Source organism: Pyrus communis, chromosome 3 (genome assembly GCF_041283825.1).
Source record: "Pyrus communis isolate YQ-2024b chromosome 3, ASM4128382v1, whole genome shotgun sequence".
Classification (NCBI taxonomy): Eukaryota; Viridiplantae; Streptophyta; class Magnoliopsida; order Rosales; family Rosaceae; genus Pyrus; species Pyrus communis.
In genome coordinates this window covers 62,015-125,660 of record NC_142567.1, presented here as the reverse complement: position 1 = coordinate 125,660, position 63,646 = coordinate 62,015, and the positions used below count along the sequence as shown (strand labels likewise).

General features: G+C 37.8%; 3 protein-coding genes, 2 long non-coding RNA genes and 2 pseudogenes across 9 annotated transcripts; 5 read left to right on the top strand and 2 right to left on the bottom strand.

Moving 5' to 3' along the window:
- Positions 1 to 4,917: 4,917 nt before the first annotated feature.
- On the bottom strand, positions 4,918 to 6,591 carry LOC148697693 (uncharacterized; annotated as a pseudogene).
- Positions 6,592 to 18,037: 11,446 nt separating this feature from the next.
- Positions 18,038 to 19,385, top strand: LOC148697692 (uncharacterized). Its single transcript, XM_088690431.1, has one exon. The coding sequence runs from the start codon at positions 18,178 to 18,180 to the stop codon at positions 18,850 to 18,852; it is 675 nt and encodes a 224-aa protein (XP_088546557.1). The 5' UTR covers positions 18,038 to 18,177; the 3' UTR covers positions 18,853 to 19,385.
- A 2,639-nt stretch (positions 19,386 to 22,024) lies between these two features.
- On the top strand, positions 22,025 to 22,943 carry LOC137716428 (uncharacterized). The gene has a single exon (XM_068455885.2). The coding sequence runs from the start codon at positions 22,270 to 22,272 to the stop codon at positions 22,720 to 22,722; it is 453 nt and encodes a 150-aa protein (XP_068311986.1). The 5' UTR covers positions 22,025 to 22,269; the 3' UTR covers positions 22,723 to 22,943.
- A 16,567-nt stretch (positions 22,944 to 39,510) lies between these two features.
- LOC148697691 (uncharacterized) lies at positions 39,511 to 42,250 on the top strand (annotated as a pseudogene). Its single transcript, XR_015960411.1, has 2 exons — positions 39,511 to 41,635; positions 41,788 to 42,250. The product of XR_015960411.1 is annotated as an uncharacterized LOC148697691 (transcript).
- Positions 42,251 to 46,532: 4,282 nt separating this feature from the next.
- LOC137715981 (Myb/SANT-like DNA-binding domain protein) lies at positions 46,533 to 49,601 on the bottom strand. Of its 2 annotated transcripts, none has more exons than XM_068455362.2 (5): positions 49,452 to 49,601; positions 48,497 to 48,843; positions 48,312 to 48,405; positions 47,703 to 48,208; positions 46,533 to 47,542 (listed from the first exon to the last, which is right to left on the bottom strand). In XM_068455362.2, exons 2-5 carry the CDS (start codon positions 48,830 to 48,832, stop codon positions 46,970 to 46,972), a joined length of 1,509 nt encoding a protein of 502 aa, XP_068311463.1. In that variant the 5' UTR covers positions 48,833 to 48,843; positions 49,452 to 49,601; the 3' UTR covers positions 46,533 to 46,969. The 2 variants fall into 2 exon arrangements, with proteins under 2 accessions (XP_068311463.1, XP_088546556.1); XM_088690430.1 differs by having other exon boundaries at positions 48,497 to 48,833; positions 49,452 to 49,587.
- A 693-nt stretch (positions 49,602 to 50,294) lies between these two features.
- LOC148697690 (uncharacterized) lies at positions 50,295 to 53,218 on the top strand. Of its 3 annotated transcripts, none has more exons than XR_015960283.1 (5): positions 50,295 to 50,793; positions 50,884 to 51,040; positions 51,320 to 51,403; positions 52,141 to 52,793; positions 52,899 to 53,218. It is a non-coding gene; the product is annotated as an uncharacterized LOC148697690 (long non-coding RNA). The 3 variants fall into 3 exon arrangements; XR_015960284.1 differs by having other exon boundaries at positions 50,884 to 51,403; positions 52,141 to 52,453; positions 52,661 to 52,793; XR_015960282.1 differs by having other exon boundaries at positions 50,884 to 51,403.
- Positions 53,219 to 61,169: 7,951 nt separating this feature from the next.
- LOC148697689 (uncharacterized) lies at positions 61,170 to 62,229 on the top strand. Its single transcript, XR_015960281.1, has 3 exons — positions 61,170 to 61,321; positions 61,783 to 61,889; positions 62,016 to 62,229. It is a non-coding gene; the product is annotated as an uncharacterized LOC148697689 (long non-coding RNA).
- Positions 62,230 to 63,646: the final 1,417 nt, after the last annotated feature.

The following is a 63,646-nucleotide window of genomic DNA, read 5'->3' as shown; positions in this document are numbered from 1 at the left end:
GAGAGGCCTATGATTGACATGAATTCTTCCAACGGGAAGAAAAATGAGGCTGCTAGATTTGAGCCTATGGTGCCTACTATGTCGAGAATGGCTAATTCGATTACTGATAGTATTGCTCAGTGTAGAGGCCTTGTCATGCTGCCAGTGCCAATGTCTGTGCCAAGACATCCGTTGGAGCTAAGTCTGGCTTTCATTCGGAAAAGCTTACTATTATGAAGAGGGATAAGGTGGACTCTGCTGCTAAAGTGGCTCTAAGGCCCACTCCCTCTGCTGCTGAGACAGATTCGCCTGCTGGGAAGAAGGAGACTGCTTGCGTGGGCAGCTGTGAGAAATCCACTAAGCCTGCTTCTGGGGAAGCTGCTGAGATCTGTGTGCTCTTGAAACCAGATCTGCTTGAAGATATTGACGCTTGTGCCAAGTTTGTTGATGGCGTTAGAAAAGTTTGCTTGCCCAAGTTCCTTTGTGAAACATACGACCCAATATAGAAGGAATGCTCTGCTTGCTATGATGCATAAATAGCAAGGCTGCCAATGAGGTGGTGAAGACTATGGCAGCTGAAGTTTATTCCTCGGCCAAGGAGATCAAAAGGTTGGACTCTGAGCTCGTTGCTTTGAAAGGGTCTAATATTTATGCCCCCACTTCTCTGCGGCTTGAGACCACTCGCCAAGAGATCGTTGATTTGAAGACTAGGTTTGACGCGATCCAAGTTAAGTATGAAATTGCAAAGAAGGAGATTGCATGTTACATACCTCAGATTCAAGATCTTGAGTTTGCAGTTTCTGAGCTTCATCTCGTTGCTTATGCAAAGGATGAAGAGTTGATTGCTGCTTATAATCAAGTGATCCACTCCAAAAGAATCGTCAATAGGCTTGAACCTCAAATGTTGGAACTACAAGTTGTACTGAAGATCAACGAAAGTCTGAAGAAGGAAATGGATGAGCTGTAGCGCGTTCGTGTTGGTCTGCTTGAGGAGAATGAACAACTGAAAGGTGAGAAGGATGGGCTCGAGGTTTCGAAACCTTCTCTATTTCTCCGGAATACTTGATTGCTTTTACTTTTGAGGTTTTCATTGGTGAAGTAGTTGAAGAAGTTGATGCCCAGGCTAGGGCAGTCGGGGGTGAAACGCTGGATGATGCCGTTGCTAAGAGCGTCGCTGCTGCTGAAGGTGTGGTGATCGAGTAGTCGTGGGATGTCCAAGTTGCTGAAGTGTAGTCTTCTAACCAGCCTTTATGATTTTCTTTGTTTTTCCTTGTAGCTATTGTTTTTCTTGAACTCCTTCGGCCTTTGCAAGTTGTTTATAAACATGTTTCCTTCGCTTTTCTTCATCTTCGCTTCTTTTGCTCATGCCCCAACCTTTAGACTTTATAGACCAGTGGCAGACGTGCTACTTTTCTATAAGCAGACAGGCTCGTGTAGCCTATACAGCCGTAAATGTTGGTGTAGAACTTTTGCAAAGTTGTTAGCCATAGGGTTGGCAGCCTGATGCCTTACTTACAGAAGCAGACAAGTGTGCGTAACCACTAGGCTGTTAACCTTGGCTTTCTCTAATTCTGTAGATTGCGTAGCAAGTTTCACAACACTTTAGGACTTGGTGTAAGTTGTTATGTGCTTGGCAAAGGTGAAGCTTATCGACTACGTAGCATATCGGCAATAGATAAAGCTTCGTATATGTACACTAGCTTGTTTAACCGTTCATAAGAATGTGTAGTTATATAAGTCTAACATGGCTTTACTACTCAAAGGGCAAGCTGCAGGCAGTCTTCTAGAAACCGTAGGCTACCTTAGTGCACTCGGTAACAGCTTTAGGATTCCAGGGTAGCCATCCATCGGATGTACTACATAATGTGCCCCCTTCGTCTTTAAGGCCCGGTTCTCCACGGATTAGGCCAAGAGACCCAAAATCCTTCAGTTAGCTAAGTTTTGAAAAAGACAATTGTGGCTACTTCTAGGAATCTCGGCGCAAGCCATCGTGTATTTAGTTATACTAGAGCAGCTGGGCTCATCCACGTCTGGATATTCGGAGTGTAGAGTTTATCCTTTCGTCTTGGAGAGTTGACCCATGTGGGTGTCAGGGAATTGGTTTACCCTATCACACTAGAGAGCATGGTTGGTCATTCAGGGGGTGCAATTTCTACAATAAGTTCCTAAAAAGGGCGCGGTCTTTATTTGAAGTGCAGGAGTGATCAGTTGTTGTAAGCATGCAGCCGAGCCAAGTTATGATTACTTCTGAATTCCTCATTGAAAAATGAGTGAAACGAATGAGAACTTAGCTGTAAGGTAGGAACTGCATAACAACTGGATAGTACTCAGCTTGCCTTCTAGGAATCCTGGCGCAAGCCATCGTGCATCTAGTTATACTAGGGCAATTGGGCTTATCCACGTCTGGATATTCGGAGTGTAGAGTTTATCCTCTTGTCTTGGAGAGCTGACCCATATGAGTGTCGGGGTATTGGTTTACCCTCTCGCACTAGAGAGCATGGTTGATCCTTCGAGGGGGAGGGGGCTCAATTCCCGCGATAAGTTCTTAAAAAGGGTGCAGTATTCTTTTGAAGTGCATGAGTGATCATTTGTTGTAAACATGCAGCCGAGCCAAGTTGTGATTACTTTTGAATTCCTTATTGAAAAACGAGTGAAACGAACGAGAACTTAGCTGTAAGGTAGGAACTGCATAACAACTGGATAGTCCTCAGCTTGTGAGGTGGTGCTCGTCGAGCTGCTTGAGTCTTTGGGCTTTGATGTAGTGGGAGGTCACACATGGAACTTCTTCAGATTGTAGGCGCTCTACTGCTTTTTGATCTTTTTGTCGTTTCATGGTGGCGAAGGTATAATTACTTTTGCCGCCTACTCTGCTGATCTTGTACGAACCTTCCCAGATGGGTTCTATCTTTTGGAGCCTTCTCTGTGGGCAGTGATGAAGGCTTTTTCTTAAGACAAGATCTTCTGGCTGAAACTGCCGGATCTTGGCCCTTTTATTGTAGTTGGAGAAGAGCTGATGCTGGTAGGCTGCGATGGGGGTGATGGTCTGCTTGCGATTCTCCTCTGCCAGATCTAAGCTTGTGGCCATCTCCTTACTGTTCTGCTCAATGCTTGGTAGTAGAGTGATGATACTTGGCTTGATGACATTAGGATGAATGATTGATTTTGAGCCAAATGCCAAAGAGAAAAGAGTCTCACCGGTTGCTCGTCTTTTGGTGGTGCGATATGCTCATAGACATCCGGGGAGTTCGTCTAGCCATTTTACTTTCTTGTTGGTGAGAGATTTCTTGAGTCAGTCGAGGATCATCTTGTTGGATGCGTCGGCCCACCTATTGCCTTGAGAATATCTCAGCGTGGGCATGTGTTGCTTGATGCCATACTTTTGGAAGAACTTCGCCATATCTTTGCCCACAAATTACGGGTCGTTGTCAGTGATGTTGAACTAAGGGATACCAAATCGGCAAATGATGTTCCTTCATATGAAGTGCTCTATGTCTGTTTGAGTCGTGGTAGTTTTAGGCTATGCTTCTACCGATTTTGTGAAGTAGTCGGTTGCCACGATCATCATGCATCTGCCCCCAGTAGCAGTCAGCATAAGTTCTACCAAGTCGATTGCCCACTGCATGAATGGCCAATGAATCGTATACGGGTGTAGCCCGTTGGCAGTCAGTACTGGTATCAGCTTGTAGTGTTGGCAGTGATTGCACTTTTGTACTAACTTTTTAGCATTTTGGTGCATGGTAGGCCAATAGTAGCATGAATTAAGAGCCTTTTGTGCTAAGGATTGACCTCTGGAGCGATTTCCATAAACACCTTCGTGGATTGAGCTTAGAACCTTCAAGTCATCGGGAGGTGCTAGACAGCGGAGATATGGTTCGATGTTGGATATTCGGATGAGAATGCCATTCCACATGTAGTAGCATGCTACCTTGATTTGGAGCTTCCTAGACTCCAATCTTTCTGTGGGGAATGTGCCATTGACCAGGTAGTCTATAATGGAATCTTGCCAGTTTGGAGTTGTACTAACATGTAACACCTCGACTGCTAACTTCGCCTCTATGCTTGGCTTGTCTAGATATTCCTCCGGGATAGAACGTTTGAGTTAGTGGTCGAGGACAGAGCCTATGTCGGCTAGTGCATCTACGTGAGCATTGGCTGCCGTCAAGTCTTTTGCCATTCGAATGCTTGTTAGTAGGGTCTCGTACTCTGTTTCGTTGTTGGGTACTTTTAAGCCTAGAGTGATCCCTTATTTGGGTATTGAATCGTTTGGGGTGACAAGGATTATGCCTGCTCTTGAACTTTTGTAGTTGGATGAGCTGTCGACATGCAAATGCCAAAAACCTCCATCAGGTAGAGCAGGCACTGCTAGGGCGTGCTCGGCTACCTTTGGGGTGTCGTTGGGCCGCTCTATTGCGTTGTGAATTCATGGTAATGAGTCGTGGAGCTGGGGCCATGTTACACGTAACAGGAGATGCTCAACTGCCTGTATTGGACCATTCTAGAGCTAAATTATGGAGCAAGGGTCGGCTAGGGCTGTGTGACGTGCAGCAAGAGGTAATACTCAACTGCCAGTACATGTTGCTCCTATGTAGAATCTTTTGGGCAACGAGGACAAAACTTGGTTCCGAGTGTGTCCTTCTAGTGTTCGTCTGCCCTTGGCGTTTCTTTTGGGCCAAGTTATTGCATTCGTCAGAAAATTTTGCATCCGTCAGTGTCTACGCCTTTATCGTCGTGCATTTGGATTAGACGAAATAGTGCTTCATAAGGATAAGCGTGCATCTAAAGGTAAAACTTAAGCTTCCGGGTTGTAACAACTATCGCCAAAGTTAGCTTTTGAATTTCTGGTAGCATCGAGGAGAGCTTTTGAACTGTGGAATACAGGTAGTTGGGCCCCTAGTTCTCCTCGTACGATGGTAGAGCTCATTGCTGCTTCAGATACTGTCAAACATGTGAATAAGTGCTCAATTGGTTTTGGTTTGGATAGTAGGGATGTGATGTTGGGTGATTCTTCAAGTCCTTGAATGTGCATTGGTGAGCCTTGTCCCAAAGTGCATGCTTCTCTGCCAGAGTAAAAGAGTTTGCCAGAGTTAGATATTCTTTCATGATCAATTTTTCGAATAGCGGGTGGTCTGCTGGAAGTCCTTTTGGGAAGGCTGCTTTAGTTGTCGAGTCGTTGCATCCGACTATCCTTGCCTTCTCTGCTTTGAACCTCTTCACATAGTCATGAAGCGACTTTTTTGGGTTCTTCTTGACGTTGAACAAATGGTCGGACTTCTTTTTTATCGAGTGATAGGATGAATATTCATTGGTAAAAACAAAAAAAAGTTTGTAGAAACTCCGGATAGATTGTGGCGGCAGGGTGTAGAACAAATCTTGCATCTCGCCTTGTAGAGTGATGTCAAATATCTTGCACATGAGATTGTTGTTGTTTCGATAGAGGATCATTGCGCTTCGGTAGTGTTTTAAGTGTCTCTCCAGGTCTTCATCCCATTTGAAAGATGTGAAATATGGCATGCTGAACTTATGTGGAGGCTCTGCCTACTCGATCTCGTCCGTGAATGGTGACCTGCTTATGTTGGTCATGTTCTGTCGTAGTGCCTCGTTGGCAACCTCATTGCGTTGAAAATTAAGTAATCGCTTGGTCAAGAGTCTCTTTACTTCTTCTTGAATTTGCTTTTGTTGGGGGTAGCGGAGTTCTTGGCTGTCCTAAGCCATGACTTGCTGGTCTAGGCTGCTCTTCCATGTGTTTGGCTCATCTATGCCGTGGATGCGGTACGTGTGGTGTTTTCCTAGTAGGCGAGCGAGTTCTTCGCAGGCTACTGGTTGAGCTTGAGCCAGATTGAGTAACTGTTTCTCTCTGTCCATTGTGCTGCCTACTCCGATGTAAGGTGAATGATGCTTTTTGCGGGCTTAGCCGCGAATGAACACTTTGCCTGGAAGGTTGTTCATGTTGACTATCGAAGTGTGACCCCAACCGTGAATGTACGCTCGTTTATGGGCTTAGTTTAGAGTGCACGCTTTCCACACGTTAAGATAAGAGTATACGCTATCTCAGAGGCCCAATCAGGAGTGTACATTGCCCGAATGCTTAGTTCGTGGCTGGTCGAGTGGCTGCTTGCCGGGACATTGTTGAAGAGGTTCTTTGTCTACCCTTGTCCTACTTTGGGACACCTTGTCTGGGGCACATTGCATCTCGGTGCGTTGTAAAAGCTGTTTTACCAAGGTCGTCTGCTGTGCGAGTGCGCTCATCAACTCTATGACTTGTCGAGACAAGTGTTGTTCTCCATTTAGGTTGGAATAGCTTAGAAGGAATGCGTCTCCTTGAGCAGTGGAAGTATGGTAGACTCCGAGAACGAGATTTGAGTTAGGAAATGTCAAATCTGCAGAAAAATATAGTGAAAATGCTCCCAATTCGATCGTCGGTCTGAAAATTTAGAGCTGGGACGGTTGAATTAATCTTGGATCAATTTAGGCTGCTTAGAAGGCCATATGAGCAGACTGGGCCACGAGAGCAAGTTGGGCCACGAGAGTGGGCTGCTCGACGGGAGCAGGCTGCTCAGTGGGAGCAGGCTGGACCACGAGAACAGGCTGCTCGGCGAGAGCAAGCTGGGCCATAGGAATGGGCTACTCGGCGTGTAGCGCACATGGGTGCGAGGCTAGGGCTAGGCTTGGCAACGTGTTGGGCTTGGAGTGACATGGCTTGGGCCGTGGGCCTTAGATGGCACGACTTGGGCTTATTTAGATGGCACGGCTCGGGCCGTGGTGGTTGCCATGGTGGAGCCCTATAGCGGCGGTGCCACTCCACCTATGATCACATTTAGCCTCGTGGATCGCCGCAGTCCCATTTCTTGAATATTGGAATTTTCACTTGTGGAATTTTCTAAATTTCTAAGCATTGTATTTCTCTTTTACGTTTTATCAAAGAATCTTTGCAAATAAAAAATTCTAATAATAAGAACGTACGAAAGATATACAAAATGGACAAGAAAAAAATAGAGAAAAACCTTTTATGCGAGAGTCTTCTATGAGTGTGTACTTTAACTCTCAATGAAAGCACCAATTTGTGGATGTAAATTTCTTCCTCTTTGATCTTGGACAAAATTGCACCTACAAAACAAATAACACCTTTGGTCAAGGCCAAGAGCCTTACGCGCCCACGATGAATAGAGGGGGCTTTGGCCGAATGCCAAAGCTAGAATTTTGAGAGAAAAGTGTTTGGGGAATTTTTGAGTGTTTAGCAAGAGTCAAGACCTAGGTTTTTAGAGGAAATGAGGTTGAATATATAGTGCATGGCCGGTCCCCCTCTTAAGAATATGGCTGGCCCTTTGGGGTATTTTTGTGTGAAATGGGTGATTTAATTGGTAATTAATGGATTAATTAGGAATAAATCCATTAATTATCCAATTAACTCAATTTATATGGAATGTTTTGAAGGTTATGAAATAATTACATTGTGGAAAATATAGGATGAGGATGGATGAAATAACTTTGAATTTCTTACTTATTTTGGGCATTTTTGACTTGATTGTGGGATGTTTGTCCACTGCTCACGCGTAGGAATTCCGGTGCTCCTCAAGGTTAATTTTGTTCTTTTTACCCAAAAATTCACGTGTTGCCTCTTGATTATTTTTGGGTCTACATAGATTACTAAATTAAACAGTGAAGAGTTGTCAGCTGGCCATCGCTACTAGTAGTGGCGGAATGTGGTGGTTGGTGGAGTTATATATTGTATGCTGTTCTTTATAGTGAAGAGCTAGGAATGTGGTGGTTTGTGGAGTTTGACAATTCCACTTACTGATGTGTTTGAAATTTGTTGCCGTCAACAACCTTTCTATTCCTTTTTTGAACTAAATCTATAATTAGCTTTCTGTTTTACTATACGCAAACTAATTCTAGTTTCCAAAAAAAAAAAAAAAAAAAAAAACTATTTTTTTTTTTTTTTTTTGCGTCAGTTTATATATAAAACAAGGTCTATGCAATTTAGAAGAAGATCCATTATGTTGAAAGTAAAATCTTATGGTAATAATTTTGAGTTATGACCTATTTTTCTTCGAATTTTAGTTTTTATTTATTTATTATTTAATTTTATTAAAGCTCATAAACAAGTTCTATTCTTATGATATAATTATAAGTTAAATTTTGTTATAAAAATTTTAAAGCCCATCCATGCCAATAAAAGAAGAAACCCTTAATTTCTCCAATTAATCATATTGCTATATGATCTAATTTATTTTGTCTTAAAAGTTTCTCCTGAGAGAAATTTCTTGCTCCACACTGGCTACCAAAAATCCTACTCGAGCTCATTTCTGTCACCTAGACATTTCTTTCCCAAATTTTTAGGCCTAGTAAGCTTCGCCGTATTTGTTTGTTGATCCATATTTGTGGATCAAGCAAGAGTAGGAGTGTAGAAACTAGTAAACGTGCCAGTGGGTTGGTATCATTTCAAAAAGAGAGCCTTTTTTACTTTTTTTTTTATTTTTTATTTTTAGGGAGGGATCTCTTGTTGACAAAATTTGAGTTTTTATAGAGTACGAGGAAGCATTCAACTTCATGGACATTGGGGTGGGAGAGGAGAAAGAGTGTTTATTTTTTATTTTTTTTAATATAAAATAAAATAAAATGATTAATAAGGTGAAAAGAGAGTTCAATCTTATTAAAATAAAGTAAGAGGGGAAATTTTAAACATAGAACGTATGTGCAATATATAAGACCTTAAAGGTGAGTTTGTTGCACTGAACTATCTCAGACTTGACTAGATTCAATTATTGACGTGGACTAGGTTAGACTAGAATATTAGGAAAATGTATTTTCATTTCACAAACAGAATAAAGTCACACTTTGAGTGTATACGCCCGCACACACACACACAAAAGTTATGGAAGCCAACTATACAGTAACATCTTTCTAACTAAGGAAATCTTATCATAACAAACTAATAGTTTCCTTAACCTCTAAGTATTATCCCTAGAAGATGAGTTTACAATATTGCCCTTAATATCCCCTCTCAAACGAAACTGTGGAACTCGAAGTTGAAGTTTGTCTCGAAGAAATAAAAATCTGGATTTAGAGAGAGACTTGGTGCATTGGTGCGAAAATTAACTTAACACATAAATTAAACCCTCTTTTGACAATTGTAGTATATATGTTAGTAGAGATCGTTCTTAAACCAGGGATTATGAGGGTTTGCTAAAACACTTTAAACTAACTCAAATAGATAAAACTAAGCTTTAAAACACTTAACTAAACTTAAAAGACTCAAAACAAGTTCACAATACTCAAAATAAGCTAAAAACACTCAAAACTGCCTAAAAACACAAACTGGGCAGATTCTGACTCTAAACACAATTTTGGACGAATTTTAATTTTAACTTGACTCAAAACACTTGAAAACACAATCTAAAATAGATCCTAACTAGTTAGACACTCTAAAATAAAGGGGGATTTGGTTTTGGACGAAAATAAAGTAAACAAAACAAGAACTAAAACTAGGCAGATTTGCACGAATTTGGTGGAAATAGATGGATGATGGGCTTGCTAGGAGGTCTTTCTCCACACATGACATACTTTCATACAAAACAATCTCCAGTTGCTTTTTCAACGAACCATGAACCTCAACACCCCAAGTTAATTAGGTACGCTTAAATTAACCCTCAGATTTTCCTTAAGTCATTGAATTGAATGGAATTAGCGCATCGCAATCAAATTATTCCTCAAAAGTTCCCTACATGAAAGCGCATAATAGAGAAACAATCAAAGATCATTAAATTCTATGAAAATCATAAGTGTTGACAAGGCGTTCGTAACTATGAAAGTGCATGATACTTATGCTAGGAATTTACTTAACATGATTATGACTAACAACCTTTACTACTTATGAATATAAGTTCACAACGATTAGGTGAAACTCCCTTATATCCTAGCATCAAATTTATGCATGCAAATTAAGTGTGCATTCTCAACCCACATACACAAACAAGTTTTAATTCAAACAGATAAGTAAATTGAATTCACAATTCATGAAATCACAACTGGAAGTAATCAAATCATATTGCAAATATAGCCATGGTTTTGAAATTCCCCATAGCTAAGAGGGGATCAGTTTCTCATACTCACAAAACAAAGATTATTGAATTTAAACATTGAAAACACAAGAAAGATTACACCTAAAACGTTCCAGCAACTCTAATTCGAATGGCAGGCACGTCTAAGGGCTCTCCTCCTTCTTCCTTGCTGCGGCACAAGGTGTGGTTGGTGGTTTTGGGGGCGATGAATGGTGTATTCTTGCTTAGGATGATGAATGATGGCTGATGAGGGTGAAAAGTTGCGGCAGGTTGTATATGGAAGTGAATGAATTGAATGAATGATGTAGAATGGTGTCTAGGGTTGCAGCAAAGGTCTTTCTGAATGGCATGAGGGTTGGTCCCGAAATTGTGGCTGAAAATATGTATATATAGGTTCGGCCAACCCTAGGGTTAATCAGATTAGGGTTACAACTCAGTAGATTTTAAGGATTAGGGCCCTAGGGTTTAGCATAATGAATTAAATCCACTAAGGAGAGGGGTTGGCCTAATTAATTTCAGAAAAAGATTTGTATAACCCAAATCCACAAGAAATAAGGCCTAATAAATCATAATCCACAAGGGAAAAGGGATAGAGGGATGCGGCAGATATTGGAGGGAAAAGAGAGTGGATTGCAAGGCAAGGCAAGGCTTTCTAGAAGGGAATAGGCGCTACCTTTGTAGGGTTTCTAGAAACAATGTGTTTTGTGGCTGATTTGGGACTTCTAGAAGAGAATGCTTCTAGAAATAGGTTCTAGAAATATATATTTAGGTCCCTTTGCAGCTAAGATTAAGGTATGATAAGATTAGGATAGGATAAAATAAGATAAGGTTAGTTTGGATAAGATAAGGTTGGATATGGTTTTGGATAATGTTTCCTCTTTTGAGCTGATTCCTTATCTTCTTTGTCTTGAATTTAATTTCTTCATCTTCTTATCAGATTCCTAGCCTTTTGAACTCCAAATTCGCCCATCCATCTTGGCCCATACATGTGTTATCCATTTAGTGCCCAAAACTGCTCCAAAATGCACTTTCTTGCTACTTTAACCCTTTGGACCTACAAACACACGAAAATAGCTTGAAATACTACATTAACTAAGAAATAACAACACAAATGCACAAGAACAAGCTAACTAAGTCGCATAAATATGCTCCTATCATGCATATATCAGCCACTTGATCTTGTGTACAAATGAAGTGAAGAGAGACTTGATTGGTCAAGACTTTTTCCCTAATGTAGTGACAGCCGATTTCAACGTGTTTCGTCCTAGCATGAAAAATGGGATTCTTGGTAAGGGATATGGTTGAGACATTATCACACCAAAGTTGAGGAGAGTAAGGCAGACAGTAACCAATATCCACTAGCAATTTACAGATCCAAGTTATTTCAGATACAGTGTTTGCAAGAGACAGATACTCTGTCTTTGTTGATGAACAAGCTACAGTTGGTTTCTTTTTAGCACTCCAACTTATGATTGAATTTCCCAAAAAGATACAATAACCTCCAGTGGATCGCCTATCCAAAACACAACTAGCCCAGTCATCATCTAAGAAGGCTTTAATGTAGGGATTAATGGAGCATTTAGAAAACCAAAGGCCAAGATCAATGGTACCTTTGCGATACCTAAGTATTCTCTTAACAGTTTGGAGATGGGAAACTCTTGGAGTATGCATGAATTGACAACAAGAGTAACGGCAAAACTGAGATCTGGTCTTGTCCATGTTAAATATTGGAGAACACCAACCAAGGATTGATACTCAGAAACATTATAAATGAGAGGAGAATCATGATCAAGGTTGAAGGTGCTGAGTGGTGTATTGTAGGGTTTAGCTCTAACCGTTTTTGCCTTAGTTAACAAGTCCAAAATGTATTTATTTTGAGATATGAAAATACTATTGGAAGACCTTTTTACCTCAATCCCAAGAAAGTAGTGCAAAGCTCTAAGATCTTTGATAGAAAACATAGTGATGAGTTGTTTGATCACATCTTGACAAGTTGCAGATGAAGGACCAGTGACCAGAATATTGTCCATATAAACTAAAATGACCACCAATGTAGGATCATTTTTAACAAAAATAGAGTGATCACTTTGAGAGCTAACAAATCCGAGATAATGAAGAGCAGCATGTAATTTGTCATACCAGGCTCGGGGACCCTGTTTAGGGCCATATAAAGATTTATGTAGCTGGCACACATGATTTGGTTTTGTATAGTCTTCAAATCCAGGAGGCTGCTGCATGAAAACAGATTTAGAGAGAGTGTCATGCAAAAAGACGTTACTGGCATCGAGTTGATTCAAAAGCTAGTCAAATTGGGTAGCAAGAGTGAGTAAAAGTCTGAAGTCATAGGTTTAGCCATAGGGCTAAACGTTTCAGTGTAATCAAGGCATTCCTGTTGATGGAAACCTTTTGCAACTAGTCGGGCCTTGTAACATTAGGCTTTCGTTCAATTCGAAAAACCCACTTACAACCTACAATGTTCTGAGATGAATTGTGCCAGTGTTGATGAAAGCTTTAAACTCTTCTTGCATTGCATGGAGCCAATGTTGGTGTTTGCAGGCCTAAATATAGGTTGTGGGAATGTAATCAAGTGACAAATGAAAGGGTAGTGAATCTGTAGTTGCAGTGAGAGCTTTAGGTTTGAATATACCAGACTTAGATCATGTTTGCATAGGATGGGTGTTGAGTGGAAATGGGGAAAAATCACTAGATGAAGTTAATGAATCTGATTGAGGTATAGGGAAGAAAGTTGGATTTGATTATGGTGTATATTGAGATATGGGTTGGGATGTGGGTGATGATGCTGCAATGGTTGTATTGATTATTGTAGGGATAGGAAAAAGAATAAACTTAAAGGTTAGGGTTGGTGGTATGGAAGAAGGTGAAATTGAGTGCGGGAAATAGGTGAAGATTGGTGAAACTAATGGAATGGAAAGTGCACTCATCAAATAAAACATGCCGAGAAATATAAATTCTTCCTGTGACTGGATCAAGACATTTGTACCCCTTATGGTTAAGACTGTAGCCCAAGAAAACACAAGACTTACTCTTAAGTTCCAACTTAGAGGATGTATAAAGCTTCAACTATGGGAAACATAAGCAACCAAAGACTTTCAATGTTGCAGAGTTAGGAACTTTATTAAAGAAAGACTCCCAATGTGAAGATCGAGACATTGCAGGCAATCTGTTGATGAGATAGATTGTGGCTGCAAAGGCTTCAACCCAATATAGATGAGTTATAGTAGTTTCCTTGTGGTATAGGTAGTGGATACAAAAGGCAGTCTAGAACATTTTCATAATGCACAATCTGAACAAAATGATTTATTTGTATTCTATAAAACTGAGATACATGGTTGAGATACAAGTTTATTGATAATCTTGATAGAAGGGTGGCCCAACCGTTTATGCCAAAGATTTTTTGAAGCTTTCATAGTAGCAGTGTGTGCTTTCTTCTTGTCATTAGTATGAGAAGAAAGATGAAATGGATAGAAACCATGTTTGGCAGGACCTTTAAAACATATTATCCTCGAAGAAAGGTCATTCACAGTGAAGTGAGAATGATAAAGATGCATAGAACAGTAGTTATCAATTAAAAATCGATTGGCAGAAAGAAGGTTATGCTTCAAATCAGGCACATATAACATATTTTTTAGTGTAAAACTGCTATGTGAAGTATTAATAGTAAAAAAACCAGAGTGAGTGATAGGAAAACCTTTGCCATCCCCAATGTACACTTGTTCAGGGCATGTGTAAGCTTCAAGATTATGGAGAGTGGCATAATTGTTGGTCATGTGGGAGGTTGCACTAGAGTCAACAAGCCATGTAGGAAAAGAATTAGAAGTGTTGGCAACCAAGGCAGATTGAGATGACTTGCCACTGTAGTGAGGATCCATGCGATGAGGGCAATCACAAGCTTCATGGTCAAATTGGCGACAAATTTGACAAGAAAGTTTCCTGTTAGATGAGGAAAAATTGTTCCAAGTTCCACGATTGTAACGGTGATCGTTGCCACGGTTGTAATTATTGAATCTCTTATTATTATTTGTCCTGAAATTTCCACGATTGTTATAGTTGCCTCAATTAAAATTCTAATCCATTCCACGACTTTGATTGTTGAAAGTAGATGAATTATGAGCAACATATCCTTGAAAGTTAGAATTGACAGGCAGAGGAAGAATACCAGTTGAGGTGTTGTAGGCATGAAAGGATGATGCTGGTGCACTTTTCTTTCGATTATTCAATTGGATCTCTTTGCTGAATAGCAAACCATGTAACTCATCAATTGTCGTAGAACCGAGGCGAAACTGAATTGCACCCACAAAAGAATCAAATTCTAGAGGTAGTATGTGGAGAATAACAGAGACTAATTCAGAATCTTCGACTAGAGCTCCAACACTGGCAAGAGTATTAGTGATTTCCTTAATATGTTGAAGATATTGAGCAGCAGTGAGATCACCTTTGGTTAGACTACGAAGACGAGATCAGAGTTCGTGGATGTGAAAATGTGAGACGGTTGTAAGATGCGATTCCAATTTAGCCCAAAGTCCTTGAGCTGAGCATACTCCAATAATATAGGGAATTAGGGATTCAGAAAGAGTTGAGTTGATCCATATGGGAATTTTTTGATCATTCTCAAACCAAGCAACATACGCCGAATTAAGACTGCAATTGCTAGAAGAATCAGTGAGAAATTAAGGTGGTGCCGGCGAAGATTCATTAATCAGACTCGTGAGATTATACCGACGAAAAATTAGAGCGAATATAGTGCTCCATGTCAGGTAATTGGTAGTGGTGAGCTTAATTGGAACCATAGATCCGATGTTCTAATTGCAATGGAAACAAAAATCGAAGAATTAGGGTTTGAGGGTGCAGCCGGAGGAAGAACTTGAGAATCCGATTCCGATGAAGGAGAGGCAGATGTCGCCATGGCTAGAGATGAAGACTTGAGAAATCACATAAACGATCAAGATCAGAGAGACGATCGATCAATCTGCAAGAATCGAAGATAGAGGTAGTGAGACGTTGGCGGGTGAAACCATATTAGGAAAATGTATTTTCATTTCATAAATAGAATAAAGTTACACTTTGAGTATATATACAAGTTGTGAAAGCCAGTTGTACAGTAATATCTTTCTAACTAAAAAAAAATCTTATCATAACAAACTAATAGTTTCCTGAACCTGTAAGTATTATCCCTAGAAGATGAGTTTACAATATTGCCCTTAATATAAACTAGCCTAGACTATTAGAAAAGCGTTTTGAGTAGTGTCAGACTAAGAAACTTGACTAACAATAAATTATTATTATATTTCAATTTATTTTCTATTAAAATATTGAAATGAATATATGGACAAATAAAAGGGCCCTCTGCTTCTTCTTCCTCACGAATTGCAGGTGCTTCTCTGCAACTTGGAGAATTATCGAATTATCGATAACAAAGCTAAGCCCGAATCAAAACCCAAAATACAGAGATCCAAGTTCCAATAACGAAGAGAAATTTTTTATTATTACAAATAAAAAAAATACCCTAAAAAGACCTAATTAATTGATGGTGCTCCTCTCGCACCCAGGTCTAATACCCAAACCTATGGATGCGGCTAAAGATAAACATGGATGGCTTTGTTAAGGCCGTCGTCAAATAGTCAAGCTTGATTAGGCAAGAAATCATGAGACAATATAATTGATTCGGTTTGAGATTTGCATCGGAGACAACCTCGGGGAGGGAGTCATCACTAAATTTGTCGAATCTAGTTAAGGGAGGGAGAGGGAGAGACAGAGAGATGAGGAACGGAGAAGGAGATAGCGTTGTGAGGAAAGCGTTCTTAGCAATCCCATGGTTCAACGTCAGACTAATTTTGACGACCTAACAAGGCTTGGTCCGCATGAGTCGGGGCTAATCTGACTTAAGTTAGTCCCCAAGCATATCAAACATGGGACAATAATTTTAGTTAGTCCAATCCCACTTAAGAAGGTGAAACAAACACACCCTAAAAGTTCTTAAATGTATAAATTACTATGAATATCTTTCGGGACAAAAAAGAGAAATAAGAATTCTTAAAAGTAGAAATACAAAAGTTTGACATAGAATTAAATAAGTGTTAAAAGTAGGATGTGTACAACCAAATGTCTATCAGGGGAGCGAGAAAATTTTCAGTGTACCAAGAATACGGCTCGGTATATCAAGTGTCATAATATAAGTGATTGCAGTAGTGAATTCAGAAAAAATTATTCAGAAGGTCACATGAAAAATTCACATACATTTCTTAGACATATAATAACCTTAAAATCAAGACATAATTCCATCATTCATAATTTATAGAACAAATAACAATTGTCCACGACGCATATTCATATTTTGAAAACTTTGGATTATAGCTTCATTGTTTAATGACTGAAAAAGCATTGCTCTCTATATAAATTATCATGCTATCACTCAACCATTTATCTCTCATTTGGTTACGTAATAGACTTTTCACACTGTTTATAGTGGAAAAAGCTCTTTCCACTGAAGTAGTAGCAACCTGTAGAATCAAAGCCAATGTAATTAGCAAATACACATGATTATATATTATGTTCCTTCCTTCTCTACCATTTTTTTAGGAAATTTTAACGAAAAACCATATTTTTATCTTTCTCTAGCACCGTTTACTACACATTTATTTGTCATTTTTATTAAAACTAAAGTTTTTTTGGACTTTTTGTTAGTTTTTTTTTTTTTTTTTTTTCCCTCCTAAGGCTACCAATTTCTTTTAATTAGGAAAATTACTACTTGAATGCACATCAAGAATATCATGCCCAAGTTGATATGTTTTTTAAAATAATAAGAACAGGAGCTCCCCTTTGAGGCATTTTATCAGGCGTTTGGAGGGCATATATGAAGGACAACTCCAGCCTTTAAAGGGGTTGCACCAAGTCATTCATGTAGCTTCACCGAAGTTCGGGAGGTCAGCTGAAGTTTGGCTAAGCCACATAATGGGCAACCTAATTTGGTATCGAACTCGCCATCTACGAGATTCGAATTTAAAACATCTCACTTACAAGTGAAGAAGAATACTACTAGACCGCAATACTGAGTGACATTAACATAATTTAACTTGGTCTGACATAGTTTTTCAAAGCAGAGAAGTGATTTTTTCACACCCTTTTTTAATTATGGCCTTTGATTTTTTTTTATTATTTGTTCAATTATAAACCATAAGAAAGAAGGTGCATCCATAAGGTGAAAAAGAATGTATGAAATTATTTTCCTTCACAGTAAACTAACCTTGACTACACTGAGCAATGAGTGTGCTATCTATACACTCCATTTTACTTCTTACACACCCTTTGTTAATTTATATCCGTTGATTTTCTTCAATTTCATTCGATCCAACATGCGAAAATTAGAAAGATGTGTGAAAAGTAAAATGGGGTGTGTGAATATCACACCCCAAACTAAAAATATAACTTGAGTTATTCACATTTTAACTTAAAATTTCGCCACAAATAAGAAGGTATATGAGTTTGTGAAGCATTGTCCTACATTTGAAAGTTAAAATCTTTGCATAAAATTATAAGACTTAGGTCATGCTTAGTACTGTGAATTGATTTTGGAGTGAAACTCCAATCTCCCTTCCTAGGAGCTAAAAAATGATGTAGAAACTGGATTGAATAATACATAATACCGATATACATGTGCGCGTAATTGAGATTATAATTTTTTTAGCTATCTATTTTTGTTATGGGAATTGTTATTGACACTTCAAAAATCTCATTCTACACTCCAAACTTTTTATATTTGGAAAGAAAAATACATTTATGAGGAGTGTAGAATAAGATTTTTGGAGTACCAATAACGCTTCTCTTTGTTATTTATCTACGTTAAACTCTTCAGTGAAATCAGGGTATATCCTAGAAGATAAAACACCGACAAATGGTGCGGTCACCAATAACACATGCTCTCTTGGCTCCCATCTCTCAACGAAACCAAATCAACATTGTCTTTTATATATACCCTGGTCAGCTGGACCAGTTGCTTCACCGGTCTCCCATCTCTCTTCCTTAACTAAATTGCCTCTGCAAGTGCCCCAGATTTCCATGAAGTAGCAGTCAACATATCATCAATATTAATATTAGCATTGAGACTTGAGAGACTTGATAGGATATGGCAATTCCAATTCCAATTTCAGTTTCAGTTTCAGTGCGAGTTGCATTTACCATCACTACTCTCCTTCTCATGCTACTGCATTCGAAAGGTAGTGTAGCAGTGTCCAAAGAGCAAACAAGCTGCACGATGTGCAATGAGTGCCCCAACCCATGCCCCACGCCATCTCTACCTCCACCATCGCCGCCACCACCAGTTATCATTGAATGCCCACCACCACCTGCGACTCCTTCTTCACCACCACCATTGCCGCCACCACCAGTTATCATTGAATGCCCACCACCTCCTGCGACTCCTTCTTCACCACCACCATTGCCGCCACCACCAGTTATCATTGAATGCCCACCACCTCCTGCGGCTCCTTCATCACCACCACCAGCTCTCCCTGAATGTCCACCACCACCTCAACCTCAACCACCACCACCTGTGCGGCCTCCGTGTCAAGACACTTGCGGATCCTCCCCCTCTCCTCCCGCGGCAGGTGTTCCCTCATTAATCCCGAATCGCCCTCCATTTGCGCCCTCTATAGTACCACCAAGCCTTTATCCTGTAAATCCTTACAGTCCCCCGCCACCTTATTTTTCTAAATCGGTTCATTTGAGAATGCACTTCCACCCACATAGTCTTACTTCCATCTTTGTCTTGTTCACTTTTCTTTGCTTCTTCTTTTTTTAATTGTCAAGTAATTACGTACAAATAACTGTCAAGTAGCTAGCTAGATATATATATATATCTAGCCAGTAACTGTCAAGTAGCTAGCTAGATATATATATATATATATCTAGCCAGTATATGTGACAATATATACGTTCCTCTCTTATTTCTCTATGTATTGATCTTTTACAATTCTTTAATTTGGAAAATCATCTCTAGCTCTAGCTAGTATTAGTATTACTTGATATTTATCATGCATGCACGGCTGCGAACCAGGCCGGTTGACCCTCTAACTGACTAGCTAGGACGCATGCATGTAATATAATGTATATTGCCCCAGACGCGTGTTCTCTCGTTCATTAATGATGCGAGCTTCCAAGCTAGCTACTGGAAAAAAGAAAAAGAAGAGAAAGCAAGCCATATGCATGTAATATGATTTTCCACTTTTGAATTCTTATAGTTAATATTGCTCTATTTCGTGTAACTCTTTCACTTAGTGACTTCATCCTTATATAGTTGGTGAATGCCTGTTATTAATCCATCCTTCTTTCAAATCTCTGTAATTGCCTTTTTCTTTTCTTCCAATGCGCGCTTAAGATTTGGGACAATTCTCTACTCTCTATTTCTATAAGCATATCAAGACTCACTACGTATGTGTACTTTGATCACGACATGCTTCGAAGATAAGACTATGAAAAAGGGCCACAGAAATAGATTCCTTACTTGAAAATGGAAAGTGTTTTTTTTTTTTTTTTTTTTCCTCTCATATTCAATTATTATTTTATCAGAAATATTTCATTTATCATATAAAACAAGAAATATCGTCGACAAGGAATACAATTTCATGTTTACAAGACTATACACAACATTAGCCACATAATAATTTTGCATCACCACCTACTAATGAATTTGCAAAAGACGATACTCCTTCGGCACAAAATCATTCAATGAGACATCACGAAAAACTCCATCACTTGAAGGACCTTGCAAAGACAAGCAAGAAAAGAAACTTTAAATCCCCTCAAACCACCATAAAGGCACAATGAGGTAAAGACTGCTATTAGTCACCCCCAACAAACATCAAGTCCTTCGCCAAGCAAACAAGCCATAAAACCACCACCTCCAATTTGAACAACATTCACTGCTCTAAGATCTGAGGATTAGTAGTAAGTAGTGACTACCACAAAACACTCTCCTCGTCAAAGAACGAGAGTGACTACAACTACGAAAAACCCTTCTTAAACGAGCGAGATAATAAAAAGATCATATTGAAAATGGATAGCCAAAAAAAAAAAAAAAAAAACTTTATTGTCTTCGTCGAATAACCATTTGCTTTCAATGACAACGAAACATCGATCATATATAAATTAATCAGAGCAAAATCACAGCTGCAAATTTCCATGGATAGTACGTGGTAGGGTAGGCAATCCTCTCCTCTAAAGAAATATGTGCAACCAAACCAACAACGAATCCTAGTTCTAGTGTTGGAAATTGCATTCTCTTGAACTTTAAGATTTGGATTTCTGAATTCTAGTTAATGTAGCGCTTGATTAAGTTAAGGATAAAACCAAGAAGCGAGACAATGCAAAACTCAATTTGACACGAAAGCTCTCCCCTCCTTAACCTTAATGTCCGTGGAAATGGGATGGAACGACTGACGGCACACTCGTCTCCTCAACACACATGAAATATTACGCCACTTTCGTCGTCCTTTTATCATTTACGATAACATACTAATATATGGAACTCTTGCATTGCACACATGTACTTCCTATTGTATTTTCCATTAATTATTAAGTTGAAAATGGAGTCGGACTATGCTTTTTTTTTCTTTTTTTTTTTTTTGCCTTTATCTCCACTTCAAATCAAATGTCTTTTGGTTATGCTTGGAGACTAAATTATCCAATTATCAATACTTAGGTAATAATTTAATTATCAACTTCTATGTTATTTAATTTATAAAATATAGTCCAAACTAAATGATGTGTCACCAATAATAATGAGCACGTTTATCAACATTTAAGTAATAAACCAATCAACTTTTATTTTTTTTATTTTTTTAAAGGAGGACAACTGGTGGCAAGCCACGGTTATCCATCCATTTTGAAGACCGGGAAGACTCACAGAGGCATTCTTTTAGTTTTCAAAATTTTGTTTACAATTTTAAGCTTATTGACACTACCTTAAAAATTAAAATAAAACTAATTGGACAAGTAGCTGGGCTTGGAGAAAATTTCGAGGGGTGTAGTCAACTTAGGATTTGAAAGGATTTTAATGTATTTTTTTAAGTGATGAATTTCATAGGATTATGAGACTTCTACAAAATTCATATGGATTTTGGAAGACTTGAGAAGATTTATATAACATATTTATGTGGATTTTGATGGATTTTACAGCATTGAAGCTTGACCGTCAAATAAATCAAATGATGATAAATGTATATAGATCATGAATCCACTAAAATGAAGCTGAAATAAAAAGTCAAGATTATTACATAAATCCAACTAAGTCTCCAGCTGTACCCCTTTCCTTCCTCCCCACTTTATTCTTCGCTCTTTTACGTTCCAGCTAACCTCTCTACTCCAATCTTTTTTTTAATTTTTTTATTTGTCAATTTTTCTGTAATCTTGTTTTCCGCAACTCACTCTTACTCCTCTTCCTTTACAACGCAATTCCAATTCCCCTTCTCTGCCATGAAGAAAAAATTGCACAAAATTGCAAAAAGAATTGTAGAAAAATTGCATAGGTGAAATAGAAAAATTGCAGAGATAAAAGAAAAAATTGCAGAGATGAAGAAGATAAAGTGTGAGAGGAAGAGGGAGAGGTTCTTGGATTTGAAATCCTAAGGTGTCAGGTAGGATTTTATTTAATTTTACTTTCAAATCCTAGAAAATTCACAACTTAATGAAATTCTACAAAATTTTTAATTTTTTCAATACATTTAGATTTGGATGAACTTTAAAAATGACTATTAAAATCTTGATTGACTACATCCAAATTTACATGAATTCTAAAAATCCTTTAAAATCATTTGGTTAACTACACTATGATTTTAAAATCTAAGTTTGATAACACCCTCCTTAATATCGAGGGGAAATCGAACGGCGAGGATCAAAACGCAGCTAGCCGTACCATGTCCCCCCACATTCAATATGGACAGCGACACGCTTGTGATGCAAATACAGGTAAGCATCAAGCCTCCCTCATTTATGTTCAGTAGATCACCACCCCTGACCCCTCCTACTCCTCCTCTACCAGACTTAACTATTATAAACGTAATATATTTATTAGAATCGCTTTTCAACCCGTCTCACCCACCTCTCTCTCTCTCTCCCTCCCCCCCCCCCCCCCCCCCCCCCCAAAAAAAAAAAAAACTGTCACAAATTCACGATTCTCAAACCCTTCTAACAAATTAAGAAACGAGCGGCAGCGGCCGCCATGGAAGGTGTCTCTACAAGCGTTTGCAAGGTTTTGAGAGGCTACTGGAGGAGGGGGAGAGGCTACGAGAAGCTAAGTGGGTCGGGTCGACGGCACAAGAACCGGACGGAGCTGGGTTCGATCCGTAAAAGGCGCGTATGTCGGATCCGGATCAAAATCGCTCCGAAGCTGAGCTTCCTCAGAAGAATCCCTTCGCCCAAGAATTTGTTGGTGTGGCTACGGGACGCCTATGTCAAGCTGATGCTGGGATTCGCTAACTCGCAGGTCTTTAGTACCGGCTACGGTGGGTCCGTCTGCGACTACGGGGTCGGCTCCTTTGGAAAGCGTCCAGTTAAGGAGTATGATGAGAAAATGATCATCGAGATCTACAAGTCCCTGATGCTGGCGCAAGGTCAATTGGTGCCCCGCGAAGCACCCAAGCTCGGCTCAGAAATCATTCACCACCGGCAGTAAATCTAGAAGAAAATATCACTTCACCTGCACCAAAAATAAATAAATAAAAATTCTCTTATTTCATTTGTTTCCTTTCCCCTTCTTTTTTTTTTTTTTTTTTTTTTTTTCCTGGTAGTTTTATTTTGAGTAACCTTTGATTGTAACGGGTAGATTTGAAAGCAGCTGGGAATAAATTAAATTGATAAAATGTCATGATTAATGAATTAATTCGTCTTTGTTCACTTTCTTTGTTCATCAACTTCAAGCAGATTAATTAAGCAATAAGTATTTTTCCTTGCTGGAATAATTAATCCAAGTAAATTAAAATGCACGTGGTTGGCTCTATATAGGAGGTTTTAAGATAACGAAAAAGTAGGGATTAGTTGAGGGCAGGGATATTTGGTTTGGGAACGGATATGCTATAATCATCCTCATAATCACGAAAATTAATCATATTTACCGGGTAACGGATTCTTTATTGATTAACGGTTATATTCATCTTCATCAATACCAAAATTATATTAGATACTAATTTCGTCATTATAATATAATAGATACATTTGCTTATGTTTGATCTCTTCCGTAAGCACCATTAGATTTTCATTGGTTTTGATTCAAAACTTTTGATCTTTCTCAGAAAATCCATCTTTTGTAATTGTTCAGATAATGAGTTCGATTAATATGCACATATATATATATATATATATATATTACAATTTAGTAATATTTATTATATGTAAATTATATTATATATAATATGTATTATTTGGGTCGATTTCGGACATGGATACGGATTGGAGACCCTTATAATCATATTCGTAATCATAAATAAATAATATATTCGATTTTTTCCCATATCCGAAATATAATTGAATTTTCATCTCCAAATTCATTTCATTCGAGTGGTTATCTACAGTTATTAGGTTTAATGGTTTAAATTGACATCCCTAATTATGGAGACTACATCACATCAAACTTAAAAACGATTTGAACGTTTTATTTTTCAAATTGTGTATGTTGACCCTAAAAACTATCAAGCCTATGTGGCGCGTAGGCTGAGTAACTAATAAGCTAACTACGTCCTTTGGTTGTGTGCGGGGTGTGCCAACTTGTTGGCTGAGTTCAGCCGGTGAGTAAAATATGTTGATGTGTCGTCAGGTGCGCTGCTGACTTCTTGATATTGCAATTGCAGCCGAGGAAGGAACACGTCTCGACCTCTGGGTTCTAGAACATGAAAACAAGGTTGCTAATCTCTTTAAAGTTCACAAATCGTCGGCGCCGAGTTCGGTCTTGGTAATTATATTCGTGAGAGTATAAGTACGCCGAATTGGCACCAAAATGTACGGGCATAAATACTCGAAAAAGATAAATGTCTTGATTGTAAAAGTGGTTCGACCGTCGAAATGCCGAACTCTAAAATGTACTTGTGAATATCCAATCATAAAATAAAACTCGGCTTTCAATGTGTCGAGCCTAGTAACCTGGTAACATTTCACTTCATCGAGAAGGCTGATGAGATGACCTCTACCAACAAGGACTCGGAAATCCTTGTTGACCGAGACTTGGATAATAACCAGTCGGTCTTGAAGCAATGTTGTTTATCCAAACTGAAGGCGTTCCTCGGTCGGCTGATTCTACGGCTCCAGTGTTGTTTATCCAAACTGAAGATGTTGCCAGTTGCCTTCATAATGCTGTTTATCCAAACTGAAGATGTGTTGGCGGGAAGAAAATGAGAAAGGAAAAAATCTCAGGGTTGTTGAGAAGCTTTGCGCGAGGCAATTTGTGTGTTGATTGGAAGGGGCTTTTCAATGTGGCCTACGACTCTGTATTTATAATTCATCAGTAGCCTTGCCTTCGTAAATTCCAAGATAATATGTGTGAGATCCCACATTGCCCAGGGGAGAGGAAGTGATGTGCCTTATATGTACATGTCCACCTCCCTATAGTAAGACATGTTTTGGGTGGAAACCCAAGAACAAATCCGTGAAGGTGTGGCCCAAAGCGGATAATATCTTACTAAGCGGACTGGCACGTGACAACATGAATATTATCTTTCAAGTATGCATATTCCTGTAGCTTGGCAAGGCTTGATGATTTTGTAGAGTCCAATCGGGATTCTACTACTTCCCTAGTCTGATAAAAAGTCCCAATGGTGTTGGTAAGCGAATTGCTGCTTGCAACCTCCTTTTATTTAGGATATGAAAGCGGTAAGATAATTTAGTAAATTATTACGAGATAATTATCATGATTAAAAATCATGATATTATCACTCAACTTAATAATAACTAAAAAATATCTTAAAATTTCACGTACTCAATGGTCTAGAACTGCTCACTCAACAACCTTAATTGCTCAGGTCGATGGTGTAAAATTAGGTCCAAACATTGCCCCCCAAATTTCCTTGAGCTATGGCTCTTAAGTCGAATGGTTGAGGAAATTAATCATTTGCACTTTGGAATTGCTGATTTCAAGTTCTTGAATAAACCCCCTCTCTGTCTAAACAACACTCCTAGACCAAATAGACATCCTAACAATCTCACCGAAGAAGATTACTTTGAGCCGTCCTTGCAATTTATGACTTGAAAAAACGGTTTGGCCTTCCATGCATATAGAGCTTTCATGCACATACCTTTGAGCCTTCCTTGCAATTTAATGACTTGAAAAAGAAAAAAAAAAAAAAAAAAAGTTTGGCCCTGTTTGGACCTAAAATTATTGGGTTAGGCCGAGTATGGAATTATTCTCGGCCCAGAAGCTATGTTCGAGGATTTCTACAAACCAGCCGGTTCATGGGCCGCCTAAATAAAAGTCGGCCAAGCCCTGTTTGGAATAGAATATTCCAGATGACTAGGAAGTAGGTGGGCCTTATTGCGAAGCAGATGAATGAAGTGGTTAAGTCTTGATGCAATAAAGATTCTCGGCCAGATAAGGATACTAGAAAGTGGAAGTGAATGTGGCCTAGTAAGAGGTTGGATTCAAAATCCTAATAGAGGTGGGACTGGGCGAGATAAGATGGATTGGGGTAAGGAGTCCTAGTTCGAGTATAGTTAGGATTGGGTTTTGCTACTATAAATAGAGAAAGGAGGGTGCAATTTAGGGACCTCCAATTCAACACACAATTGCCTTGTGCAAAACCTCTCAAACCTCTTAAGATTTTTTTATTTTCTTTTTCCCACCGACACATCTTTAGTTTGGATAAATAGCACTATGAAGGCAACCGGCGAACACCTTCAGTTTGGATAAACAACACTGTTTCCGTAAAATTAGCCGTTCCCGAAGCACCTTCAGTTTGGATAAACAGCACTGCGTCGAGGCCGACTGGTTACCTATCCAAGTCTCGGTCGAGAAGGGTTTCCAAATCCTTATTGGGAGAGGTCATCTTATTAGCCTTTTCGGCGAAGTAAGGTGTTACGCGTTACGACATTCGGCGCATTAAACGCCGAGTGGTTTTATGATTGGATACTCCCAAGTGAGTTTCAGAGTTCGGCATTCTGACGGCCGAACCACATTCACCATCAAGACATACATCACCTTTGAATACTTGTGTCCGTACAGTCTGGTGTCGATTCAACGTGCTTATACTTTCATGAATATAATCACTGTGATCGAATCCGGCGCCGACGATTTGTGAACTTTGCAGAACTAGCAACCTTGTCTTCAAGCTCGAGAATCCAAAGACCGAGATTTGTTCCTTCCTCGGCTGCAGTTGCCAGATAAAGAAGTCAGCAATGCACTCAACGCAACTTCAACAAATTTTACTCATCGACCGAGCTCGGCTAACGAGTTGGCATGCCCCGCATTTAACCGAATGACGTAGTTAGCTTATTAGTTACTCGGCCTGCGCGCCACGTGGGCTTTGTAATTTTTAAGGTCAACAGACCCACTAAACAGTTTCATGGCAGCACTTATGGACTTGGCAGACGATCAGAACTTGATATTTAACCGAGTTCAATCAAATTTGAAACACCGCACCAAACCCCTAGAAACATAAAAGAAATCCAATCAATGTCAAACTGGACATGGCGTTGGTCGAATGGGTCGATACCACCGAGCTCGGCTAACAATGATTGATGCCACTGGGTTGAGATTCAAACCGAGATGCACTGCTATTACGGACATTTCACACCCTCCATTGAGTCACTGCTGAAGATTTTTCTCTTTGGCACCGAGTTCAATAGAAACCAACAACAGAACTTGGGCGAGCACACCACCGAGTTTTATGAAGCTCGACGACATGGTGGGCCGATACAACTTCACCGAAACTCCGAAAATCAGTTTCAATCAACGTCAAACTGGATATGGTCGGCCGTGTATCATTGAACCGGAAGAACCAACTAATTAAATCTTAGAATCCAGGCCTTGAATTCAAGTTGATTTGTGCAAAAATTTCGAATTCGAAGCTCTCCACGGCAAGCGTATCGATGCTGCTGAATGGGTTGATACCACGAACTGGGCTCATAGTGCAGCCAAGCTCAGAAATTAATTGAGTAACGTATATTGGGTGTCTTGAGCAGATTTCCGACACACAAAAAGGGTCGGCGGAGACTAGCTCTCAGTTGTCTTTTCGGCTCGGCACTGTGCGCCCAAAATTCCGAGACATATAAGCCACTCCACTCCAGTTGGTCATCTTAAAATTAAATGGGCATCCTTGGTGAAATCACAGCAAGCACCACCATTCTATAATAACAACCGCCGTCGTCCAGGTGAAAGTATTTCTTCTTAAGTCATAAAATGTGCAGCATTACTCAGCCCGCTTAATCTTCACTGAGTAGATCGCCTTTCGACCCAATCGGAATGGTCCCACTGAATCAAACCACATGGCTGAGGCGGCACCAAAATAAAATTAGCTTAAATGGCACACACCTCAAATGAGCCATACATGAAAAGCATTCTCACCGAACAGCCCCACCGAATGAAAGTCCACTTCTCCACCGATATGTTTGCACTCGGCCTAAAGATTTTTTGAACCAATGCCAACAACAAATGGTTTTGTGAAAATCAAGGCCATAAAAATTTAAATATTGAATATCGGCCCGTAAACCGAGCACACTAATACACCGAATGGCCTTTAATACACCAATTGCCAAAATGATTAAACCGAATGGCTTGATTGAAAAAAATGATTAAGCTGAGCACACCACTTATTGCTCCCTTATTTCTTTGAATATCGACCTGTAAGTCGAATGGTCGAGGAAAATATGAACTTTCATTTGAACTTACTCTACCGAATAAAGGAATACTCCAAAAAATTGGGATCAAGTAGTTGCACCGACGCCATTCATCTAAAAGTTCACTCAGTTGTCAACTAGATTTCAAAAATTGTCACGAACAATTCCTTCTGGGTTCTGGCCAAAACATTGGCCCTCCACCGAGTTGTATGTTAAAAATTGGTAGACCAATTAATTCCATTTGGTCACAAACAGAATTCAGAGCAGTGCGCAGAAAACCACCTTGGAACTAATGCTGTAAATATGCCAAGCATGGAAAATACCTCATAATTTCTTTTTGCTGATAGGCCACTCTGACACACCTAAAGTGGGTGCTGACTTGCAAAATACTCGTAGCATAAAGATCCTTTCTTTTTGGCTTTTGATATACCCACGCCACATGTACTTCCTTCACTAAACTGGAGCCATCCAATCCACAAGCACTGAGCGCACTTCCACCCGGGTGCAAACGTGCCAGCATCCAGTCAAAAAAACCAAGTTAGGGTCAGTCCATTCACTCCAGGCCACAAACTTACATGGCATCCAGCCCAAGCCAGGCAACAGATCAGCCCATTTTTGACAAACCCAGAGACCAGCCTATTTAGCTGGCACATGCAGTTCACTCACGAGTGGGCGCGAGTAGGGGACATGGGTGCAGGCGGCGGCGCCCGATGTCAGCCCACTTCTTCACTCGGAAGTAGGCGACGTGACCCTCTCAGTGCCGTTGGATTTCCAACGGCTAGTTTTTCTAGACCGTTGGATTTCCAACTATAAAAAAAATTAAATTTTACTTTTAAAATGGACCGTCCGATCATAGATCAACGGTCCACGTTTTTCCCCAAAAATAAAAATAAAAAGGCTCAACTATCAGAATTATGATCGTTGGCCACGTGGCAGCTCCTTGGCTTTTAGATTTGAATATTTTTCAAATCCAATGGTCCAGATTAATTAACTACATTAAAATTTATTAAAAATTATGAAAAAAATACAGAAAAATTATTAAAAAATACATAAAATTTTTAATTTTTTTTTTCTATAAATACATAACCTTCATCTTCAACCTTACACCACATTTCAATATTTTCTACACTTTCTACACTTTCTACATTTCAATATTTTCTAAACTTTGAGAGAAAAAAAATGTCTATGTGGAAGCTCATTGAAGATGCTACATTGTGTGAATGTTGGGTTCATATAACTCATGACCTGATTATGGGTAATGAGATGGATAAGCGAGAAATGTGGAGTAAAATTACGAAAGCGTTTTGCAATGTACATGGAAAAGACGCCAGAAGTAGTCAAGGTCTTCAAGGTCGTTGGAAAAAACTCAACGCATCCTTTACTTGTTGGAAAAACGTCATCTCTCATGCTTCCGATAATCTACGTAGTGGGACAAGTTTAGCAAATCAGGTGACAATATTTTTATTTATTTATATGTATTCCACCCACATCAATATTTTAATTTATTTATATGTGTTACACCCACATTTTTTATAATACTGTCTTATCCCACATTTATAGACACTACAAGCACAAGCTTTCTACAATGCGAAAAACCACAACAAATCATTCAACAAATGGGAATGTTGGCAAATTGTCAAAGATTGCCCCATATCCAAAATTGTGACAACCGGTCCATAAGTTGTCATGCACGACATGGGTCTACACAGTTCGCCAGAACTAGACACGGTCGAACAAGAAGGCGACACATTTGAAGACACGGAAAGGACGCCTGAAGAGGTGCCGGAGACCCAATCGACTTGCCAGTCCCTCAGGCCTCAAGGTAAAAAGGCATCAAAGAAAAAAGGTAGTTCTTCCAAAAATGACTACACCAAATATATGGAGGAACTTGCTCGCCAAGGTGAACTGAACATGGTGCGGGAAGCAGCTAGAGATGAGGAAAAAGCAGCTGCTAGGGCAGCAATATTAGGAACTACTGAGAGACGTGATGCGGCGGCTGAGAGACAAAGAGAAATAGTTAATCGAGAGAACGAGATGATTAAAGAAGCACTTAATCGAGAAAATGAGAAGCTTAGAGAAGAAAAGATAGCTCAAGCAGATCGTGACATTATGAACAAGTCTCTAGTAGGACTGTCTCCGAATTCAAAATATTTTTGGACATCGGAAAAAAGAGACGTCGTGCAAAGGAGGCGTGAAAGGGATGCGGAAACAAGTCGAGGGGGTTATAGCTACACAAATCCTAGCAACGAAGATCCTAGCACCACATATCCTAGCTCTAGAGACTTTGTATAATTTCGTATTTATTTGTAGTACTTTATTTAATTTCTTGTGTAATTTCTTATTTATTATTAGTACTTTATGTAATTTTTTATTTATTTTTATTTATAGATGTAATTTCTTATTTATTATTAGTACTTTGTGTAATTTCTTATTTATTATTAGTACTTTATGTAATTTCTTATTTATTTTTAGAACTTTATGCAATTTCAAAAAAAAATTTGTACTTTATTTAAACACATCAAATAAGAATACATAACCTCACCAAATAAACTTAAAAAATAAAAAAACACACACACACACCAAATAAAATTACATAAACTTTAAAAAAAAAAAAAAAAACACTTTATTCTTTAACCACAAGCTCATTTTAATTATCTTCACCTTCTTGCAATCCCCACTGGTGCTCAATCAAGTCATTTTGGCGGGTTACGTGCTAGTATGGCTCTTGCACATTAGTGTACTGCTGAACGATCAATTCATTGTAACGTCAATCCCGTTCCAACGGCTCGTGTTGCACGGGATGTTCGGTCCGGTCATGAGCACAATAGATACGTGTTTTTGAGTTGTTCATCTGATCCGGCTCATATTCATCGACAACATCATAATCATGCTCATCTTCCACAATCATGTTGTGGAGAATAATACACGTCATCATGATGGATCGAAGAGCCTCAACATCAAACAATTTAGCAGCAGGCCTGACAATCGCTCAACAAGCTTGCAGGATACCAAAACAACATTCCACATCCTTCCTACACCCCTCTTGACATTTTGCGAAATGTTTTTTTTTTCAGTCTGTGGATGTGGCACTATTTTGACAAACGTAGACCACCTTGGGTAAATGTCGTCTGCAAGGTAGTATGGTCCGTCGTATTTAGTGTCACTGACCCAATATGTGCATCCCGGCGATTTTCCTTGCAGCAGATCGTCGAACACTAGAGATTGAGCAAGGACATTTAGGTCATTCTGAGCTCTTGGAACACCCAAAAAGCATGCCAAATCCATGTATCAAATGAAGCCACCGCTTCCAAAATGATACTTTTGGCTCATTTTCTATCGCCATAAGCTTTTTGCCACGCACTTAGACAGTTTTTCCAAGTCCAGTGCATGTAGTCAATGATTCCAATCATGTCAGGGAAGCCTTGCATCTCACCCTTCCTCAGAAGCCTTCGTATGTCCCTTGGCGTGGGTGTCCGGAGGTACTCATTGGTGTACATGGCTTCAATTGCAGAGCAAAACCGCATCAAGGACTCCAGAACAGTTGTTTTTCCCATCCTCACGATCTCATCCACTTGATCTGCAGATGCTTCATATGTAAGCATTCGCAAGGCAGCCATAATTTTTTGCTCTAGAAGAAGACTTAGAACACAAAAAACATCTTCTTTTTGCACAAAATATGGATCATGGTTGCAAATAACACTCATGATTTTGTTGAACAAACTTCGTTGCATTCTAAAACAACGTCTAAAAACATGATCAGGGAGTACACTGTTGCGAATAAAATAATTTTCCAAGAGATCTTTACCTCGGCTTTCCCTTTTTCTATCAAAGTTTGCGGCACATCTGGGTTTGGCTATCTGACCCACAGCTTCCATGACACGGCGAGAATGTGAGGCCTTCTGCCTTCTATGGTCATCATCTGAGTCATCCTCCATTGCGAAAACCTTATCTCCACCTCCACCTTTCTCGAGATTGATCAATTCTTCCTATTGTGCCAACAATCTTTTCTGTTGCTCCACAAATTGTTTATGTACTCTCCTTGAAGAAGACATTGTAAAAAAAAAAAAAACTCAAGATTTGAAAACAATGAAGAAGGATTCTGAGCTAAAAAGAAGGATTGAGTTTGGTGTGAGGATGGATGTACAGATTTAGGGTTTAAATGGACAAAAAAAAAAAAAAAAAAAAAGATGAGGTTCTGGACAATGCCATGTGGCACTACGTGATTGGTTAAAAATCTTATCGAAATCTTGGCTAAATTATTGCAAATAGGAAGTGACACGTGGCGCGTCGGGATTGGTTGAAAATCTTATCAGAAATCTATCCATAAAATAGTACATTCGGATAATTACACGTGGCGTAATAAGATTGGTTGAAAATCTTATCGTAATCTTGGCTAAATTATTGTAAACAGATAGTGATATGTGGCACATCAGGATTGGTTGCAAATCTTAACGGAAATCTATTCACAAAATAGTATGTTTGGATAATGACACGTGGTGTTACGAGATTGTTTAAAAATCTTATCTGAAATTAAAACTATTTTATTTATTTATTCTTTTATAAAAAAATTTAAAATATTTTAGATGGGCCGGGTGCCAGCACATTTTTTTTAGGGGTGGAGATGCTTTGGCCTATTACTGTTCACTAAGTGGATAAATGCACCGGGTGACGCAAAGTCTTTAGGGGTGAAATTGCTCTGACAACTTCGCGAGATTAAAAACAAGTTTTTAACCGAAAAGGATACCCCATCTTAACACTTGTAATTTTATAACTACCAAGGATACCCCATCTTAACAGTCGCTTATACAACATGTTTCCCCCTACACGGCCGACTAATTAAGAAAATAATTTATTCATTACTTTTTTTTTCTTTCTAATTTTAGCAAACAAAAAAAATTGGCCGAATCATAACAGGAAAAGGCCAATGATGCTTTATTCTGAGCTAAGATCTTTTAATATCAACATTTCTAATCAGATTTTGCATCGAGCTGAATAAAAAATGATTTCCAAATATTTTTTATTTGACGAAATATTTTTCATTTTCACCTGCTGAATGCATTGAAAAATTAAGCTCCCCCAATGTAATTATTTCACCAATTTCGACTTTTAACTCAAAAAACTTAGCCACATGGGATTTCTCCATATCGGCTTTATCGCCAATATCCATATCAATTGTCATGGTTTCGGTGTCTAAGACCATATCTCGGCCATGTTCGTCATTGGAAAACTCCTCTGATGAATCATTTTCTAAATAGATTTTTGGCGCAGAAACTTGAACCTTTTCTTCTAGGTCTACCACACTTTCAGTCTCAACCAAAAAAATAGGTGGCCTAACTCTTTCTCCGGCCTACTTGACAATTTTCTTAGGCTAAAGTTTGATTGTGGCTGGAGTGAAAAATTACCCCCCGCCCTTCTGATTCAACCATTTTTCAAATGGAATTGATTTGTAATCAGGAACGTAAGGAAAGTGTTCTTCATCTAGCCAGGCATTAAATCGAGTCTTGTCTTCGTTTACCCATTGCTCTTGTGGGGTAACATGAGCTTCTATTCTCAACATGTTAAAATTGGGTTGGGTTCGGACGGGTTATAACTAAAAAAAAAAAAAAATCATTTGTTCGAGTTTAAAATCGGGTTGAACATTGACGAGTTCAGATTGGCCTAACTTAAGTTGCACTCCTAAAACAGACTGCTCCTTCTCTGTTTGTTGGATCTTGGAACCGCAAATCGAATCGAGTGGGAGAGAAAATGTCACCAAATCTGAATCAACCTCCTGATGCAAATCAACCCCCAAATCAATGTATCTCCAGTTACCCCTGTCATACCCCTTTAAATCGATATTTGGCACACCAAAAAACGAGAACTCAAGAAACCAAAAAATTGATACGACCAACAACCATGGAATTAAATACTAGAGAGAGAGTGGAAGGTTGGGTTTGGCTGAAATATGATTCAAATCCATCGTGAATTGCGTAGCATCCGTCTGCGACGCCAGAGAGGTTGAAATTCTTATGCCTAGCTTCCGGCCACTGGAGCAACGTCCAGCGAGAAAGGATGCAGCCGGGTTTTTTTTTTTTTTCTTTTCAGTTTTTACTTTTATTTTCGATTTAATTCATGCAAGGGCTAAATTAAACAATAATTTATTTATTTTTAAACGAACAATGGAGAAGTCAAGCAATAATCATCTTGGGGATAGGCAACCCAATACCTAATCATGTTCTTCCATTTTACACTACATTTCAATATTTACAAATACTTTCAACTAATCTTTTATTATTATCTGAAATTAAAAATAAAGTTATCTTTTATTATTTTATAAAATAAAAAATATTAATATTTTAATACAAATTGCCTAAGTTATTCAATTTAAGGGTGGAAATGCACTTAGGCAGTTACTGTTCAGGTAATAATTCAGTGCAAGTAGTTGCTGTTCATTTAAGGAGATTAAGTTGCCTATTGCCCATGGGGGTCTTACTACACTGGAAGTGCTCTAAGTCTAAGGGGAAAGGGAACGGGCTTAGCTTCACAATGAGCTTGCAATAATGTAGTTGGCAAGAATCGAACATATTACTTCTCACTTACAAATGAAGAGGAATACCACTAAACCATAGTACTAAGTGGTAGGGCTAAATTAAACAATTAATTTTGTTTTTATAATCCAAATGGCATCTTAATATTGGAGTTGATGTCATACATTGTGCCACTTCAGCACACTAACATATTTTTAACGGAATTCAAACGGAATGACAACATTGATTTACATCACCCATTTTCAAGTTCGACATTAATTGGTTTTTAACTTGCTGCATCATCTTGACATGGTGGGTCAATTTCATAAAATCATTTGTGTTTATTAACAAGGTAATATAATCTTTGTGTTTATTAACAAGGTAATATAATCTTTATGTTTATTAACAAGGTAATGTAATACCATCTATTGTATTAAGAGAAGAGCCCTTGTCAACTTTTTTTGCCCCATTTTTTCCAATTTTGCCCTTACTTTTGAATACACACTATTGACATGAGAAGGGCAAAATAGTAATTTTGTACCATTTGACAAAATGACAATCATATCCCTATTTTTCCTATTTTACCCTCACTTTTGATACACAATAAGAGAAATTGTCTCACTATCAATTTTTCATACTCTTTTTAAAATTTTAAAAACTAATCACACTCCTTAATAAATAAATAAAAAAAATGAAATAGTTCACACACACAGTGTGTGTACTCATCGGCTAGTACCCATTAAGATAATTTAAAGTTCGTTCTACTTATAGTTGTCAAGTTTTTGGATATGGTGTAATTTAGAATTTGTGAATGATAAACATATTAAATCAACGACTATTAATATCAAGGGTTGATCTCAGTTTACTATCTTGAAATTTCTTAGTTTTCAACATTTCATACATTAGGTTTTTTTTCATCCCAGTCTGGTATCTAAAGTTGTAATTCTACGACATTTTCATGCATCCATTAAGAGGTCTGTTAAAACAACGATTAATCTATGACGTGACGTTCACATAGACAACAATTAAGCACCACGTGTCAATATGGGAGCAAGTCAATATTAAAAAATTAATATAAAAAAAAAATTCTTTTCTCTTCCCCCTTCTTCGACTCCCCTGATCCCTCCCACTCAGATCTGACATTCGTTTCGTGTTTTCCGTGTTCATGTCGTTTTCGTGTCATACCTGATATCTTAACAGGTCGTGTTATGTAACACCCGTTAAAATAAACGAGTAAAATGACCTAACCCGAAATCAACCCGATAATATTAACAGGTAATATAACCCGACCCGTTACCTGTTAAGGAAAATATATTTTAAACTAATAAATAATCAAATGAAAAACATAATACTAAATACACACACACACACACACACACACACCATACTGTCACATCCAAAACATAAAAACGCATTTTTCTTTTAAGTATATATTTACATACCCAAAATAAGAGCATAATAAAAAAAACATTAGAACATTACAAAATATCAAATGTTCAAAAGATTTGCAAAATTAAGGACATTGGAACCTTGCACATTTTCTTCCGCACATTCACAAGATGGACACATAGTGAGGGTGGTTGTTGGCATATGCATGTACAAAGGTTGGTTTAATTTGTGAGTGTTTCACATAACTTCTTCAAGAACTCACAGTCTACCTCAGTTTACTTAAGCTTTGTCCTACTATATCCTAATCGTTGTTTGGTATGAAATTATGAATAGGTTGTGGCATTTCTTGCAGCCATGGATATCATGGCTGAGCAATTTCCTGGAGCTTTCTCTGGGTATTCTCTATAGGTACTTCACTTTTCCCTTATAATTTGTTACTGATGCTAAATATATTATAAGAGAAAGTCTAATTGTTTGATAAAAAGGATCATTTTCAGTATAATATTGACATTCAAATGAAAAGAATGATAAAATGCTTTGCGTGAAGAATGAAATCCAAATAACAATTAGCTCAAGAACTACAGTCCAATTCAAATCGAAAACCCACATTAGAATTACATACCTCCCAATAGATTAAACTACATACATCACAATACATCCTAGATAACAATTAGCACAAGAAATAATGCAAAATTTAGGAAGGACTAGGTTTAGATTTGGCAGGTTTAAGCATAAATTAACATCAGAGGTTTAGATTTGGTAGGTTTAAGCATCAATTAACACGAAACCTTAACAAAAACTAGAAGAAGAAAAAAAAAAACCAAATCTGAAAACGCAGTTCTTGATCAAAATTCCAATTAAATTCAAAATTGCCTACTCATATTGAAATCCCAATCCCAATGGACCCAATCCCAGCTTTTCAATTTTTGGAGAAGTAGACTTACGGTAGCAGTGTTGTCGACAGCTGTGGTGTTGTCGAAGAGGAGAGGGTTACGGGAGTGGGGAGAGGAAAGGGATTAGGGCTTTTGTTTTGATCAAATGGTAAAATTGGAAAATAATGGAATAGAGAAGGGCTTTTTTCATCCAAAAAAGTTCTAATAATAGAAGTGAAATAGAATCTAACAGTACAGATTTACTCTTATTTATTAATGACAGACTTTACAACTTTCGTGAATAGCTTAACTTCGAAATTCGCCATTATAATCATATAAATCATAGATCAAAATTTAACCGTTGATTGTTGTTTACATTTACGCTTCATTTTTCTCATCAAATTTTGTTTTTTGTTTTTTTTTTTTTTTTTTTTTTTTTTGAGATTTTCTTTTTTGAAAAAATGATCTATTAGAGGATGCAGGAAGATGAACGGTTTGTATCGTTGATATTAAGTTCAAAGTTTTACGGTTAGTGAAAATATTGCTTGATGTCTATAAAGTTTCTACAAACTATATGACATCGACTCATATTTCAGTTAACCGTAAATATTGAAACGTGATATCAAAAATCTGAATCGTTCATCTTCTTACATCCGCTAGATGATCATGTTTAAAACAAAAAAATTAAAAAATGAAATTCGGTAAGAAGAATAAAGCTAAATGACAATCAATGGTTAAATATAAATTTAAGGTTTATGGATTATAGTGATGGATTTCGAAGCTGACCCCTTCATGAAAGTTGTAAAGCTTGTCACTATGAGTGATTGTATATATATATATATATATATATATATATATATATATATATATTTTTTTTTTTTTTTACATTTTTTACACTTCTACAATAATTATTATTAATTTTATTAAATTTTTCCTCAAATAAAAAACATTATTCATGAGGGTTTGGAGGATTTTAAAAATCTAAACGATAATGTAATTGTAACCATTATCTCCTTGTCGATGAATAATGATGAATCACGAGTGTTTATATGTGACATCCCACATCGCCCAGGGGAGTGATCCTTATATGTATATTCTCATCCCTACCTAGCACGAGGCATTTTGGGAGCTCACTGGCTTCGGGTTCCGTAGGAACTCCGAAGTTAAGCGAGAAGGGGGCTAGAGCAATCCCATGATGGGTGACCCACTAGGAAGTTGCTCGTGAGTTCCCAAAAACAAAACTGTGAGGAAATAGTAAGCCCAAAGCGGACAATATCGTGCTAAGGTGGTGAAGCGGGCCCGGGAAGTGATCCGCCCCGGGCCGGGATGTGACAATTTGGTATCAGAGCCTAACCCTGGCCGTGGTGTGCCAACGAGGACGTCGGGCCCCTAAGGGGGGTGGATTGTGACATCCCACATCGCCCAGGGGAGTGATCCTTATATGTATATTCCCATCCCTACCTAGCACTAGGCCTTTTGGGAGCTCACTGGCTTCGGGTTCCGTAGGAACTCCGAAGTTAAGCGAGAAGGGGGCTAGAGCAATCCCATGATGGGTGACCCACTGGGAAGTTGCTCGTGAGTTCCCAAAAACAAAACCGTGAGGGAATGGTAAGCCCAAAGCGGACAATATCGTGCTAAGGTGGTGAAGCGGGCCTGGGAAGTGATCCGCCCCGGGCTGGGATGTGACAATTTGGTATCAGAGCCTAACCCTGGCCGTGGTGTGCCAACGAGGACGTCGGGCCCCTAAGGGGGGTGGATTGTGACATCCCACATCGCCCAGGGGAGTGATCCTTATATGTATATTCTCATCCCTACCTAGCACGAGGCCTTTTGGGAGCTCACTGGCTTTGGGTTCCGTAGGAACTCCGAAGTTAAGCGAGAAGGGGGCTAGAGCAATCCCATGATGGGTGACCCACTAGGAAGTTGCTCGTGAGTTCCCAAAAACAAAATCGTGAGGGAATGGTAAGCCCAAAGCGGACAATATCGTGCTAAGGTGGTGGAGCGGGCCCGGGAAGTGATCAGCCCCTGGCCGGGATGTGACATTATATATTCTTTCACATTTTCATACTTGTATGTATGTCTTCTTAGTTTTTGCCTATACAAATACTATGCTAGTTTATTTTAATTTTGGACAACAACATGTTAAGTAAAATTTATTCTAGTAATGACAATAAAGAACTCTCATAATAAAAATACATAATGACTATTTTCTTTATAAAAAAAAAACTTATATAGAATAATAATACAAAACTATATATTTAACATAGAATATATTGTATATATTAATATGGTTATTTTATTTTATTATAAATCTTTTAGTAATTAAACTTTAAAATTATCAAAATAATTTTTTTATCGAAACGGCTTACTCACGTGTTACCCGTATGTATACCTGTTATTAACACGTTCTTAACGGATCACTTAATAATGACCCGATTAGTTTTCATGTTGACTTGAAACCCGTTATTTTCGTGTCATGTGACCGTGTCATATTAGAAAATGACCGGCCTACTCCCCATCCTCCCTTTTCACCTCCCCAAACCACCTCCCCCCTTTCTTCCACCCTCTTCACCTCCATTCCCTTCTCTTTCCCCAAATCAACCTACACCCAACCCCCACCATCCATCATCGTACCCCAAGCATCGATACCCGTATTAACCATGTAAATGCCGAGTGACAAGAGTTGTTGTAGACCATTAGATCAAAGATTGGTTAGAGAAATATTGACCATTGAATGTGAGTTAGTTAGGAGGTTACTTAATTGTTAAGACTTCTTCCTTGTATAAATAGTGAGCTAGATCACCTTCTGATGTAATCAACATTCTCTCTCTAGAAATATATACAAGACTCTTCATTTGTTTCTCTCTCTAAGATTTGTACCGTCATTGTTATCATGGTATCAAGAGCTTAGGTTTTTCATCGGGCCTGAGTCTCTATGATAATCTGTGTTGATTTGTGCAAAATTTGGATCTCTGAGTTAGAAATTTCGAGTCGGTGAATGGAGTCGGTGATTTCAAGTCGGCGAATTGGAGTCAGTGTTTGGAGTGTTTGGCCCCGGTGATTGTTGTGATTCTGGTTGCGGTTCAGGAGATACCTGAAGGAGTATCTGTGCTGGTGTGAGGACGGTGATTGTTGAAGCGTCTCAACAATGGCGGTGGACTTTCCGATTGAGCAAGATGATATCATTTCAGGTCATTCCTTTTTATTGCTCTAATTGATTGAGAATTTGATGCGTAATCTGAAGCACGAAGCTGTTTGTGTTGAGTGATTGTTGAAAATTTGGTGAATCTTGCAATTTTTTTTTAGGCACGAAGCCCTATGTTTGTAGCTTGTGGTTGATTTGTTAAAGCACGAAGCTTAGTTTGATGATTGTTTGATTTCTTGAAAACCGATTCCTAGCACGAAGCTCATTGATTATTCAAGAAAATCATGAAATTTTGTTCAATTAGGGCAAGAAGCTCTCTGATTTGGTCTACGTGCACAAAGCTCTCTGATCTGTTGCAAAATTCTTGTCTGCATTGACACGAAGTCATTCTTTGGAGTTGTTTACAGTGTTTTGCTTTGTCAGAATTGCATTCTGTGTTGTAGTATTGGTATAGTCTTACATAAAGTTACGTATTTCTTGTAACAATGACAACTTCATCACTCAAGATTGATGGATTGCTGGGAATGCTTACAATTCGCCTACAAGATGATAATTTTGCTAAGTGGTCATTTCAATTTTGGTTCGTCTTGGAAGGGTATGATCTTTTCGAATACTTTGATAGTACAAGTGTCTGTCCGCCTAAGTATGTTGTCTTTTTGGAGAGTGGAGTGACAAAGGAAATCACAGCTATTCATCGTGAATGGATAAAGACAGATAAGGCTTTACTAAGTCTTCTTATTGATACTCTCGGCAATGAAGCTATTGAATACTTTGTAGGGAGTAAGACTGCCCATAAGACATGGACACAACTTACTGGTCGATATGCTACTGTCTCACGTGCTCAAATTAATCATCTTAAGACCGAGCTGCATACAATTAAGAAATGAGCTGATTCCATTGAAAAGTATTTGCTCAAACTTAAGCATTTGAAGGATTAGTTATTGGCTGCAGGAGAAAGTATTTCGGAGAATGATTTGATTGTTGCAGCTTTAGCTGGTTTGCCTTCTGAATATAACATGATCCATACTGTGATTGTGGCACGAGAAACACTAATAACATTGAAAGAGTTTCGTGCACAACTACTGAGTGCCGAAAGAACTGCTGAGGAGTATCAATCTGCTATGCAATTTCCTATGACAGGAATGTTTTCTCAAGGTGAATCATCTGCTACAGGGGCTAGTGGACAGTTTTATCAAGGAGAAAACTCTAATTCAAGAGCTAATCGTCAGTTTTATCAAGAAGAGAGTTCTACTTCTCAGAATTATAATGGAGCATGTTTTGTGGGCCAATCACAGAGACAAGGTGGTAACTATCATAATGGAAGTCAGAATTATACCAATGTAAGACAGTCTCACAGAAACCACACTGGTTTCAATGGCTCTCGGTTCTACACAAAACCAAGGTTTAATGCTGGTAATTCTGGGGGTTTTAACAACAGAGGCAATGGTAGTTTCTCTGGTTCCTCAAACAATAATAGGAGCAATTCTACCTGGACTTCTTGGAATGGAAACAGTGGTATCAAATCCAACATTATTCCTGAATGCCAGATCTATAGCAAGAGATGGCACACTGCACTCAATTGCTACTACAAAAATGAACAGTTACCATATTCCAATGGTCTAATCCCTGAGTGCCAGATCTGTGGAAAGCGAGGACATATTGCTCTTAACTGTTACCATCGAAGCAATTATTCCTTCCAGGGTGTAGACTTCAACAATAATCAAGGTTGGATCATGGATACTGGGGTAACACATCACATGACCGGTAACCTTGAGGACTTGAATATGATTGCACCATTTGATGGTGATCAGAAAATCACAGTTGGCAGTGGTGAATGTCTTCCAGTGAAGAATACTGGTTCTTCTTCTATTCACACATTGTCTAAACCCTTAAATCTCTATACTGTTTTGCATGTTCCTGAGTTAACTGCAAGTCTCATTTCTGTCTATACTTTATGCAAGGATAATAATTGCTATGTAATTCTTGATGAATTTGGGTTTTGGATGTAGGACAAGGCAACAAAGACAATACTCATGAGAAGAAAGAGTAGTGGGGGATTATATCACATACCAAAGCAGCTTTTCTTCCAGAACAATCAGTTGAGGCAGTCTACACCAAAAGCATTTCTTGGGAGTTAATAAAGGCTTCTTTATGGCATCATCGGTTAGGTCATCCTACCAATGAAGTTCTACATCGTATGCTATCCCATTCTCAAATTACCTATAAGAGTGATATAAATAAGTATGTTTGCAGTTTTTGTCCTAAAGGCAAAATGTCTAGACAAGTGTTTGAAACTAGAACTTTGGGGTCTGTAAAACCATTTAAGAGGATCAGCAGTGATGTATGGGGACCAGCTTCAGTTGTATCAATAGAGGGTTATAGATACTATTTGAGTTTTATTGATGATTGTACTAAATTCACATGGATATTCCTTTTAATATACAAATCTCAAGTTCTGGAAGTTTTTCAGTCTTTCTATGCATTCATTCGAACTCAGTTTCAAGCAGTTGTTAAAATTTTCCAATCTGATGGTGGTGAAGAATATATGAGTTTGGCTTTTAAGAAGTTTCTTAATGCAACATGTATATTGCACTTGGTATCATGTCCTTACACTCCCCAACATAATGGTACTGCTAAAAGAAAACACGTGCATATATTAGAAACTGCCATTACCTTACTTACCTCAACTAATCTTCCACATAACTTTTGGTATCATGCCTGTGCACATGCAGTTTTTCTTATCAATCGGATGCCATGTAAATCTTTAAGTATACAGTCTCCATTTTTCCAATTGTTCAAAGTTCAACCTGTGTTGCATTCTCTGAAATTTTTTGGCACATCTGTGTATCCTTACCTTAGACCCTATACCTCATCCAAATTAGATGCAAGAACAGATCAATGTGTATTTATGGGATATGCCTTAGGCTATAAGGGTGTGCTTTGTTACCATAGAGCTACCAGGAGGTTGTATATCTCTAGACATGTGGTTCATGATGAGCAGACATTTTCGTTTTATCACAATAGTTCTTCAACCGGTGCACCGAATGTTGTTGGACCAGTTTCTAGATATCATCATGTGATTGTTCCTTATGTTCTACCAGTTCATGTTGAAAATTCACAATGGGATTCTTCTTCTTCACAAAGTTTCAGGAGTGAGAATTCTGTTCAAGATCAAGTACGTTCAGAAATACGAGTTCCTTCACAGAGTTCTCCAGAATCCACAAATGTTCAAGTTCCTTCTCAGCTCCAAGGTTCCTCACCCCACATTACTCTACTCTCTGCACCAACTCTCAACTCTTTATTGCTTGTCCATAACCCAGAGTCAATTGAGGTAGGTCCTTCTTTTTACCCAAATAATGATTCAAGTTTAGTACATGCTATATCTCATCCAGTATCTCCAAGTGAGCATCCTATGCAAACTAGACTAAAGTCAAGTGCAATTCAATGGAAGGATTATAGTGCTTATTCTGCTCATTCTCATTTTTCTTCTTTGTCTGGTGATTTTGCATTTTGTGGATATACTGCCTTGCTCACTATTACAGAAAGTGATGAACCTTCGTCATATAAAGCTGCTGTTAAAAGTGCAAAGTGGAGAGAAGCAATGGTGGATGAATTCACAGCTTTACGAAGACAAGGTACATGGATTCTTGTTCCTCCACCTTTGAACAGGAATATAATTGGTAGCAAGTGGGTCTACAAAGTCAAGAGGGATCAACATGGTGTAATTTCCAGATACAAAGCACGGCTTGTTGCTTAAGGGTTCAGTCAAGAACAAGGGTTGGATTATGCAGATACATTTAGTCATGTGGTCCGATATAGTACAGTTTGCTGCATCTCAAAAATGGCCTCTTAGACAATTAGATGTGAAGAATGCTTTTCTTCACGGGGATTTACAAGAAAAAGGTGTTTATGAATCAACCCCAAGGTTTCCAAGATTCTGAGCATCCTAATTATGTGTGCAAATTAGTCAAGTCCCTATATGGTTTAAAACAGGCACCTAGGGCCTGGAATTCTAAATTCACAACCTATTTGCCTACATTGGGATTTGTTGTCTTAGATTCTGATACTAGTCTTTTTGTCAAAACACAAGGTGCTGATGTAGTGATCCTTCTACTCTATGTCTATGATATTATCATTACTGGCTCTAGTTCCTTCCTGGTACAACAAGTGATTGATGCTTTAGGAGAAGTTTTTGAAATGAAAGACATGGGATAGCTTACATTTTTTTTGGGATTGCAGATTACATATCAAGCAAATGGTGATCTATTTATATCTCAGTCCAAGTATATTCAGGATTTGTTGAAAAAGGCTGGTCTTGAGTCTTGTAAACCTTGTTCCACTCCCTGCAAGCCTCACACTCAACTACTCAAAGATAAGGGTACACCATTGCCAGCTCCAACTATGTTTCGAAGTTTGGTGGGAGCACTTCAATATCTTACATTTACTCGTCCAGACATTGCATATGTTGTGAATTATGCTTGTCAGTTTATGCCTACCCCAACAGATGTTCATTTCTCCCTTGTTAAAAGGATCCTACGATATCTTCACGGCACTGCAGCTTGTGGTCTTAACTATTCTGCCAGTTCACAGTTACACTTGACAGCTTTTAGTGATGCAGATTAGGCCTATGATATTAACACGAGGAGATCTACCACAGGTTATGTTGTGTTCTTAGGTCTTAATCCTATATCTTGGCAATCTAAGAAGCAAAGGGGGTATCTCGAAGTTCCACAGAGGCTGAGTACAAAGCCTTAGCTAATGCAGCTGCAGATATGGCTTGGGTCCGATTGATTTTGAAAGACTTGTAGGTGTTTTTACCTCATCTTCCTCTGTTACGTTGTGATAATATCTCTACATTGGCACTGTGCTCTAACCATGTCTTTCATACTCGGATCAAACATTTGGACACAGATTTCCATTTTGTTCGAGAAAGGGTGCAGGAAGGGGATTTGCAGGTGGAATATATTTCCACTATAGACCAAATAGCTGATACTTTGACTAAGGGCTTACATGGTCCCTTGTTTCTTCATCATTGTTGCAATCTCAAACTTGGTTACCCAAGTTGAGATTGAGGGGGGATATTAACCATGTAAATGCCAAGTGACAAGAGTTGTTGTAGACCATTAGATCGAAGATTGGTTAGAGAAATATTGACCATTGAATGTGAGTTAGTTAGGAGGTTACTTAATTGTTAAGACTCCTTCCTTGTATAAATAGTGAGCTGGATCACTTTCTGATGTAATCAACATTCTCTCTCTAGAAATATATACAAGACTCTTCATTTGTTTCTCTCTCTAAAATCTCTCTTGATTTGTACCGTCATTGTTATCAACCCGGGGCTGCGACCGCTGGAGTTCGGAACATCGCCAATATTATTGTCGAGGTCCGTCAGGCGTTTGGCATAATTTGGGCCTCCGAGCTCCACAATCTGCCACTCCCAATGGACCTTCGCTCGAATCAGCTTATTGATCTTGTCGTTGAGGTCGCATGTCCGATGCTCCCCGAGGGCTTCGTTCTAAATCTCGGCGACCTTTCGGCCGATTTCCCTCTATGATTTGCTGCCGCCATCTAGAGGCCTCAGCGAGGTCGCAAGACTCGGAGGCGAGGTATGGGCGTCGCTCTTGGCTTCTTCTTTTCTTCGGCTTTGAGGGCAATGAATCGATTGAGCAACGACTGCGTTTTCTCTTCGTTACGAGCCAGTGCAATTAATTTGCAGTAGATATGGATTCAGGCGAGAAGCGTCGTGGAATTTGATTAAAACCTAAAACTAACCCTAGGTGGACAATGCAAAGTGTGCAGTCTTGGATAATCGATGATTTTTTGTTCAACCTTGAGAGCGAAATAGTGGCTGTTAACCGCGAAAGGTGAAAATTTGTAACTGTTGAACTTAACTGATATTAGCAGAAGCTTTGGGTGCGGCGATGGATGGTGGGGTTAGGTGCAAGTTGATCTGGGGAGAGAGAAGGGAGGGGAGGTGAAGAGGGTGGAGGAGAGGGAGGATGACGATCAGGGAGGTGAAGAGGGAGAAGTGGGAGGGATCAGGAGAGTCGAAGAGGGAGGGGAAGAGAAAAGAATTTTTTTTTTATTTAGTTTTTTTATTTTTTTAATATTCACGTGGTACCTATTGACATGAGACGTCGAGTCATTGTTCATATGCACATGCGCATTACGTCACATGGTTAATAGTTGTTATAACAGACAGCTTAACGGATATATGAAAATGTCTTAGAATTACGATTTTAGGTACGAGATTGGGTGAAAAAAACTTGATGTATAAAATGTTAAAAACCAATAAACTTATAGAATAGTAGGAACACCAATATTAAACTTCAAACACAAAATAGTCACACGAAATAAGTAAATTTTTGTTTTTAAAGATGTTTTTCTTCACATTTGGTACCGTTGGCTGGTCCCAAATTAAAAGACGCATTTTTCAATTGTCGAGAAAAATTGTACGCTAGTATAATTCTATTTTCCGGGTACTATGACATTGGCAATAATGTATATCTGTTAGCGCATGATGTGATAATAGATAATGTGGTATCCCTAAACTACAAATTTTTACCACTTTTGACTCCTATATCGCACAATTCAAAGTGAAGTAAAAAGTTCACCAGAAAAAGACGTTGGAGTGAAAAGAGCTGGAGACTTTGCAAGAGTTTCATCTTAATCTTGGATAAAACCTTGTTCGTTGTTGTATTGGTACAAATATAATGAATTAACATGTGTATCGTTTAAGGCTAAGGAAGCTGCATGACAGAAACAAGGATATTCTATTACGTCGATCGAAGACGTGTGATTGACTTACATTCTCCAAGTGCTAAATTACTCACTAATGTATGGCTGGATCATGGATGGATGAAAATCCAAACAGCTTGAAACATATATACATATATGGTAAAATGCAAACGGATTAGTCTATCCGACTCAAATCAGCCGTCAGCTTCAAACTTATTGCGCTCTGCAGCTTATATCTAATTGCTTTAGTACATATCAGTTGAGAAAGGCCACTGTAACCTAATCACTTGCTGCCATATATACTCTTTCAAATTCCCCATATTAAGCTCCTCCATACATGATACTTCAGTCACAACCCAATAAACTAAAACTACCATCAGAATCAGTTCAGAGCACATAGAGAGTTGATGTTACCTTCCCTCGCACTTGTATGTTTCTGGGGCCTAAATTATACTACGTTGCCAACTGCGGCCGAAGCTTCCTCGTTAACCACTTCTTTCGTAATTTAACATTCAATGCCATAAATGTTTTTGCCTTGTTTTCATCCTCTAGCAAATCACAAGCATCTAACACGAGGTCTTCGTCCATGTCTGGTAATGCTTGTATTGCTTCAATCACACTTTCTATTGAGCCAGAGTTCATGTTCCCATCATTTCTCTTCTTATCTGACAGCGATGAAACAGCAGATGCCATCTCATGAAGAGCACTAGCCATGCCACCATCTGCTTCTCGGGATCTTTTTGGATGAGCCTGATTTGAGCAGTTTTCTAGTTGACGCCTTTTCTTATGGGACATAAGGCTCGACTCCTGCACCTCAACAACATCATCCTCGGCGGAAACTGATGTAGATGCAGACTGAAGACTAGTTAATGCTCCACAGAATTTGGCGCCCTCAACTTGATTTTGTTGCTCTACACCTTGACCTGAATAGCAGTCTCTGTCATCAAGACTTGGATCACATATCATGCATAAATCTTTATAATATGGGACAGGTCGGGTCATGAACTGCCGTGCATCAGTATGTTCCTGCATGTTACGATAACAATATTTTCTTCTGACTCTGAATAATGAAACAAAGATAATCATCATGATTAACCAGGAGGAACTCAATGGGAATATATGTGCAATACATAAATAATAAAAGTCTTCAATTGAATAAGTATGCGGTATTTGAATAGATAATTACCTTAATATAATCTTGCCAAACATAATCATCAGCTGTCACCATATGGCGCTTATCATCCCAACTAAAGCCATCTAATTCAAGTAGATTCTTTATAACATTATATTGCCTTTTCAGAGTTTTGTGCCGATTTTTAAGAACATCCATATCATAATTAAAGCCAAACTTAGTGTTGAATAATGCAATCATCTCCTTCCAAGCTTGTTTACGAAACACACCATCAACCCTGCTGCCTTTCTGCACCTGTTCTTGCAAAAGGTCAATGAAATAACAGTCCATGGGCGGCTGCCAGTAAGTTCTGGAGCGATTACTAGCAGTGATTTCAGGAACACTTGTAATAGCATGCTGCCTAAAATCAAAACATTTTTCTGAGATAGTGACTCCATAATCCTCACCAACAATGATATCACGAAGAGCCTCTGCTGTGTCCTGATTAACGTTCGTCGGCTGTGTGGCCGCTGTTTTACCAGTCTCGCTTGAATGTGATGACTCCTCGGGAACATTATCACCTGGCATGAACAGGTTAAGAAGCAGAAGTAAAAACTCCTGGCAAAACAATTGCTCCTAATCGTTACATATTTTTAACATTTGTATCAAGGACACAATGATTACCTTTCTCTTCGAATGCTGCGTCGCCATATATCAAACACAAATCACGGTAATAAGGGATGGTTTTTATTCTGAATGACCGTGCATCTGGGTGTACCTGAAACCATAATCTGTAAGGTCTCTTGACATGGTTAAGAGAGAGGGAAATTTGGAAAAGAAAAGAGAAAGGTCAGGTGATTTAAGTATACCTTAATATATCCATCCCAGGCATTATTATCAGCAGTCACCATTTGTCGCGTTTCATCCCAACTGAATCCCCTCTGATGAAGGAGGATTTTTACAGCCTTGTACAAATTCCTTAGTGTTTTGTGCCGATTTTTCAGAACATCTTTTTCATAGGGGAAGTTGAATTTTGTATTGAACAAGGATGTCATATGCTTCCAGGCACGCTTGCTAAATAAATGATCATCAAATTTATTTCCTCTGCCAACTTGCTCTAACATGAGATCAATGAAATATCGATCCATTTCAGGGGTCCAGACCGTTCTCAGGCGATCACCACCGGTTCGGGCACGGGTACCCATACTGTTGGAATCTGAGTGAGTATCAGTAAAAGAGTAATGAGCACAAAAAATCACTAAACGGCATTACATTCAGATCAAACTAATTATGATCTCTCCCATATAACAACGAAGCAAGTCTCTGCCCATGTTCTTTGTCTAGTGACTACTTATTAGTGAGGAATTCTGAACGCAATAGGATGGTTGGTTGGTTGCTTCAGGAAAAAAATGATTGAGTGATATCAAAGCATACTATAGCATCTATCTGCCTTCCAATCTCAAGTCCCAATGTCTCAAACATACCTCTCTCCCAGATTTCTACTAACTTTTTGCAATCCATTTCTGGCTTACTTTGCCTAAATCCCTAGTAATTTGAAACTTGAAAGTCCCGCACCCAAACATATAGAAGAGAAAATTTCACTGCTGAGTGCTGACTGCACTCAAAGAATGTGTTAGCAGTATTAATTCATTAAGATATAATGTGTTAGCAGTATTAATTCATTAAGATATACCATCTTAATAAAATTCACGTTTTGAAACTTTCTCGCTCAAATCTGCACACCATATAAACTTACTTTTTATGATAATTGACAACAGGGCAAATGTAACGAATAACTCGAGGGAATAATTGGTCACTACCAACCTCGGAATCGATCGGCAAGATCTGGCTGGGGCTGCTCCTGCTGGAGTGCGTTTTCTGCGCGAACTCGGGGATAAGGTTTTCCTGGATAAGGTTGTATCCTCTTCCTAATTAGAATAGTATGCTAACCCCAACCCTAGTTACACTAACCCCTCATTGTGGGAAACACATAAGACAATTTCTAAAGGAAGTCAAAATTTTGATTAAAAAAAAAAAATTGAAGATGTCAAATTTTAAAACATGAAATTAAATTTGAATTGATATGTCAAATTTAAAATATTATTTATATATATATATATATATATATATATATATATATATTAGTTGTAATCTATATATACTAGCATTTACTTACATACATTGTGTGTATAAGCACATTTTTTTTAGAAAATGAGAAGGAAAGAGGGAGAAGGAGCGAGAGAATGTGGACGGAGTGAGAGGTTTTTGTTTTTGGTTTTTTTTTTATTATTATTATTAATTTTTTTAAATATTGGAGGTATTTTAACATCATTTGTAGGTGAGGTTTCAATAAAAACAGTAAAATTTGGACCTGTGAAATTACATTATTGCCCATCTTTTTTTTTTTTTTTTTGTGATAGAAGACTAATTTGTCTTTTCATCATCTTTTGGTTAATAAAAATGATTTTATTAAATAGTAGAGATAAAGGAAGAATGCTAGTTTAGTGAAGTATTCAGAAATGCCAAGAAAACCGCTTTGTTTCCTTCACAATTGAAATCCAAAAAAAAGAAAAAATGAGGACAAACTGGTAAAAAAAAATAACTGAATAAAAAAACTGTATTTCAAGAAAAAAAAATCAAAGCAAAAAGTAAATAAGTGTTGAAAAAGATGGACGAAGAATAAACGCGAACCAGCTGATAGTTCTCTCTGTAGGATCCTCACGATTTGGACTGAGTTTAGTGGGAGGTTCAACGGTAACTACCCACGCTGCACTAATATTTAGAGATGAATAATTGGAAGGAAATCAATTTTCGTTTTCAGCAAATTAGTGCGTGGTTTCTCGTTCCAAATAGAAAAGGATTGAAAAAAAGAGTCACAGATCTCCTTCTTTGTTTTTGCCGTTCTGGGTTTTGTGCTCTGCATGCTTTTTAAGGGGTAAAAAAACCAGAGCTTTTTGGTTTGAGAAAGCGCACGTCCCTAAATTTCCTCCACGTTTGAGCGTTCACAACAACACGATGCGCTTACATGGACAGAAAAACCGCCATTCTGCTATCAAAGATGGGTACAAAACTTACGTCGGGTGTGTGTCTCGGAAACTCGACTACATGCGATCATGAGAGAAGCACACCCATCATTGCCCCTCCCATATATCGAACTTCTGCAAAGGTATGTGAATCCATGGATATTTATTTGATTTGGAAGATCATTTACATGGTACTGATATCTGTTTGATTTGGATTAATTCTTGACTTCCAGGTTTGCTTTGGACTGTTGTTTCGGTTCTCCGAATCGTCCATGCAGTTGGAGCACTCCGCTTTCGAAATTAGTGGTGGTTCCAATCACCGACCTTTTTTTTTTTTTTTTTCTTTCTTTCACTGGATCAAACAGTTTAACGTTCACAGATAGTGGATAGGTATGTCTTTGTTTGTTGCAGTTGCAGATTTATGAAGAAAGACGAGAACGTGCATATGGTGCCTGCTAATCGTCTTTATATGATGCAAGTTAACATGTAGACTTTATGTTATATTAACTTGTATGATGCAAGTTAACATAACATTGTGTAAAAAATAATTTTGGTGCCTGCTAATCGTCTTTGTAAAATTTAGCTTAGTAGTTTGATCTATTTGTCCCCTTTCTCCTTTGTACAGAATATCTAATAAAAGTTATTTGAAGCTGCATCATCTCTTATCAGGTAATACAATGGAGAAGCTACAAGTGATGCATTTTACATTGGATATGAGGCATCAACAAATTAATGCTGGATAGAGACATGGAGGTATGGGTAATATGGTTTGAACTTTCTATTGTTTAGATTTTGGTAACAAAAGCAAATTTAAACAGCTTCACATGGCAACAAAATGCAAAGTAAGGGGGTTTTACATTTGATTGAGCTTCTCAATTCACTCTAATTAGATATGAATATTTTTTTTCTTCCTTTTTGCCAATGTCTGTACATTTTAATTACTACACTATGCTCATTCAAACACACTGCATACTATACTCATTCAAACACACTACTTACTATACTCATTCATACACTCCTTTGCAGCTATGGAAACAAGTATTAATGTTGTGGCGGCATTAAATTGATACAATAGTTCAGGTGGAATGGAAAAGTGTAGGATACATGTCAAGAAAAATAGTAGACATTGTACTCTGAAACCACAAACCCTATCAACTCCATCTTTTATCTTGCTGCTTATTGTGCTGGTGCAGTTGGTTTCCTCCTTCCATTTTGGTATTGACTTCATTTTTCTCTGCAAATATAGGTGTTGATTTTGGGTGAGAATGACTCTCTTTTGTTTAACATTGTGTAATTGTAGTAAGAAATTACTCTTTCTTTTTCTGCTTTCATTAGATTTCATCATCAAAATCATTCAACTTTCCTAGATCAATTTGACAGCATCACAGTTATGCTCTTAAATTCTTTTTTTTTTTTTCCTTTTTTTTTTTTTTTTTTTTGATACTTTACATTATTTGTTGTTTATAAACTGAAAGTTTCAATGTGTGAAGGTTTGGGCGTATGTCAAAGAGGGCATCATGGCTTGGACTTATGCTTCAAGAAGACTCATGACTCATCTGTAATCGAAAAATCATAGTTCATGTTTTAATTGATTTCCTTTTTCATAATTTCAAATGAACTTGATCTCACATATATTGAGTTTTGTATTTTCTAACTGTAATGCATAAAGCTGTGGCAAAAGTCCGTATAACGGAAATTGTGAATTAGCTAGGTAGGTAAATGGGTTTGGAAAATAACAAAAAGCTTCAGCAGCCATCTGAGTTTGTGATTGGTCTGCAACTTTTTCAATTACATTATTATGTGGTAAGCTAGCAAAGAAGAAGAACTATAATTTGTGGACAAATTAGTTTAATGCAAGTGATAGTACCAATTTGTGGTACTGTATCATAGTATAATATCTACTATTTGTGATGGAGTGATTTTTCAATTACAGATGTGATAGAGTGAGTGGTACTGTATGTGATCACATATCTTTGTAGATTGTTTAATGACTAAAATTGTTCATTGTAGTTTGAATTTGTCAAAATCAAAATCAAGTTCATTGTTACCTGGTGCATGTTCCGCCAATGCTTTGGATGATTGTGTTTGTGGATGGGATGACTCAAACCCATTCTTGGCTTCATAACGTGGATGTTGAATGCAGGTACTTTTAGTTTTATATGCAAACAAAATCTAACCTTATATTTGCTTTTGTTTGTTTTGGGATTAATAGAGCTGAGTAGATTTGGGTTAAATTTTGGTTGAACAGATTGTGTAGTTGCGAATCTTGATCTGATGGATAGGATTGAATGAAAAAATCGTGGAGCATGAGAACCATGGAAGCATTGTAAAACTGCTCTGATGGATAGGATTGTGTTGTTGAGATTATGGCAGAACCAGTGCCCCCTGTCTTGCCCAATATTGGAACAATCCAACAAGGAATACAATGCAAAGATTAAAGGGAGTAGGTTGTTAACCATTGCCGATCTTAATTTTGCCTTCCCACTCCATCTCATCTCTCTCCTTTTTAGTATCTAACCGTGTAACTTTCAAACCTTTTGTAGTAATTTTTCAGTTCTAAGAGTAATTCTCCAGTTAATTGCTTAATCTTTTAATTTTTGCAAGCATTTTTTCTTTTGAGCATTCTAATTTTTCTTATGACATAGTTTCTAATTATTGTTAAAATACGATCTATGACTCCAACTGTGATAACGTTTTCATAGTGTCTAATTTTATTTATGTGTATTTTTTTTCATTTCTTTTTCTTTTTCAAGTGCATAAGCAAATGTACATGCAAAGGCATGGTATGTGCTTTTTTTTCTTCTTTGATTTACTTTTATTTTTATTGAGATTTGGTCAATATTAAATTGTAATTGATAGTCTAAACTTTACTCCTTATGTGGTTTTCGTAACCCAACATGTGAAGGGTTAATTCTATTTTTAGGTTGAAGGAAAATATGGTGTATGAGTGCCTTCAATTCTATTCTCATCTCTAAAGTGAATACTAATATAACAACGCTTGCCTTCTCTGTTCTATTTAGTGCTCATATCTATAAAATGGACACACACCCATAATTTATAAAATAATCACTTAAAAAATATAAGAATATCTAAAACAACACATTTTTAGGACCCGTAGCTCTCGTGATGCAAAAATACCTATTGCACGCGGAGAGGCTAGTTTAGTATTTTAAAACAAAAGATAAGTATAAAAATTATGAAAAACATTTATTAATTACTAAAAATAGATTTGAAGCTGCTATCAAACTTGACAACTTCCTCTCCTTTTCATTTCATGCCACATAATTGTCATGTCAGTTTGAAAACACTAATAATGTTCTATTTAACCGTTATTATTGATGTAAACTTTTTGACAACTCCTTTAGAGATGCTCTAACATCTTAACGAAAAGTTATCAGCCAAAATTTACTATCTACTCTCATAAATGTCAATTTTTATAAAAATTATCAATTATAACAAAAAATACATTTAAATAGACTTAAATGCCTTAAAAATTAACTTAGATTGCCGAAAAGTGTATTTCACACCAGCAAAGTTTTATCACATGTAAATATTTCCAGAACATTAACAACACCAGCGGTGGCTCACATTCCCGAATGGATGATGGAAAGATATTGACTTTTTTTTTTTTTCAAATTCAACAGAAATTAAAAGAGCCTTTCTTGTATAAATATTTTTTTTTATGTTAAATCAACTTCCTGATTGGAGTTCTTTGGCTCGTTTCATGACGATTTCATCTAAATGGATGAAAGATGCTTTATTCTTTTTAGTTTTTACTAAGATCAAAACGAAGCTATATAATTTCCGTTATTTGTAGTGCCCTTTATTAATGGTCATAACTAATAGGTTGATATATTCAGAGAACAATTTTCTTCACAAATGAATTCAAATCCATCAGAGCCCGTAAATTTTCATAATTTTATAAAATAGAGTATGGAATTTAGGGTCTTTGTTTGTGGAGAAGCTGCTCATTCACTACAAAAGAAAAGGACGAAGCCAAGAGTTTGGATTTCAGGTCTATCGTTTTTAAGTTTGAGGGTAATTGGGTTGACATTTACAAAATTGGAGGCTAAATTTTGGCCATATATGATACAAATCCAATCTTGACCTGGCATTTTTTTTTTTTTTCTTTTTAGTACAAACGTATAGGCTGGCAAATCTATTTCTTTTTGGTAGAAACGTACAAGCTGAATTAATAAATTAATTGTAAACTCATCATTCATTTTATTCAACAATACAACTAATCATTTAATTAAGGTTTATTTTTACCTATATCTCTTAGAACTCCATTTTGATCTCTCGTTGTACTCTGTAACTCAAAAGTTACCACTTTACTCTATAAAACTCAAAATTTGTTCCACTTTGACTTGTGGACTCTCTCTTCTCCCTGAAACTTATAAGCAGCCTCCTGAAATATATATGGGACCTAACCCCCAATAAGACTATGCGACATGTGCAATAAATCTTCATTATGCGTTAACATTTAACAATAAGAGACTTATAAGTTTAAAGAAAACTGAAGAGATGAAAAGAAAAAAAAAATTGATTAGACCGGCGCACCCAAATCAAAACCACATAAGAAATTAACAAATCTAAGGCAATGCATAATGAATTTTAAGTTTTATAGAGACGACTTTCAAGTTTTATGAGGTAAAATTGGATCAAAATCGAGTTCTAGGGGACAAAGTAAAGCGAACTTTGAGTTTCAAAGAGTAAAGTGATGACTTTTGAGTTACATGGAGTAAAGTGAGATTAAAATAGAATTCCAATAGCGTATCTAAAAATAAGCTTTTAATTAAACACTATTTACTTGGCACACAAGTTTAGGGATAGGCTGAGAGTTTTATGACTTTAGTTTAACAAGGTAAAATAGGTTATATGCAGGTAAACTTGAACTGACCCGTTATTTTAACAGATGTTTAACGATTTGACCCGATAAAAGACCCGACACGTTAAACCTCGACTCTAAACTTGTTTTTTTTCCGCATCGTGTCAGGCTAACGTGACGTATCTTGCATAAAATTGCTAGATCTATGCTCAATGAGGAAGGTGGTGCAGTTAATTAGGCGAGTATTGGAAAGTAAAGAAAAGTAAAATCTGACAGGATTTTTCTAATATCCGCCACCTAAAGTTAATATTGTAGTAGTGTTAGGTGAGTATTGGAAAGTAAAGAAAAGTAAAATCTGGGTACCCATTAATTTAGTGGGTTGCACCTGATACCACTATCAAGTAAGTTGGATAAGGGTAGACGCAGTAAGCTGATAAATGAGTTTGATGGGTTATGGATTGTTATTTATCCATTCGTTCATGGACATGGGTTGGTCCAAATCCACTCGTTTTTGCCCAATGCTCTTTGGATTGATACGGACGAATAACACAACAACTCAATTCAACTCCAATAAATAATTGATTTGAGATTGAATTGGATTTGGACGAGTATTTACTTCTTTTTAGTCCACACAATTGGATTTGAAATTTTAAGAACCCGTACATTTAGAAAATATATTTATACGATTATTTGAAGGTAATGTGTGTGTATATATATATATATGTATGTGTATGTATATATATTTATATGTATATACTTTTATTGGTTGAACTACATGTTTATATATTTATTTTATTACATATTTTCTAGCTTTTGTTTGCTGAGCACTTAGTTTGGTGTTTGTAGTTAGCCGTATTGGTACACGTGGAAGTCTACAAACTTGAGCTGGAGGACAATGTTTTCATATAGCTTTGTAGATACATGAGATTAAAGCTGGAGGTCGCATTGAAATTACACACAATGGACAGGTGTGTATGACTTATGAAATTTTAGCATGAGCTGTCGATACAAGGACTTTGGTAAAGCTATCATGGGCCGCCCATTTGAACCAATCAGAGGACTCTCTTAGCCGACCTCCTTTACTATAAATAGGGTAGTTACCCTTTGGTTTTGGAAGGGGAACTTTTAGAATTTGCATGGAGCAGGCAAAAGGTTTAGTTATATATAGAGAGCTTCAGAACTGAAACTAGAGGGAGAAAGTTACCATGGGTATTTGATGGAGATCGGATTATAGGGTAGAAGGTTTTTATATAAGGGAAATGATTAAACAGCAGCAAACTGAGAGATGGCTTGTGGTATTAATCAACAGCATGCAATGTAGGCAGGGATAGATACAGAATGAAATGGAAAATACAAGGACTATGTCGTGCATGCAACAAGAGTTCATGTAGACATTATATATACTTATATAGAGAGAGAGAGAGATTAGAAAAGAAAAGAGAGTGGAGAAATAGATGGCGATTAAGGAGCTTACTTAAGTACGTGGAGTCTAGCTATTGCGGTTGTGATATGGTTCTTCGTTTTAGCTTTAGAATCCAGGTAGGGGAAATACAGCAAACATTTACGGAAATTGATTTTATTAAATTTCGTGAAGTATGATAATATTCTTGATATTTTTGGTTGATTAATGTGATTGAATATTAATTGGCTATTGCTTCCGTTAAGTGTTTACTTGTTATTGGTTATGGAATTATTGTTGGAATGCTATTCGTTGAGAATATACTGTGAAATATGTGAAAGATAAAATGACATTATATGTGCATCATTCATGTTGATGTGGTTGGAATTTTAGTATTTAGATTGGAAGTATGGAAATGAGGGTAGTTGGAAAGGATCTTTTGTGTAGTTGAATCTATTCATTGTGAAACCAATTCCAGGCGAGCTCAGTGTGCACATTAGAATAGGATCGACAGGAATTGTCGATGTGGGTGATTTGGGTTAGAGATCAATGAATTAGATAAGATGACTAGCAAAAGGGGTTTATGAACTTGGGTATCATATGGGGGTTAGTTTCTATAATAGAACATTTGAACCACCTCTGCAGGGGTAAAATGCATGGTATGGGACGTGCAAGTCTGCATGTTTTATTATATAAATTAACAGAGGTAGTTGAAGAGGTTGCATTGCATTCATGCATTATTGTCAATAATGATTTGATATTTGGCTATATGATTTCATGACACTTAACTTAATATTGTCAATTTACTGTGATAAGGTTATGTCCCTATTGAGCTATTAAAGCTCATCCCTCTATTGTTATGCAGGTTTAGGAACTAGACATTCAAGAGGGTAGGCAGGATGAGATTGGATTAAATTGGAGTAGAGAAAGTATATTCATCTATTTACTGTAGGTTGTAAAGAATTCTTGATTTGTTTAAGAATCATGAATTATTTTTATAAGAGGAATTTATTTTCCAACCCGTTATAATTTCCTTTTATTTATTGAGCTTTTAACCCACGTTTTGGATTCAGGTTTGAGTTTTTATTATCGACCCCAGGTCTGGAGCGTGACAGAAATCGAGTTAGATATAGATAGATTCAGGTTGACCCAACCTCAATTGCACCTCTAATATGGATCATTGTGTACTGTATGCAATTGTATTAATTAGAGCAGATGCTACGTTTATCTTTTTGGGTTATCCATGTTTAAATGTTGCCATGTTTTTCATCTTTAGGGTTTTCTCATTTTCTTGCTACCGCCTCTTTGTCCCCTAAGATTTTCTTGCTCTATTATCTATCACCACATAATTTTAATCGCATTGGCCACATTACTCTTTTGTATTGTCCATACTATTAAATGTTTACGTTGAAATTTTTTGATTTTGTTGTAGGCCTGATTTAATTGAACAATATAAAGGATAGGGAGAGGGGGTGCGGCGACAATAAAGAGAAGAGAGATGTGTGATTTTAAGGTGTGTTATCTCACCCCCATTATGTCTTTATTTATAGTAGTAGGGAAAGTAATTCTTTGCCCCAATAAGATTACAACTCTAAAATGATAATATCTATTCTAAGAGATATGATAGAATCTCACAAGGATATCCAAGCTAACATAGGATTTACACAATCACATTCTTAAACTATTAGGACTCCAACACTTCCCCTTGAGTGTGTAAATACTCAAGTAAATGACGTATTAGATCTTCAGCGATGAAGTAAGATCGGTTGATGAAGTCGTCCATACAACGAGTGAATGTGAGTCTTAAATTAGAGGAAGAATGCATAAAAGGTAAAACTCACAAAATCTTGCTATGGTATAACCCAAGGTGGGTTAAAAACTCATAGACTAAGGAGAAAAGTGAGAAGTTGCATTAAGTCAAAACTATACGTCTTATAGATGCAAGTAGCAAGCTCACAAAGGTATGAACAACCAAGATGGGTGCCTCGTCAAAACCTAGTTAGGTAGCAAAAACCTAATGGGGAAAAAAAGCTTCTAATCGTAGGAGAAAAGTGCATTAAGGTCAAGTGAGTATAGTTTTGGATACACCCCCTGAATTTGACAAAACTTCCAAATGAGAACTACAAGAATTGGTTATGAGTAGTCAAGCATACCAATTCCTCAGACAAGCTTCTGGAAGGTTGACTTCGGTAGTGACATCGTGCAGAGATCGATAATGTTATTTGAAATCGGATTGCATGACTTCAATCTCATGATGCTTTGTTGATGTGATGTAGACGCAATATATCTTGGCTTTGACTTCGTTGATGTATCATGTCTTGGTCGAGTTGATACATGTGACATAATCTTCATGGATCGTCGTTGAGACTCAACGATGGATGAAAATGGCATAGTGAAGCTGAATCTTGGAATGATTCTAAAACCTCATAACTAAGGCTATATTGTGGACCTCCAAGATATTGCGGTATCCCTAATGGTAAAGACATAACCATTTTGGGAAGGTACCTTGTGCGGGTTTGATATGTAACTAGCGTCAGCATAACAAACAAGGTAAGCATCATTCCCAGGATCAAAGGGTTGAATTTATTTAGGATGTGTTGGGATTAGCTCAAATCCGTAGTACCTTTAGGGTAACGAAAGTACGTCCTTAATACCAATTTAGTGGTTACGTGTAGGCGCAGTGTTGCATCTTTACCAATAAATCAACAGCGAACGAGATGTCCTATCTAATTCAATGAGCTAAGTACAACAAAGCGCAAAGTTAAACTCAAATATAAAACCTCAGATTCCTTCAAGGTTTTCATTTGCATATAACATATGGAAGATCATAGGTATACTTAAAGATAACACCTTCGGGATGTAGTTCGACTGGTGGATCAAAATAGTGCCACAACAATGCTTGAACTTCAAGTCAAGACATAAACAAGTTTTCACAAGATCATTCATCTCAAATTTTGTCTTCAGGTGCTAGGCATTTTTCTTAAGCTTTTCCTGAGTCTTAATAAGATTCATGTCATGGACATAAACTGCAACTTTAGCAATTCGGAATAAGACTTTATAGTTTAACACGCAAGGTTATAATGTCATATCCCTAACTGATCAAATAATCACTTAGACGGGTATACCATATCTGCTGGATTGTTTCAATCCATAAGTGGACGCCTCAAACGAGTTGAGAAAGTATTCTGTGGTTTGAAACTATTTGAACCATTCCATGTATATTCTTTGAGAACCTACATGTCAATCTTCATATCAATGTCCTTATGGAGAAACACTAACCACATTCATAATGCTGCAATCAATCGCAGGGTGTTTGAGAGAAACCTTGCACTGTAAGGCATGCATTATATCTCATTATATCGTCCATCTCATTACGCCTCATTTCCCACTAGTAACACTACAGGATTACCTTGGGTAGTGTAGAAACTATAGATCCAAAACACATTTTGGTAAGAAATTAAACTTGGATTGTAATTTCGGTTGTCCAATCAATTCTACGTTATCACTAATCAACATAACATAGTTTGTTATTGTCGCTTTTTATTTATGTCGATATTTACCATATAAGTGAAAACATCATCGGTGATAATCTCATTCCAATTCCATATCTCAACCAAACTTGTATACTGAACCAAGAACTTCAAGTCCTGAGAGTAAGCTGGATTAATCTCATGAGATAGAAATGATTGAGACAGCGATCGAGTATGGATTCATTTTGTGTCGTGACCTTTCTCTTCTACAGAAGTGAATCCTATGAATTGAGTGATATGTTGTGCTTAGGCCATTATTGTATCAACCAACAAAGCGGCCAAACTATTCTTCAGAGGTGGCACATTCTTCGGGGATGTTAACTCAACATCCATTAAATACGTTTATCCTTGCTGGCATGTTTATAGCTAGTATAATGTCTCGCCATTTTAGCTAGATCACATGAATGCGTCTGGAGCAACATTCTGAAAGTTAGAATACTTCGCACTTGCTCATCACACTTGTGCGTAGGCCTGGCCCAGGCCCAGTGCTACAAGGGCAACTGTCCAAGGCCCAAAACTGAAAGGGACACCACAAAAAAAAAAAAAAAAAAAAAAAAAAAACAAATAATTAGGTATAAAAAAAATGTCCATAGCCCAAAATAGGTATAAAAAAAATTACCCAGCCTAAAATAGGAGTTGAGGGCAAGAGCCCAAGTTTGACAATACATAGAAAGGCCCAAATTTTGAGCATTGAAAAAAAAATAATAACATAAGGGGCCCAAATTTCGATTCCCCACCCTCACTTTGTTTCCCCCACTGCCCTGCATCTGTTCTTTTCTCCCAAGCTTTGCAAAATTGATAAATCCCTACCCATTTGCCATTGCAATCTCTCTCTCTCTCTCTCTCTCTCTCTCTCTCTCTCATTGAAATTGGACCGCACGATGACCTCTGCGACGATGACCTCCAGGAATCAGGTATGCTTCACTTTGCAAACCCTCAATCCACTTTCGAATTGATTTCCCTAATTTTCTGTTACCATTTTGAATTCCATCTACTTCCTTCTCTCCACCCACACTTTGTACTCCTCAGAGTCTTCTCTGTTAGAGAAGCATCTCAGTTCTTTAACTCCCACGACTACCCTTCTGTTATGAACCCAATTTGCAATTGAGGTTTATGCTTGTAATTGAGGATTTTACTTGTTATTAGGGGAATTTGTTAGAGATGCCCAATTTGTGCTAAAGGAGCCCCATCCCAAAAAATGAACCAATCTATTTTTATTACTTTCAATTTTGGTTTTTGTTTAGTTGCTTTGATTATGTTACTAAATATCAAATTTGGTACATTTTTTGGGTTTAAAATTTTGAGGAGGTTGTTTAGTTTGTTTGTCATTGTGATTGATATGAAACATTAATTACTTGTCTTTGTGGATTTGCAGATGGATACCAGTGAAGATTTCGAAAACGTTTTTCTGGAAATGTTGCACAGGGAGATTTGTGTTGGCCACTATTTGCTTTGTGTTGGCCAATCCTTACAAGGTCAGGGGTAAATTGATGAATACCTATATTTTATATGATTGGATGAATATCTGATTGGATTGGGATGTATTGGATGTGTGTTTAATGCGTTATGTGATTGGTGTTTTTTTTTTTTTTTTTTTTTTTTTTGTAGCTGCTACACCAAAACAAATTAAAGAGTTGATGAAGGTTGATGGGCTTACTAATGATGAAGTCAAAAGCCATTTGCAAGTTTGTATGAGTGATTATCCATCTATTTTGAATCATAATTTGGTTGATGTGAATAAAATTTTACACATACATCAGAAATTGGAAGCCATTTTGCATGCTATTAGTGATGAATTTTTTTACACATACATGTGATTATCCTCGTTAAATCTTTTTTTTAAACATATGTTTACGTATTAAAAAAAAAGGCACGTTTTGAGCTTTTGCACTGGGCACCAAAAAACTCAGGATCGGCCCTGCTTGTGCAGTACAGAAATCGAGATGAGACATAATGGGTAATGTCTAGGCAAATTTGCGTTGTTATCCAAGAATGTTGATGTTCTTATCTCCCCCTAACGGCAAGAAAACTGTCTCTTTGAAGTGACAATTCCTAAAATGAGCGGTAAAGAGATTGCATGCAAAGGCTTTAAAGAGTTAGTGTGAAGAAGAATCATAATCGACAAAGATTCACATCCTTCTTTGAGGATCCAAACTGGTACATTGCGGTGGCGCAACTTGGTACAGAAAATGCACACCCAAAACGGGTAAGTACAAAACATCAAGTTCATACCCAGTAACCAACTGTAATGCTAAAAATGGTTAGGTGACAATTAGCCTTAAATCAAGCTAACATAGCTACATACAAGATTGCATGGTCCTAGGCAGAAACCGAAAGCTTAATGTGTTCACCAAGGTCCGGGAGATCAATTAAATTGCGTTTTATGATCGCTTTGCGAGACTGTTTTTGGTGAACATGGGGAATTCAATGTTTAATTATAAACCCAAAAGACATGCAATACTCACTAAAGCATCGTCAATATAAACTCTCTGGCATTATCTAGTATTCCAGACTTTATAAGATAATCAGGGTGGTGATCCTCTCAAAATTGACTATGAGGTTTAGCAACAATGTGTGTAGACAAACATGTGACCATTTTGTCAATACATCAACCAAAACCATAAGTATTTATATGGTCTGCATTTTGGTTAAATTATTCCACAATTATTACCTTGAATCCATTGTGAAAAGAAAGACGTTCCAAATCTTTGTGAGGGATGATATAGAAATCAAATTTCCCAAACGAGCAGGCTTGGCAAAGTGTGCTTGTAGGCACATGATCCTTACCCGAAGTAAGGAGGTGCGTCATGACATCATTGTTCGACCTAAGTGTCCTAAATGGTTGTGTCGAAGCAAGTAAATTGCTCGAATCACCAGGCTCTAAGCTGGCTACATGTGGCGCGTCCTAATTGGAAGGTAGCCCATTGGCCCCAAAATATAGCTTCGGGCTTCATACTCTGGATGCAGTGCAAAGATGTTCCACTCTATTTTCTTCAGTGGTTTCATTCATGATCATTGTTCTCTCGAATATCCTTAAGGCTCAACGACGTTCTTCTGGAACGGGGAGAATATAAGGTCTCTATAATGGTAGTTCAATACCATGCATACAACGAGGAGCGTGCCAATGCTATTAATCAGGTTAAATAGACTTAAAGTCTTAGCTAGAGATGTGATTTAAGTATAAAGTTAGTGTGCGTAGTATCGCATTCATCTAGAACTAACTTACTGACATTTGTACC

Bases quoted from the DNA above. Each gene is read 5' to 3' on its own strand.
- LOC137715981 (XM_068455362.2), bottom strand. From the start codon at position 48,832: ATGGGTACCCGTGCCCGAACCGGTGGTGATCGCCTGAGAACGGTCTGG. The intron at 48,406-48,496 runs GTATACTTAAAT...TTATGGTTTCAG, and splicing joins CCTGGGATGGATATATTAAG to GTACACCCAGATGCACGGTC. The intron at 48,209-48,311 runs GTAATCATTGTG...TGTTCATGCCAG, and splicing joins CGCAGCATTCGAAGAGAAAG to GTGATAATGTTCCCGAGGAG.
- LOC137716428 (XM_068455885.2), top strand. From the start codon at position 22,270: ATGGAAGGTGTCTCTACAAGCGTTTGCAAGGTTTTGAGAGGCTACTGG.
- LOC148697692 (XM_088690431.1), top strand. From the start codon at position 18,178: ATGGCAATTCCAATTCCAATTTCAGTTTCAGTTTCAGTGCGAGTTGCA.